The 70940-nt window shown below is 51.7% G+C and overlaps 1 protein-coding gene across 1 annotated transcript; it reads right to left on the reverse strand.

Moving 5' to 3' along the window:
• Positions 1–11871: 11871 nt before the first annotated feature.
• On the reverse strand, positions 11872–43743 carry Nfam1 (NFAT activating protein with ITAM motif 1). Its single transcript, XM_038342744.1, has 6 exons — positions 43548–43743; positions 27731–28051; positions 26478–26590; positions 22126–22224; positions 15441–15527; positions 11872–13793 (listed from the first exon to the last, which is right to left on the reverse strand). The coding sequence occupies exons 1-6, from the start codon at positions 43663–43665 to the stop codon at positions 13734–13736; spliced, it is 798 nt and encodes a 265-aa protein (XP_038198672.1). The 5' UTR covers positions 43666–43743; the 3' UTR covers positions 11872–13733.
• Between the last annotated feature and the right edge of the window lie 27197 nt (positions 43744–70940).

Consider the following 70940-nt stretch of genomic DNA (forward strand, 5'->3'; position numbering starts at 1 on the left):
CAAGACGGGAGTGAGATCTAGTCATTGTGGCCCTGTAACCTAGCCATCTGGGGGGCCATCGCCTGCCACTACCTTCTCTTAGAGTAGTGCCAAAGAAAACTGCATGCAAGAAGCAGGAGCAGAAGAGAGGCCAGTCTGAGCCCAGGGGCTGGGACAGGAGCTCTCCTGGACCTCCCCTGTGAGGTGCCTCAGCCCTGTGTCTGTGGGCAACCTATGCCTGTGTCTCCCTGCTCTTTCCCTCACCAGCATCTCTAAGGCTGACACAGGGCTAGCTTCTTTTACTTTGTTTCTGTGAACATGATGTGAGGTGGTGAAGCCCAGGCCTCCAGCCAGGGGAAAGGAGAAAGGAAACAGATTCCTGCATGCCTGGTCTGGCTCAACAGCCCCATTTTCCTATGGGAAAGTTTAGCTGCTCACTTGCTACTTTGTTTCCACCCAGGAGAGATTTGGCTTATTCCATCACCCCACTTCTGCTGAATGGTGATGACCAACATTAACCTCATTGTCTACATGGGGAGTCGCCCCAGATTACAGGAGTCTCTCAGCATGAACTGTCAAGTCAGAGAAGCCTTCCTGGAGGTGGTGACAATGCTCCTGGGGCCTAGGATAGATGAGGAGCACGACATCTCTTACTGGTAGGTCACCTGAGAGGTTCTCTTTGACACCCACCCAAAGCTGCCTACCTTCCCTGGGTCTCATTCCCTTCCTGACTGTGACTGTGTCTTGTTTGTCATTGTGTCTCTGCACGGATCTGGAATCCCTGTGAGGAATGAGACTAGATCTAGTCTCACTGCTCCATTGCTCATGTCTAGCCCATGGTAGATGGGTTGCTTCATTTTAATCAACAGAATAAACAGGGCTGTCAGGATGGCTCAGCAGGTAAAAATGTTTGCAGCCAAACCCAAGGACCTGAGTTCAATCCTAGCAAGGGAGAAGAAGAGGAAGAGGAGGAGGAGAAGGTGGCTTAGATTCCCAGCACCCACATCAAGTGGCTCACAACTTCCTATAACTCCCATTCTAGGGAATCTAATGCCCTCTGACCTCTATGATCACCTTCTTGCACACGGTGCACATAAATTCATAAGGTCATGTGCATACACACACATACATAAACTAAAACAATATATAATGGTTTTTGAGCCATAGTCTCCCTATGTAACCATAGCTATCCTGGAACTAACTTAGCAGACCTGGAACTAACTAGGCTGGCCTCAAATTCACAGAGATCTGCCTGCCTCTGTCTCTTGAAAGCTGGTAAGCTGGTATTAAAGATGTCACCACACCTGGCAATAAATCTTTTTTGAAAAAAGAATAAACACTACATGCAAAGGTCTCATAGGGACAAAGGGTTCAGAAGAAGGTGACAGAAAATGGGCCTGAGTCTCCCTGGCAAATCACCCTAGACAAGTCAGTATCTCCTCTCCCCAGCAGGCTCCCTTCCCATCAAAGTGCCTTTCTTCCCTTAAAGGAGAGTGCCACTAATCCCCTGCCCCATTTGGTTTGCCCCAGGCTTGACACCTTTGAAAAAGAATATGATAAACATTAGCGTTCCCTGCCAGAACTCTCTGCCACTAGCCCCCCCACCCCACCCCCCAACCCCGCCTCCATTCTTCCCTTTATCCAGGCTACAGGGCCACCTGGAGCAACAGAGGCAATGACAAGCAAATGCCAGGAGTCCCAACCAAATGCCATCCCCCTGTCTCATCATCTAAATCGCCCCCCACCCCCCAAAAAAGCCTGGCCGTTTCTCCTCACTGAAGCTGGGTAGAAAGAGAAAAGCAGCCAGAACACATGGTGTTGGTGCTGTCTTTCGATTCCCAGAGTGTGACGGGACACCAAGTTAACATCTTTTCCCTCAGATTTCCTCACGGGAGAGACGGAGACACTTAGGATGCTGCCGCCATGCACCAAAGGACAGATCGGTGGCATCAACGGGTCTCCTGTCCCGGTCTTGCTGCCCTGGGGAAAAGGGGACTGGTGAACCTGAGAGGTTTAGGGCTTCTTCCCACACAAGTTGTCCTCGCTAGGGCAAGGCTAGTTGGGCCGTGATGGAGAGAGCCTGCGCTCGTGTGTACGAGCCGCCCCTTCCCAGCCGTGAGCTGTTCAGTGCACTCCAGCAAACTTTCCAGCGGCATCTACACCTGCCCGCGTCTCTGCGGCTCTACAAACCATCTGCGCGCATCCACAGCCTCTCCTGCTCCCGGGTCGCTGGATGTCCCCTGAGTCCCAGGTCCGCATATTTACACACTCTCCAGCCACTGCAGACCTCAGCCTTCGGGGATCAGTGTAGCCCATTTCCAGATCTCCCCGGCGTCTCCTCCGCACCACCTGTGCTCCTCTACACCGCCTCGGGGGCCCTTGGGTCGGTTGTGTCTACACCGCTGTGGCAGTCTCCGGGTCTACACCGCCCAGCACCTGAGCGATGCCCTCAAGGCTCACCCGATGCCTCATCCCAGTGCTTACCTTGCCCGCGTGCTTACAGTCCTGTCCTGGCTGTGCGGTCTGGTTCACACATTTTGCAATCTTGTCATAGGCGAAAGGAAATCTTGTTATAATCCTGAAGCCACGTGGTTGCTTGCCCTAAGACCCTTCCTTCTCCAGATTTTTTTTTAATTTAAATTTTTGGTTTTTGGCTCTTAGGACAATACTCGGCCCCAAAGACCGCTGGCCGGGAACTCCAGCAGACGCAGCTGGCCGCGGGGGGCGTGGCCCTAGGCGGAGAGAAGGCGTGGCCTGGGCGGGCGAGGCGGACTCTCCAGCCCAGACCTCCCTCCGCCAGGAAACCGTGGCCTGCGACCAAGACTCTGGTTCCAGCTCATGATTGGTCGGCCCGCCCGCGAAGCTGATGCCTAATTGGCTGAGACGAAGAAGGCTCAGAGGTGGTGGTGGTGTGTAGATTTTATTCTTCGCCTTTTTCTTCCCTGAGGTAGCCGCTGCTCTGAGGATCCCTCCTGAACTCTGCAGCCCTTTCCTCTCTGCCTCCGTGCTCCCAATCATAACGCTTAATCCCTCCCGGAATGACAACTGCATTTCTTTGTCCTTCTCCACTAAATGGTTCTTTGAGGGGGGAGGTTTCCACTGCCCAGTAGTGTATTCCCAGTGCCTGCCTCATAGTAGGTGTGCCAAACACGTTTGTTGGTTACATTAACAGACAATGTACACATGAGTTTTTGGAGCTATCTTTAGTGTAGGTAACAGTCTTAGGGGGAAACGGAGGTACAGAGACATGCAGTCGCCCGAGAGGAAGTGACAGGGCTGACTGTGGTTACACACAGGGTTATATGTAGACTCTAGCTTTGTAGACAGCAATGCCTTGTGGGGTATCAGCACCGGCTTTCTCATGTGTCGAGGGTTGGACTAGAGCAGGAAGTGGGTTACACTATGAGCTATTTCAAGGAATGCTCTGTCCCTAGCGCTGTGCTTGGCAGCCAAATGATGTAGCTCCTGCTTCCATGCTAACATTCTAGAAACTGCTGAGCCCTTTTCCTCCTTGGGAACTTACTTACTCAACCCAGTCTGCATTGTCAATCTCTGACAGCTTGGGCATAGTGCCTGTGTGCCAAGGGGAAGCCACAGAATGATCAAACCCTGGGCAAAGTGACTTGAGCCTGGGTGCTGCTGACCTTTGGTGGGGAAGTCCTCGGAGAAACCCTAAAAGGTCTTTTTGATCGAGGAGTGGTTTCTGAGAAGAGGCCGGGAAAGGGCTTCCCTGACAAAGGAGTGTAGGCGCTGCTCCTGGAGTTGGATCGTGGTGGGTTAATGGACCAGAAAACTGCTCCGGGGGAGCCTGTTTCCTGTACAGTGTGAAGCCAGAGTCGGAAAGGCTGGGTTGGTGACTGATGAATGAGTTCTTGTGTCTGTGACTCCACATGGCCTTCTTATAAGGACACCAAGTTGTTGAATTTAGGGCCCACCCTAACCCAGTGTAACCTCATCTTACTTAGGCCAATTATATCTACGAAGACCTGATTTCCAAACCAGGAGCATTTTCTATCTTTCAACCCACCAGGGTTCTTTGGATCTGTGAACAGCAAGAGCGGACGCTGCAAGGCTGCAGGGAACAGATGCCCTTCCCAGCTGCCCACTGCTCTCTCTTGAGTTTACCTTCAGCTCATTTCTGATCCTGGCACCCAGAGCCCAGAAGAGAGGCAGTTTTCCAAATACCAGGACTTCTCAGACCTTCCAACCAGTGTGTGCAGTGTGTGTGCGCAGTGTGGGGCTTTGAGAAGCACACCCCCCCACTGGCCCATCCTTCTACCACCACTATCACCCCCCCCCCCGCCACCTCCCTACCCCCACCCCAACTGAAGATGGACAAGGACAATTAAAGCCATTTCACAAGCAGCTGGTGATTAATCGCCAAGTTAATTAAAGAGGCAGTAATTGCACTCCCGTTTCAGAGGTGGGAATGATGTCTTGGGCAGGGATGGGTGGTCAGCTTAGGTCTGTCTCCCTGAGAAGGTGGAGCCAGCAAGGCAGGAAGGAAAACAAGTGGGTATGTTTTTGAAGTGGATGCCTCCACCATAGCCGAAATGTTTATTTGACACAGTCGGGCGGTGAGTCTTAATGTTTATGCTTGTCTCTGTACATTTCCACATCTTTGAAATATTTCATTAACGACGAGCGGGGAACTCACCGAGGGGAAGGCTGCGTATTTCTAAACTCTAGTTCCAGATTTATAAATGACCTCAAATGCCGGTGTGCCTCAATTTACACAATGGAGCGGCCCTTAAAATTATGTGCAAATCGAATCCCGTTTGCCCACCCAGTACATCTTAAGGCTGCTGATGCTCTGTCTTCATTTCTGATTGATTTTCCCTGGCAGAGGCACCAAATTCGTTGCTTTAAGTGTCAGGCTCTCCCTGTCAAGTAGTTAATGACCTATAAAGCACTTAAACCGCACTGGAAGAGATGCTATTTGGAGGCACCCCGCTGTGTCCCCTCTCCTATTGTCAGTAATCACCTCTCATTTATTTGCTCTTATTGGTTTGGAATTTGCTCTCAGGTTTCCCTAAAGCCCAGGCCCTCCAGGGAAGGTCGAACTCTTCAGGAACTCAGATGGGTGCTGGGGTTGGCATCCAGTGGGCTGCTTCCATGGGGGTGCCTTCCTTCCTTGAGTGCCTTTGGCTTGGGGGAACTTGGGTGTGGAACTGTCCCTTGTCATGTCTCTGTTTCCTTCTCTCTGATGTTCCAGAGATGGTGCCTGTCTGGAAGCAACTGGTGAGGGAGGGAGAAAGAGAAGAGGCTCAGGGTGAGAGTGAGCAGAGACAGGGGCAGAGAAGGGCTCCAAAGCCAGAGCCAGTAGGAACATCCCTAGGTCACAGAACCAGGCAAGCCACCGTTGTGGGGTGAGAACAGCTGATGAGCTTCAACAGGAAGGGAAAGCACATTTGCATTCTGCGGCTGTTGTGACCAATTACCACAAATGTGACTTAAAGCAACACATGTTCTTTTATGGTTTGGGGATAAAATCTAAAGCATCACTAATGCAAAGAAACCAAGTGGTGCCCACAGCCCTACTACTCTCTCTTGAGTGTTAAGGGAACCCATTTCAGGCCCCTTTTACCTCTGAATCACCCTCCCTGGCTATGGCCTCTCCCTCCACCCTCAGACCCAGCATGGAGCCTCTGTCTGCAGCATAATCAGTCCATGTACCTTTTTCATAAAGATAGTTGTGACTCTCAAAATCCAGGGTTGTCACTGCATCTCAAGAGATTTAATCCCATCTGCTATGTAAGGAACAACACAGGCTCCCAAGACTGGGAGGGGGACATCGTGGGAGGACACAGAAGGTCACTCAGCAAAGTGGTCAATGACATGGATTCTGAAGCCATGCTGGGGCTTCAGTTGCAACACCCACTGGTTAAGCTGCCTTGGGTAAGTTGTTTTATCTCTCAGTTTCCTCACCCACAAAATGGGATCAGTGCTTGTTGTCTGATGACAAAATTAACCATGAGGTAGAAGGAACTTCCTACCAGAGTAGAGGCTGAGAGAGGTCCTTCTGAGGAAGGATAGAAGAGGGGGTGAGGCGGGGCAGGCTGGAATGAAGAGGGGTAGCATCAGCTTCAGGGGAGGAGTGTGCACTCACCTTGCATGCACGTATAAATTCTGTCCCAGGGGTGATGGACAGGAGACACAGACTGGGTCTAAACAGGCTTGGATTCAAGTCATTGCGCTGAAGTCTTATTCACTTACCATAAGCTTCAACTTAATGATGCAACTCAGTGGTCTTCAGCACACTACACGGGCTGTATAACTACTACTGCTGGGTGATTCTAGAACATCCTCATGACTCTATAAAGAGATCCCATACTCACCAGGCATCCCCTAAAGCAGGGGAGTATAGAAGGGAACACCCTAAAGGTCTCTATGGATTTAAACATAGAAGGAAGACAGGACAGCCTGAACGCTGCAGTGTGGGATAGTGACTTAGCCTTTGGGCTAGACCATCCTGCGGAGGACAATTCCCTCCCTGCTCCAACCCCAGCTTCTTCACTTTGTCACGTGAGACAAAGATAATCTACCGGCAGCAGACACACAGGACTAAGGCAAGGCTTGGGATCACACTATATAGCCACAGTAAACTTTTAGGTTTTTGTTTTTTAATCTTGAAACAGGCTCTCATGCACCTAGCTTAGCTTTGAACTCAGTGTGTAGCTTCGACTTCTGATTCTCCTGCCTCTAGCTCCCACATGCTGGCATTATGGTCATGTTCCACCACGCCTGGTTTATGCAGTGCTGGGGATCAAACCCAGGACTTTGTACATTCTAGGCAAGCACTTTACCAATGCAGCCACATTCCAGGACCACGTCTACCACTTTTCTTTCTGGATCTGGTGCTCTGGCTCTGGAGCAAGTCCGTGTCTATAGGGTTCAGCTGGTCCTCAGAGAAGCCAGCAGCCCTCCTGGCTCTTCCACCGGTACACGATGACTGCCCAGAGAGGCAGCTGACCGAGGGGCTTCTGCAGGAGGGTGGTGGGGCATGGCTGGATCCTGCTCTGTACCTCCCACACGGACTCAGCCACTCTAGGATGAACAAAGGGATTCCAGAGGGGTTTTTCCCCAGTCTCCCCACCCTCTGACCCCTGGTTTGACTCAGGATGACTGACAGCTTGGGGAATCCTATGCCCTTTCTGCCAAGAGTGCCTGACCTCACCTGCAGGCAGGAAGAGAGGCCATTCAGTGAAATGAGAGCGTGGTCAGGACGTTGCTGAGCCGGCTAAGGCTGCCCCTGGCAGTGACAGGGGCTTCTGGGAGCAATTAGCAGAGCTGCACTTACAGGCCTCATGGCTTCTGATTTGGTCTGCCAGCTCATATCACCAAAGCATCTTGTCAGCTGCTGGCCTGTCCCCCATGGTGGCTGGACCTAAAGCTACCAGGCAGGTGGTACGACCTCCAGAACCCCTGTATATTTATTGTGGGGGCTCTTCTGGTGGTGTAGATGCCCCAACATGCCCATCTCAATTCTCTTATATATAAAATGGGTTACATTTCAAGCATTCAAATTCCCACTTCCCGGAAACTGGAACAGAGAGAAAAAACAACAACAACAACAACAACAACATTCTCCCTCTTCAGCAAGAACAGGCACTGAGAGGCAAGCGTAGGGAAGAATTCATTTATTCTTTAAACAAATGACTCTTGAGCCCTGAGTATAAGTCAGGGTCCAGACAAAGAGACACAAACAAGGTTTTTCTGTGCTGGGAAGCTTAGGGCCTCCTCGGGGGAGACAGGGGTATGTGTGAACTGATTTAATATGAGGTGATGAAGAACAAATAAAACCACCTGGTGGGGGGAGGGGCTTAGGGAAGCTTCATGGGAAAAGGGTATCCAAGCATCCTCTTCAAGCAAGAATGGGATGAGGGGCCTTGGCAGAGGGTGGAGGGAGACACCAAAGCGCCGACTGGAGCATATTTGAGCAGCAGCCACAGGTCAGACTTGAAGAGACTTTAGGTCAATGACAGCTGATCTGTTGGGACCAATTTTTTTTTTTTTTTCTGGCAGGGTTGTATATAAGCTAGGCAGGCCTTGAAATCAGTACATAGTAAAAGACCTTGAGTTTCTTTAAAATTTTTGAAATCATATTCAATGTGTGTGTGCCTGAACACGGGCATGTGTGAGAATGCCCCCAACACGCGTATGGAGGTCAGAGAACAGTTGTGAGGGGTTATTTCTCTCCTTCCATGATGTGGGTCTCAGGATGGAAATTCACGTCATCAGCCTCGGCCGAAAGCCTCTTTACTCCCTGAGCCTCCTCATTGGCTCAATTCCTGAGTGCTGGGATGCCAGGTATGTGTCGTCATGGTACCAGGAATCAAACCCAGAGCTTTGTACATCCTAGACATGCGCTCTTCCAAACGAGCTCTCTCCCAGCCCGGGACCACCTGTTCTTACCCTGTTCCCAGCAGAGAGACTGGAACAGATTTGGATCTGACAGATGTTGAAAGACAGACGGGTGAGCAGAGGCCTGCCCCATTCTTGCACATAGCAGAGGCCATTGTGACGTTGTGAGTCACCTTTGGCCATGTCGATGCCCGTTTCTCCCAGGATCATTTGTGGAAAAGGCAACCCTAATGCACTGAATGAACTTGTCCCCTTTGTTACAATGAATTTGGCCATGAAGATGACTTGGTTCATGCAGACGATGAGCTTAACGTGGCCAGATTTGAGCTGTGGAAATAGTGACTTGGTGCAGAATCAGGGAAGGTCTAAAGAAGAGGTTAAAGAGACAGAGGAAAGAAGACAGTGATCTGAGGAGAAAGCAGTCCCCAGATTATCTAAGGCCCATGGCAGAGTGGCTGTGTTCTCATCTAAGGCAAGGAGGTTAGCCAGAATTTTGTCCATAGAGCCTGAGGACTGGGACAGGCCAGAGAGCAAAAGACAAGGGCAAGACTGTGGGGCCCCCAAAGGCCCACAGAGTGGTAAAAGAAAACCCACTGCAGACATAGCCACTTGCAAAGGAAGTTTTCAGTCAATGAGAGAGGGCTGTAAAGGCAGAGCGGTGCCAATTACAGCAGCATTATCCCGGATTAGGAAGCTCCTGAGAGGCCGTTCATGCTTCCAGACATGCTGTGCCTGGGAATTTCTAGGGGACACCTGGGATCCCAATGTCCAAGCTATCAGATACAGGCTGCTAGACAAATATAACTCGGGACCTGCAGTGACCTGCCTCTATGTCACCAAGGATGTAGTTCACCAGGAGGTAGGAGTAGCCCTGCTCCCCACAACACATAGAGCAGGAAGGAGGAAGGGAGGGAGAGAATTTAGATATGGACCATCTCTGCAGGGGCTTTCAGTGGTCTTCCCCAGCATCAGGTCCCTTGATAGCTCTTTCTATTCCATCCCTACCCATGACATCACTCCTTAGCCTGACCCATGGAGACATGCTCTCATTTGGAGCCAGCCCAGAGTTGCCCAATCTCTTTTGGGCTTATCCTACCAGCGTCTCTCAACGCTAGTTTCTGCTTTGGTAAACCAGAGAGATCAGACATTCCACCCCAGCCCACCCCACACCCCACTTACAGGTCTGTTTTCAGAATGGGGTGTTGTCGATAAAAAGTCCGAAGACAAAAATACCAGTACAACCTCCATGCCTGAGAGTGCCTGTTGAAAGAAGAACCCTTCTCACTGGGAGCCCCAGGGGTCTCTTTCCATCATTTCCCACAGAGAAGGTTCAGCAAGTGCAGGCCAGGTGGTGGATTGGAGGACGTTCCCTTAAATACCTTACACAGAGGTTGAAAAATCGGAAACAGCTGAAGAGGCCATTGATAGGGGCCTGATTAAATTAGGGCCATCCGTCCTGTGAGTCCTCTGCTGTAATTAGAGTCTGGCAGCATCCACATGCCGTCTTGGGCAGATCCCCACGTGGGGCTTTGTGAGCAAAGCCAATGCAAACACCTACAGAACGACTGCACGAGCTCTTCAGAGCTCTCCCACGAACGCCCTGCACTTCATCCATCCAAATACACGGCTGTGATTAACCAGAGAGAAAGGCCTTCCCAATAGCCTGGTTGTAATCTCTAGGGAGGGGCTTCAGATGGCAGCAGGGAGGTGGCGGGTGCATCAGAGCAAATTTCACCTTACTGGAGTTTGAATGTTTTACCACACTCTGTGTCTGCGGCACCTGCTTGTATTCACAGCGAAAATTCAATGCCAAGTGCAGAAAGCAGCACTTAGCCAGCGCTCAATCAAGGCTCGGGGGCCATAATTATAACCACAGTGCAAGGAGGAGCCGGCAAGGTTCACAGAGTCTCACGTCGACATCTCCAGTGCTGTAGTCTCTGTTCAGGGCTGAAGCCCCTCCAGTGGGCAAATGACATCCCCAGGCATTTAGGAGGGACAGATTGACGCCACTCAGCTTGGCTGGGCCGAGGCAATGGCCCACCTCTCCCGGAAGAGCTGTGTGCCAAGAAAACTATTGAACTACATAAAAATCCATCCCTGAAGTCCCAGAGGCATCCTTAGGCTAGAACATGGCCTTTAAATTAGATGGAGGAGGGGGAAAAAGGAGGCAGGTTTTGCCTGTAACTTGATTTCAGGTTAGTGAGAGCTAGGGGCCAAAGAACTAACGATGCCCCCAGTAGCGCCCACCCACTAAAGTCCTGTGATAGTGGCTGTGAGGGACACTCTAGCCCCACTAAGCATCACTGATAACAAGCACATATTCCCATGGAAACTGCTGCACAGAATCCTCTGGAAAATTTTTTTCTGGGGGTGGGGGCACAGCTCCTGTACCTAGTTCCTGGGTTTGGTTTCTCGAGATGCTTTTCTTTTGCAAAGGTTGGCAAGCTGGAGTCAACCGAGGGGTCAGGCGGGGGCTGACAATTTACAGCGGTTTACAACTCTTGGGAGAAGCTGAAAGTGGGAAGCTGTAGGGGGTCCCTTGAAGTGATCCTGATGTCCTAAGGCTCTGAAGAAGCTACCAGGTGAGAAGACCTCAGAGAGTCAGCAGCCTAGGCCAGAAGAGTGCGTGGAAATCCCTCCAGGCAGGGGCAAGGACTAGCTCCACCAATGAGATGGTCACATCAGCCTTCTTTGAAGAGCCCAGGCTCCTCTTTACCTTCCCCATTCAGCCATCCTTTCTCAAGTACCTCCCAGCTGTGCCCCTTCTGGGGGTGCTGCTAGACCCAGGAACCACCTCCCCTCTGCCTTACTCCCTGTTCTACCCATCTCCTATCCCCTGTAGCTGGAGAAGCCCTAATCTGCCTCCTGAGAAGGATGCTTCCATTTTCTGAGAAGGTATGTCTGCTCACTATCATTGCCCTAGCAGTTTGAATCAAGGAAACATACTCGGCAGGGCCTGGGGACCTCCCAGTCTGTCCACTGCACCCTGAGTGGTCTGGATTGTCACTGGAAACCCAAGCTCAGGCAGGCAGGTAGTGACTGAATGGAGTCTGAGTTGCTGCTAGGAGGTGGAGCTGGGTCCTAAGGGAGGTCTTGTGCCTCTCCTCTCCCTTCCCATTCAAGGCCTGTCTCCAAGGGGTTCATAGTCAAGAGGGGTTCTCCTCCTCCTTCCTCACTGCCATCTGCATCCTTCATCCTTGCACCAGCTCCTCTCTCCAGGCCCTTAGGCTTGGGTGGGTGCTCAGCCTTCTTTGTTGACTACTGGGAGACACAAAATACTCTTCCCTAACTCTCCCTAGTATGGAAACCCCTTATTAGGTCCCACCCTGAACCCTAAACCTTCCTTTTCTTCCTCCTCCTCTTTTCCTTCTCCTTCCCTTCCCAGACTCGATTCTTGACCGACAAAGCCCTTGGTAAGCCCTGCCCCCCCAACCTTGTGCCCGTTTTTGCCACAACCAGACCTCAGCCATCACATCACTCTGGCAATGCCTGTGTTCCCAGGAGGAGCAATGGGTCAGTCTTCCACCATTCCTAGGCCACAGTAAGGAGCCGAGACTTTATTGTAAGCGAAGTAGAAGCCACAGAAGGCTTTTCACAGGCAAGGGACAAAAACAAAGTAGGTTTTGCCAGGTCCCCTCAGCTTCTTTATAGGGAAGAGGGGGGTGGGGACATTAGGGACTTCTGGGAGGCCTGGGTGCTGGGTTCTGAGCCAGGGCACCATGTGAATTCATACCAGGCTTCCTCACTTTCCTAGACAGGGCAGGGGAAACCTGAGTCCCAGTCAGAGAGTCCAGAGACTGGCCACAGAGCTGAGGAAGCGGGGGAAGTAGCAGCCAGGTGTTTGCTGACTGCAGTTCCCACCCCAGCACTGACCTTCCTCTCAGGCTGCTGGAGTCAGGAGCCTGGGGACAGCTCTGTGCCACACACTTTCCCTCCTTCACAGACCAGGAACTCATTAAGCCAGCCTCAGGAGCACAGGCCTTCACTTAGCCCAGTCCATGAAGAGCTTTGTTTGTTGGATGTTCACAGAGTAGGGACTCGATAGAACCAGGCTTGTAGGTTGCTGGCCACTGGGCCCAGAAAAGCCTGGTGCCACTATCCAGGGGCACAGTGGGCTTCCAGAGATCAGCCTGTGTCTTCCGCTCTAGCCTTTCTCTTCCTTCAAGGAGGGTCTCACTTGCAGAACAGAAGGTGCTGCCTGAGGGGAAATGGTTCCGTACTGCTGGGTCCAGGCTAGGTGCCTGAACACTGACACCTCCGCGTTCCCTGGGTGCACACAGGCTTTGGAATGAGAACATTCCAGGCACTTTTGAAGTAGCCTGGAAAGCAGGGGAAGTGGATTGGCTTGTCTGTTTCATAGATAAACTGAGTCTGGGAAAGGCAAAGGAGGGAAGAAGGGTGAGAAAGGATCCCTGCAGCCCGGGACACAGAGACCTTCAGTTCCTGTCTTCCAAGGAGATGGTTCCCCTATTGCAGAGCTGCTTGGAGGATGAAATGAGGGGTTCCTTGAATGAGTTTCTGGTTGGGGAGGGGCAGAAAGGCTGAAGGTCACTTTTGTCCATCCTGGCTTGAACTTCAGCACAGAGACCCACCCACCCACACAGAGGTAGCATTGAGACAGCTAGGCTGGTCTCCATCTGAAATTGGGGCAGGATGGACCAAAAGCAAATAATTAAAGAGGAAAATAGGATGGGGCTGCTGGTAGTGGGGTCAGAAGAGGCCACAAGGAAGGGATTTGGGGGAGCTGGGTTTTAGGGTAGAGTAAGGAAGAGGCCTGGAGAGCCAAGGGCTGTAGGCACAGTGAGGTGAGTGCCCACACAGGCTGGTGGGAAATCAGCTAGGGGTTCTTGTTTGGGGAAAGGAGCTCCTGTATAATCAGTCCTCCACACTGACCCTAAGCAAACCAGACTTCCCTTTCTCCCCAGTACATATGGAACCTCCCTGCTCCGGGCCCTGGTTCACCACCACTTGCCATATCCTAAGCCTCCATATCCGGCCCTGGACCCAGCCAGCTTTTGTGCAGTTCTTCGCTGCCCACTCTATGGGCCCAGATGGGAGACCCGTGTTAAGAGAGCCATGTGCACAGCTCTGTAGGGGATGGCAGTAAAGGATGAAGAGGGAAAGAGGTGGTAGTCAAAAGAGCCCGGGGGGACCAGGGGAAGAATGGCTCTCTAGATGGTGGAGAAGGCTGGGCGAAAGCCCAGAGATGTGAACAACAGGCTGGCAGGAAGGATGGGAGAGTGGGTCAGGCCACGGCAGGGAGAGGCCAGACTGTGCAGGTGATGGCATGGTCTACGGGCCCTGCTCCTGGCCCAGATTGTGTCCTCGGACAAGAGAAGCGGCTCGGGGTCCCTAATCCAAGAGAAGGCTCAGGGTTTGTGGAACGTCTCCTAGAGATTTTCATAGACGAGGTTAAATTCATTGTCTTCCTCAAATCTATTCTGTTTCTCCTAGGAGAGAAAAGAGGGGGAAAGAAGGAGCGGGGAGAAAGGAGAGAGAGAAATATTAGGTAGAAAAAGAACAAATTTGAGCCAGTGTTTAGTCATTTATTGCATTGATCTCACTGTGTAGCCCAGGCTGGCCTTGAGTTCACTGCAATCTTTCTGCTCAGCCTCCAGAATGCTGCAGTAATAGGCATGAGCCACCTCGCCTGGCTATTAATTTGTACCAACCAATTTATTTTTGGTTGGGGACAGACAGATAGCTTACTGAGTCACTTCGATAGGAAACATGACCTCTGTCCCCAAGCCCACCTCTTCTGCCATGCCTCTCCATAGCTGCCCTCCACCCTCTAACCCCAGCAGGCTCCCAGGGCCAGTTTCTGGCTTCTCCCTATGATCTTCCTTTGGTCTGGGATGCGATCTCTTCCACATAGACACCCAGCCCTCAACTATCAGAATTCACCGGCAGGTGCATCTCAAGAGGACTAGGGAGTCCTCCCTGTTCCTCACACTGGTCTGGCCTCACCACAGAACCTGTCCTCCACACAGGGCTACTGATTTCTCTGCATGCCTTTGGGGTTGGTAGTTTATTCCCGCAGTGTACATTTCTAGAAGGTAAGTGTACCTCACTTTCCTACCTAGCACCCCAGGAGCCTGACCTTGTATAGCTACTGACTGAGATCTTTACAGTGGTCTGGGGTGGGAGACCCTGCTTCCAGTTAGAACCTAATTCAGGGTTTTGAAAATTAGAGATTCAACAAATAATTCCAGCTTGAAGTGAGGGGGCCAAGTACCAGTTCCTGCACTCCTTGAGGCTTCTCCACCGTGTTTTGAGACCACCCACCTTGCAGGCTTCCCACACTTTGTAGAGTTCAAAGCTCTGAGGCTCAGTTACTCTTTTGAATTCTGGCAAAGCTGGCAGCTCAGGTCAGTATTACTCATCCACTTTAGAGATGAGCAAACTGAGGGTTTTTTTTTTTGAGTCAGGGTTTCTCTGTAGCATTTGGAGCCTGTCTTGAATTAGCTCTTGTAGACCAGGCTGGCCTTGAACTCACAAAGATCCGTCTACATCTGCCTCTGGGACTAAAGGCGTGTGCAGCCGCTGCCACCGCTGCTGCTGCCACCACCACCCCGCTGAGCACACTGAGGTTTAAGAGAGAACGCGCGACAAAATAGTGAGCCCAAGGCCCGGTTACAATAACAGCTAGAGCTGGCACCAGTGCTTATCCAACTCAGACTGTAACCGGTACATGCCTGGGGCCATCTGGATGCCTTATGCTCTCATTTGACTGGCCAGTGTAGACACTGCACAGAGCTCACCAGTGGTGGTTATGATCTCCACACTGTGTGAGTTCACGCTGGATCCTGGGTCGCCCTCTCAACACCGTGAGCTGTTCTCAAAGAAAGCCTGGGAGGTGAGGATTATCCTGGCTCCTCTGAATACGGACCAGGAGATTCAAGCTCCTCCAAGGCTGCAGGGCTGCTGAGGGACCAACTGAGTTCAAAGCTGCCAGACCTCCCAACCACTAGGCCAGCTTGTGGGGATGGCACAGTCAACTGTGAGTGGCCCAGTTCTGGGGTCTATTAAATTCCCATGGCATAGATGAGGGAGGGGTGAGAAGGAAGCAGGTTCTGTGTCCCCAGGCCCGGGCATACCTTGGAGGGAGGACTTTGGCTGGAGACAGGGCTGCCAGTCTCTCCTTCAAGGCAGGCATAGACTTCTGTCTCTCGGCGCTGTAGACCCTGCAGGAAAGAGGGCACCAGTGTCAGCAGCAGGTGACATAGAAGGACCAGGTTCCTGCCTGTTATTAACCAGATGTGCTGTGGAAGCCCAGGGAAGGGCAGAATCCCTGGGCTGTCCCCATTAAAACTGGCAGTCTCTGAGCCACCTGAGTCCTTGCCCTGACTGTACAGGGCCAACTCTGTCTATAACACACCGCTTCCCTCAAGGACTACCAGCAAAGCCCAGCATGGGACTCAGTCCAGACTCCCCCTGGCTGGCAAAAGGATACACTGTTGCCCACCATCCCTGACAGTCCTCGGGTGCCTGAGGCCCCAGCAGCAGTAGGAAGCACCCTACATGACACCTAGGGCCCCTGCTGACTTCTGCCCTCACACCCTAGTTCAGGGACTGTCCATGACAGAATCCCATGTGCTCATCCACCTTCTAGGTCTCCTCTTACTCACTACCCATCTGGGGCTCCCAGACGACCCAGGCAAGCAGTGGGAGCTCACTCCTCGTTCATCGGTCCTGTGCCTTGCTGGAAGATTCCAGAGTCTAACTCCAGAGCCCAGTGCACGCTGCTCTCTCCCCAGCCTATATTTCCCTTTGGTCCCCTCAAGTCACCCTACTCTGGCCATGTAGGGCTAGAATCATTCCCTAAATATGCACCCTTGGAAACACATGCTCCCTTTCTCCCCTCTGACCACAGCCCTGCAATCTGTGACTTCTCCAGTGAACTTCCCTGGGGCTGAGAAGCTGGGACCCAGCCTCTGTGGCTCGCTTGGATGTGGTTCAAATCCAAGGTATATCCACAGCCTTCAGCAGACTGGGAATCTCTTGGGGACAGGGACCCTGCCTGGCTTGTCTGTGGGCTCCGGACTCTATAGCTGGTCTCAGCGCAGTGACAGTGCCACCAGGTGAGGATTGGTGAGGGAACTTCTCCCTTACTAGGTGTGTGGGGCCAGTCACTCCTGAGGGTCTTTAGCAGCCAGGCCACAGATTCCAAGACGGTGAGAAGACCCTGGCTTTGAAGTCAGACAAGACCAGGTTCAATTCTTGGCTCTGATACCTGCTGTCACAGGCAGCCGCTTTGCTGCTCTGTGCCTCAGTTTCCTCAACTACAAAATGGAAATTATCATATCTGTCTTAATAGGCCCAACACATGAATAAATATGAGGCTGCATATTTATATAAAGAGCCTTGCACAGAGTTAGGCAAACAGTAGGTGCTTAATATGCAGTTGTTCAAAGATCGCCCAGGAAGGCACCACCCCAGCTGCGGTGTTTCAGAGCTCTAGAACACAGCTTGCAAAAGCCCAAGCAAGAGGCAGAACCCCTCCCTTCCCCAGTGTACTTGTCACATGGATGCCGGCTTGTTGCCAAGGAGGCGGTTTCCCTGGCAACAGTCAAGCAGGGGTTGGTGAGGCAGGCTGGGGAGACAGGTGGTGCTCAGAGGCAGGAGGAGGGTGGGGAGGTGGGAGGAGAGAAGGGAAGAAAGCGCCCAGAGGTAGCCAGGCATGAAAACCCCTGTAATAAACCATTTGGCGCTTGGAAGACCCTAACTTCAAGGGCATCAGACACAGACAGGGATGGCAAGCCGTCCTGAGGACTGCTCATAGTGTCTCTCAGCTAGACAGGGGAGGGGCTTGGGAGAGGATTTTCCAGCCTGCCTCATCTCCAAGGCCCATTCTGAGCCCTGTGGGCCTCTGTGCCTGACCAGAGAACTGACCTCTGCCCAGTGCACAGGGTAGAACATGTTGCCCAGACACACTATGACCCCTCAGGCCTTTCTCAGACTCAAAGACCCAGGGACCACAGGTGGTTCCCTCTCTCTCACGTCTCCACTATTCTGGCCACCCTAGCAGATGCAAACCCAAAGAAGCCAGGGACCAGCAGAGTCAGGGAAGGGCACCCTGTTTCTGGTGTCTGTGCTGCATAAGGCAAGGTGGCCATCCCTCCAGTGGAGCCTTTGACAGTCCTGACCTGCTGGCTGCATTTGCATTCAGAGTTTGACCTGCTGTTCCTGGCTGTGAAATGCAGGGAGAACCTTGTCAGCAGGACACTTCCGAGCCTCTCTCGTTCAGTTCAGTTTTCTGGGCCTTTCTCAGCAACGGGCAGCAGGGCTAACAGGGAGGCTGCCTCCCTCGACTCTCTGCCAGATTGTCCAGGCTAGGCTCTGCTGGCCTCTGCTCTGCAGCGGTTACTTGTCTGACTCTCAGGTCCTACAGACCCCTTTGCCTCCTGGTGCCCAGTGGGCTGTTACAAATGTTCATTAGCCTGGTGGAAGAATCAAGGCCAGCCTTCAGGTTGGTTCAGGGCAGTGTGAAGCCAGCTATTTGGGCCTGGATCTCTGAGATTACAGTTTAGAAAGAGGCAGTACTACAGAGCACCCCAGCTCTGGGTCAGGGGTCTGGTATGATTGAAGTCGCCAATCCACTCCTGGGAAAGATTTTTCCAATACTGCATCTGAGTGTGAGAAAAGTCACTTCATGGGGCTGGAGAGATGGCTCAACACTTAAGACTGCTCTTTCAGAGGACCATGGTTCAATTCCCAGTACCCACATGGCAACTCACAACTGTCTGTAACCCCAGTTCCAGGGGACCTGGTACCCTCCCATAGACATACAGGCAGGTAAAACACCAAAGCATAGAAAAATAAATAATTTTTTTAAAAATCACTTCAAAGAGGACAAGAGGAACTGGGGGGCAGGGACACTGGGCCAGGCAGAGGCAGAGAGCAGAGGTGAGGGGAGATCTTTAAAAGCTACTGACACCCCATTTGCTATAGTTATCCCCTCTACCCTGCATCAAGTCTCGAATCTAAGCTGTCCTGGAAGGGCAGAGCAGACGTCAGGCCACAGTCCTGAGCTTGTGCAGGACGAGGTGGGGGCTTGAGGGAGACCGCAACAACCTAAGAGAGAGCAGGGCATGATGGCTGGAGAGACAGAGAGGGGAGCCAGGGGAGACTGTCGTGTAAGGACCATCTGAGGAGAAAGTAGGTACAGGAAGGACCTCTTGACGGGTAGAGTGGCAGCTTGGAGGCTGTGAACAGACTTCTAATCTTGATCTGGGGGGGAGGGGATGGCAACTTTTAAAGGATTGATGGTCTCAAAAATTGCTTCTGTAGGCATAGTCGTGTACACCTTTAACCCTAGCACTTGGGAGGCAGAGGCAAATGAATCTCTGTGAGTTCGAGACCGGCCTATTCTACATAGTGAGGTCCAGGCCAGCCAAGTGAGACTCTGTCTCAATTCCTCCACCTGCAAGATCAGGAAGGGTGTCTGGCCTGAATGACTGACAGAACAGCCAGCATTTCCTAGGGAGAGGATGTTAGAAGCACACAGTGCCTAAAGATTTGGAATTTGGCTGAGGACTGCTAATGAGACATCTCGGTGGAGTTGGGTCCAAGGCTCAGAGATGTATGAGATAAAAGCTGGGGCTGATCCAGACAGGGATGGTATTCAGAACCCTTCCCGATGAGATCACTCAGGGGTGGGGAGTGATAGTAAGAGAGGGCAGAGGTCCCAGGGCTGAACCCCACTGTCTGCACCAATGTTTGGAGATGAGGGTTTCATAGCTCCCGAGGAGGAACGAGAGGGGGCTGAAGAGGTGTGGCAGTGAATCAGGGAGGATCGAGAAAGAATGAAATGTTCTAGAATCGAGGAGGAGGGAGCTCTCAGGGAGCTGTCAGAAGCTGCTGAGTCATCAAGGGACCTGGGGACCCAGAACTGCCTGTCTGATACAGCCACGTGGAACCACAGCGACTGCCAAGGAGAGCTCTGTTGGAGGGTGGCTGCAGGGCTAGCCAGTCAGAAAGGAGCGAGGGAGGGCTAGGAGACACCATAGAGGGCCAAGCCCTTGCCACAAGTATGCGGGGCCTGAGTTCAAATCTCCAGAAGCCATACAAAACCAGGTGCAAGCCGTGTGTGCCTGTTATGCCAGCACTACTGGAGTGAGATAGGAGGCAGGGACAAGAACTCCTGGAGGCTTGCAGGCCCACTAGCCTGGAGTGTGGTGCCATGAGCACAAGCAGACCTTGTCCCAACTAAAGAAAGCAAGGACCAGTGTCCCAGGTTGCCCTCTGACTTGCTGTGCCACATTGAAATCCACACTCACATATACAGATGGTATGCACACACGTGCATACACAGATTTTCTTTTTAAATGTCAAATAAAAAAAATCAAGAAAAGGCACCCTGGGGCGTTCTGTCATCTGTAGAGAAGGGGGGGGGGCAAAAGGAGGAGACACAGTTCAAGAAGAATTTAAGAAGGAAGGTATCACAGTGTGCTGGGAGCTGCAAAGGCAATGCTGGATGACTAACCCTGCATTAATCATCGGGACCAGGACTCAGAAGGTTTAAGTAGTAGAATCAGCAAGTTCCAGACAAGTCCGAGTTAACACAGTGAGACCCTGTCTACAGCAAAACAAACACAAGGCTTCGCTTCTGTCAGGCTGGCCTGTTTAGAAACTCTAATAGGTCAGGATTCTAAACACAAGTTCAAGTGCCACGGTGCTTCGGATAAAGTCTGAGTGCTTTTCCACATGAAGGAAAGCAAAGCTGACACAGTTAAAAGGAGAAGTATGCAGACCCACCATCGCACGGGCAGACACTTAACACACCTGATAAGACAGACAAAGAAAATCAATAGGGATCAACAAGGATCTGGACCATTTTAGCAATGTGATCAGCAAATTTGCTATCACTGACACATATGGAACGCTCACGTACCATGAATGAAGTGCGGCTGCTTGCCAAGGGTGTGCAGAGCACCAGGTGAGACATAACGCCAGTTTCAGTGGCGTTCAGACTATAAAAGTCAGAATACGTGTACATACGAAAAATAGATTTAACCAGAGACAAAGACTGTTACAAAGGAGCTGGGGGAGATGACTCCGTGGTTAAGAGCACTGGCTTTTCTTTTTTTTTTTTTTCCTTTTTTTTTTTTTTTTTTTTTTTTTTTGTTTTTCGAGACAGGGTTTCTCTGCAGCTTTTTTAGAGCTTGTCCTGGAACTAGCTCTTGTAGACCAGGCTGGCCTCGAACTCACAGAGATCCGCCTGCCTCTGCCTCCCGAGTGCTGGGATTAAAGGCATGCGCCACCACCGCCCGGCTCACTGACTATTCTTCCAGAGGACCCCAGTTCAATTCCCAGCACCCACATGGCGGCTCACGGCTGTCTGTAACTTCATTTCTACAGAGTCTGATGCCCGCTTCTGGTTTCCTTGGACACCAAACACATAAGGGGTGCAGAGACATACATGTAGGCAAAAGGTTCATACATACATTAAAATCAAGGAAATCTTTTAAAAAATTCTGTGCAACTCTACGTTCTTATAGTACACTTGGACAGTGAAACTCAAGCTCAGAATTCCAGCACCCGGGTGGTGGAGGCAAGAGGATTAGGAATTCGTTAGCCTGAGCTATGGTGTAAAGACAAAAGCTGAAAATAAATGCAGTATAGGGACTGAGGCTCCTGCTTGGGAGTACAGTAGTTGCCTCTTGCCTAGCGAGTACAAGACCCTGGGTTTCATTCCCAGATGAGCTAGGAAAGGAGTGGGGAGGGAGAGGGAGGAAGAGATTGATTGGGAGAAAGAGAGATTGATTTTCACATAGCAGCTGACACTATACTCTCTCCTAGTGCTGAGCTGCTGGGAAGGAAGAGGGGATTTGGGGGAATCTGGGGCGGCATACGCTGCAGCAGCTGGTGGAAAGTCCCTGGAGAGGAGAAACTAAGGGCCCTTTGAGAACTGTCCTGTTCTGAGAGCTGTCAGTGTTGCCCCCCACGGGAACGTTCCTCGGCCTCATTGCCGCTTCCCCCACCCTCAGCAAACATAGCCTGATTCTGATCATGCTCTGGGTGGGGATTTATGGCCAGGTCTCACGTGTGCATCAACAAGGTTCTGGAGACAGGAGGAGTGGTAAACACCCTCAAAATATGTCCTTGGCTACCCAAGCGGCCAACTGTGGGGTCGGCAGAAGCACCCGGTGGCTCTGGCTGACACTGGGTGGTAAATCCTTGACTTTGTCTACACTAAGCAGACACTACTCACAGAACTGTAAGCAACACAACTCGGGGGAAGTCCCACGTCCGGGTGACCAGGCAGGCACAGTCTCCTCAAGCCCTTCCCTTGTAACTGAAAACTGTGCAGGGGGGGTGGGGGAAAGAATGCACATGACACAACAGGGTTTGTGACACATGGAGTCCCACATGGAGCCTTGCTGTGACTGAAGGGATAGATGAGGAAGGGACTGGTGGACAAGCGAAAGCCCTTGATGTGTCAAGGGTGTGGGGCGGTGCCTGGCCCTTTCCTCTTTTTGTGACGCTGGCTGTTGCTGCATCAGGGTCACTTGTGCAATAGAAATAGGAAAAAGCTTGCAAGCCGGGTTGGGGATAATTTGCTCAGCTGAAGGAACTTTCTTCTTCATCCTTGTCAACTTTTGCTCTCACTGCCTCATGTTCCAGAAGGGGACCCACACATTGCCTCTCCCTTGGCCTTTGTAGAAATCCCTAATTTGTAGAACTGCCGTGTCTATTTTATAGATAAGGAAACACTACCCTCACACAGCTAGCCAGGCCCTAGGTCAAGCCCGAGAGAGGTAGAAGGGCGTTGGAACTCACCGTGTAGATGGATTCTGCTGGAGGCTTTGTGGTTCCACCAGTGGATTTGGGACCGGGGCATGTCCTGGTAATGTGCTTGCCCAGGACTGACATCTGTTTCTGTAGGGAGAAGGAAGCCAGGGCTGTGGAGGCTGAGGAGAAGCAGCTCTCCCATCTCCCTCCCCTTACAGACCCCATCGAGGGAGGAAATTGCTGATTGCCACGGGGCCACACAAAAATTAATCACTCAACCCTTTCCACTCACCGTCTCCAGGGAGAGGTGCCTGAAGCTACAGGAAACGCAAAGACCCACGTGGGGCCATGTCACAGCAGAGTGCCTGACTCTAGGGACAAAACTGTAGGTGGGCCCCAAGTGAATGCCAGCCAGCCCCTCACCGACTGTGGCCCTGAAGGAAGACAGGTTCTCTCTAGCTTCAATGTCTTCAGCAGTAGCCCCTTAGCAAGACGATTACAAAGTTTCAAGGAGGGGCCTTAAGCGAGTGCTTGGTGCTCTCGGGGGAAACCCTCAGTCAACCACCTCATGTCGGCTGAACACCTCTGTTAGCTGGGCACTGTGAAAGGGTGGACACATTCCTGCTCTCCTGATCTTAAAGTTTGTGGGAGAGATGGGCCATACATAGTAAATTTACCACAGCAGAGCTACCAGTACGTGGAGACCAATGACTCAGGAAGGGGTTATTGGGGGAGGGGGGGGATACGAGTGTGTTCAGCAGGAACAGAGGCAAGAGCTCCAGGCAGAAGCACAGCAGGCAGGCAGGCATGTACCAAACCTGCAGGACTGAGGGTGCTCAAGGAGAGGTCAGCCTAAGGCTAACTACCCTGATGGGCAGGATGACGGGAGGGCAGTGAGGGGAGCAGAAAGCATCAAGGGCTCCAGGTAGGGTGCCTAGATCAAGCCAGCTTTGGAAGACTCCAGAAGGCTAAAACCAAATGGCAAGTGGAATTGGAGAACACTGGGTCACCCCGCTGGAAAAGCACAGGGCCCCGGGGACAGCCAGAGGGAGGCAGTTTGGACGCCCCCCTCATCACAGGAACCACACTGCCAACGGTGGAGCAACAACGGCCTCATCTCAGGGCAGGAGCTAATTAAAAACCCTGGCCACCTGCCAATCCCCAGCCCATTTACTCCCGGATTAGCACTCAAGAGCTACTTAACTCACAGGCAGAAACCGGTGCCACCCCCAGTCTCAGCATCATACAGCTGAACATGGAGTCGGGGAGGGAGACATGCCCTGTTGCTTGTGCTCAACAAACCTGCAGACGAGCTCTCGGGTCATCTCCGCTCTGCGCATGAAGAAGTAAAACCTTGGAGAGGGTAGGGGATTGTGTGGACACGCAGTCAGTAAGCGACAGGGGCAGGATTGGAACCTGTGTCTGCGTTTGCTAAGACGCCAACCCAATGCTACCTAGAGTGTTGGCATCTGTTTGTGGGAATTCGCGGGTCTCATACAGACAGGTGCGGCCACCTGTGCACGGTTTATAACTCAGAAAGACCCCTGTTCTTGTCACTTAATTCTCTCAGCAGCCTGAGGGAGTGGACGGGGACTTACCAACCTCACAGGGAGGAAAAGTGAGGCCTGCCAAGCTAACAAATGACTGCCCGTGAGGAAACACAGATCTGGCACCTCCCTGCACTGTCTATTCCTGGAAACACTGCCACAGTTTCACCCCAGGGACACTCGGGGTACATTGGTACCACCTCCTTGTCAAAATGGCTGCGGTCCCGGCCCCTCCCGTTTTTGAGCCTGTTTTTCTAAATGCCACTAAAGCTGAAAGACAGGAACTCCCAGGCAGTGGCTGTTTGGAAGCTTCCTGGATAAGCACTTTAGATCCAGGCTGGAAAACACAGGTCTTGGAAAACACCTGCAGGCCGTGGTGCCAGCCCTCTTCCATGCTGGGCCTGGCTGAGCACTGGGGGTCCTGTGGCCTATTGGGTTTGCCACTGAGAGCTCAGGGAGGTGAGTAACACTGGTGGCCTCAGGAAAAAGCTCAAGTCCATAGGAGGCTACAGATTGTTAGGGATGTGCAGAGGAGGGACCAGCAGGGGAGAGGAGGGCGAGCAAGAGAGTGGGAAGGGAAGATAAAGCAGGAGGAAATGGGCAATGTTGAGGCCTCAGAATACAAATGACACTAGTGTCTTTACTGGAGGGTATGGTGGAGAACAGTGGGAGCTACGTGAGCTGGACGTGGTCAGATTTGCTCTCATCCACCTCCATAATTGGCCTCAGACGCAGGTGCAAGGCGGATTGAAGTTTGGGAGCAATGGGGAAGAGGCCCAGGCTGAAGTGGGAATCCTATGGGGACAGAGGGGGAGTACCCTTGCAAACTCAGTTGGGTTACGTTTTGCTGTGGAGGTTGGGGATGCTCTGTCCCTTGGAACCAGTTCTGTTTACTCAGGACCCTGACCCAAGCTGCCAGAACTTGTCCTTTCAGGTTGTGATTATTAGGTGAGTCAGCCAGCCAGCGTGACTTCTCCCATAGTGCCTAGCTCTCTGTTGCCCATGTTTCCTCTCCCCAGTAGGCTTCAGGGAGGGTCAGCAGGCCTGGGCTGAGACCTAGCTCTCTGTACCTCTGCCCAAGAAACCTGTTAAACCTCAGTTTCCCCCGCTTTGAAATGGGAGCCATAATGTCGTCTTGCCCTCCTTGTGCCCTAGCTTGCTCCTCCTCATCTTTCAGGAATCAGCGTGCATATATCCCATAATTCCTTCCACCAGCACCTACTACTATGTGCCAAGCTCTGGCACGCACCAGGTTATCAAGTCCCTGTCCTGTAGGGTGCTTCACTCAGGCAGGGAGACAACAGAAATGCAGAAGCCAGAGGCTGGATAGTAGGGTGGGGGGAGGTGATCGAGGATCCAAGCCAGGGCCAGGGAGAAGGGGCTGGACCCTGGATAGGCTGAGGGACGAATGTGGGAGTGAGTGGACAAGCCACGCACAGCTCCAGGGTTTAATCCTGAGCCCTCAGGAGGCCTAAGGTCCTGAAGAGTGTTCTTTTGGTCATTTGAGGTGGAGATACCCTATGCCCCATGTATATGAGTCATCATGTTCACTGTACCAGTCTGAAGCTTAGGGAGGGGCGTGGCAGCTCATCAGTGGATGAACTTAAGCCCTGGGACAGATCAGTCACCCAGGTCTCCAGAGAAAGGTGCCCAGGACACACACATATCCCAGCCAGGTGGAGTCGTCACACCTGCTTCCATGGTGGACATCACGGTGGCCGTCATCTTCTCAGGCCATCATCTGAGCTGTCCTGGTGCTCACAGTAGCCCAGGTCTTCTTTAGTGCTTCCCACCCCCACCCTCCTGTGAGCAGCCAGGATGCAGGATGCCTGGAATTGTCTCCGCTTGGACTCTCCTCTGCGGAGATCTCAGTTGAGGCAGGGAGGAACTGATTAGCCTGCCCAAACTCACAGAGCTGGTAAGGTGTGTGTGTGTGTGTGTGTGTATGTGTGTGTGTGTGTGGTGTGTGTGTGGAGGGGGGTGTTAGAGCACAAACCCTGTCTGGAGCTGTGCTCTCAAGCCCCTTCCCCAGCCCCCGCCGACCACCAAGCAGGCTATCTTGGGATTTTAGTCGTTGTGTTTCCTCTGGGTTCCTAATCTCTGATATATCCTAATGCCTGGTGCATAGTAGGTGCTCGGCTAAGATCCACTTTAAAAGTTGTTAACCCATGTATTTCCTATGGAAGGACTAAGAATTATGATCCTGCCAGCAGATTCTTACTAAACACTGCTAAGTGCAGAGTCCTATACCACAGGCCGAGGAAAAGATCACTGCGAGAAGGTAAGAATGAGGGGTGCCCTAGTGGGGAGTCAGCTCTCCTAGGGAGTCATCATGAACAAGAAACGGGAAGCCAAGAGCTGGAGCATACTGTCCCCTTCACATACACTCCAGCTTTGCTTTGTCATATATAGTGCTCACTAGATGATCATAAGCAAATCACAACTTCTTTGGGCCTCACTCTCTGGGGCTGTGAGATGGGAAGAAATGTCCTCCCAGAGCTACGGAAGGGAACACACGGGATGTGTGTGGGAGGGTCAGGCACATAGTATCTTTTAGGCTCTCCCTTCCTTGTTCATGGTTGGCTATCAGGGGTGGGGGGGTGGGCTCTGTCCAGGAACCTGATGAGAGCCTGCATCTTCTGCCGGATTCTTAAGGGACGGGTAACCTGGGGAAGTCTAAAGAACCCCTATTTCTTTCAACTGGGTCAAAGTGGGCCTCTGGGCAGATGGAGTATCCTGCCCAGGGCCTAGGATACCCTAAGGGACAGGGCAGTTCCTCTGATCCAGGTCTATAGTGTGGATGGAGGATACAAGACTCAGCATAAATGTGTTACGTGTCCACTTGGTCCTCACCTTCTTCCAAAGCAGTAGAACTGTGCCCAGCACACTCAGGGCACCCAGCAGGCCGGTAAAACTGAACAGCAGGGCCTCCTGGCGCTTGAACGAAGGTGGCTGGTATGCTGTGTCTGGGCGGGAGGGAGGAGCACGGAGAGCAGAGAGTAAGTTTCCCAGGAGAGATCAAGGCCTACATGGCCTACCAACCCCTAGTCCCAAAGCTTCACATTGCCCTTTTACCTGTTTCTAACTCTCTACGACCCCTGACCTTGTCAGGGCCCCCTCTGAGACCCTTCAGGGCCTTGGCTTTGTTCCTGTGTGTATTGATTGCCATGATACTCTAAGGCTAGGACTAGGTCATTTGCCCCTTTAGTGGTCCTGACTCAGGGGCCTTGGCACCACCGAGGGCTGCCTAGGGGACCCTGGTGAGTCATATCATCTTTGGGGACCTCCTTCCCTGCATCTGAAATAATGGCACTATGAGTGCATGCTTGAGGGACACTGGGACTGACAAGGACAGTTACACTAGGGGTAGACAGGGGCAAATGTCCCCTCATCGGGAGCCCCCCCCTCCACCCTCCTTCCCTGCCTCCATCTGGCTGGCAGAGGACAAAGGACAACCCACATCTGGGCCCATAACAGTTACTGAGCAAGTGCCCGGGCAGCATCCCTCATAGGCTAGCCTGTGCAACATCGCTAAAGTCTTTGACGGGCAGAGTACTGCCATGAAGGTCAGGCCCAAGGTCACATCCAGTCAAGCAGTAAGACGAAACGTCAAACCCGGGGCTGTAGGGTTCCAAAGTCCCATCCCCTCCCAGTGGGACTCACAGAAGTGGCTAGAGAAAGAACCAGGACTTGGACCATGGCTCGCTTTTAACTTTGGGGAGTCTCACACCATTGAGAATGGTAACTAGGAATTACTTCCAGAATGATGTAAAGCAAATGCTCACTCAAGCAAGACGCTCACAAGTGCACATGTGCACACGCCCAACCCCACACCGCCCTGCACGGCTAATGGGATTCTGGCACCAATGGGCTGAGTGACCTCTCTCAAGTCACTTGTCCAAGGTGGCTAGAGGCAGATCCACACACTGGGCCCCTTCTCTTTCAACACAAAGGTGGGTGCCTGGCACACCTGCAGGGCAGGGGTTCTGGGGCGGGGGGGGGGCGCTTCTGCTCTGTTTGCAAAGCTAGAAGGCAAGGCAGAGAAACTGCTGGGTGGTCCCAGCATTTCATTCACCCTGGAAGGATCAAGAGGAAGCCTTCCTTACCTCTGACCAGAATGAAGGTTCCACTGCCCTGCACCGAGATGTGCCCTCTGACTAAGCAGTAGTAAGTGCCTGTGGCCGATGTATTTGGCAGGTTGAGTTTAACCTCACAATCCAGGGTCTGGTTCTCTGCGCCAGGACTGTGTTTGCAGTGAATTGGCTTCTCCAAACTTTTCTTGCCATGGAGATCCTCATGAAAGAAGCTAAAGGTGAAGCCCTCCAATTGTGGGGTGTCCTGGTAGTTGATTCTGCAGCTAAAGGAGACAGCCGTGTTGGCCAGAGAGACCATGATAGGGAGGCCGGTGTGGGTCACTGATATCCCTCCTGTGGGGGGGAAAATAACAGGATAAAGTGACAGTTCACTGCAAGATTCTTCATCCAAGCATGCCTCCTGCGTGTGGACTGCACAGGGTGGTCTTCAGAGCGATTCCATTTCTCCAACGGACAGAGGCCAGGCAAAAGCTTTGACTGAGGAAGAATGAGAGTCGCGAAGGTCAACCACTAGAATGGATTCTTCAACAGGTGGGAAGTGGGAAGCAGAGACATCCCGGGGGCTGAGGGGACCTCAGAGCCTGAGCTACTAGCCCCTCTCCTTCCCACAGGATGAAAAGGCACCCCCATTTGTTACCCAAACAGACCTAAGGGGCTAATAGCTAGGGGAAAACAAAGGAAAGGAGAATACAGTAAACCAGAGCACTTCCTGGCAGGGGACAGCGGGAGCAGGTCTTCATGCCAGCAGGGGAGGCTGGCCAGCAGAATCAGGGCTGGGAGAACATTGTCAAGTCTCCAGGTGGTATAAGAACCATTCCTCCGGGAGCCATCCTCCAAAGATACAGAGCTACTCACATGTGCTCACTTGTGTCCAATGCTCATCACAAGGCCAGTTCCGCTGGAGCCATCCTCCCTAACCCACACTCATCAGAAAACAGTCTAAATACCCCACCCCCCGCCCACCCGCCCAAGCAGCAGCCCAGCCGGGCTAGGCCTCCTCCTGCAAGCTTCTGAGAGGCTGTTTAGAATTGGAGCAGGGTCAGCAGCCACCGCCCCCGACTTTGGCAACACAGGTCTCTCAGTTTCAATATTCCATGCCTCCTGGGCCCTTCCTCTCCAGCAGCTGAGCAGCAGACAGTTTTTAAATTGAGGTCGGCAGCAAGCAGCCAAGAACACGCAGGCCGGCTTGTTAATCGGGAGAAGATCGTGCGTTTTGAGACGCTTAGAAACTCTCAAGATTTATTTTGCCGAGGAAAGTGAGCTGTGGGCCTCCTGCCTGTGGGCTGGCATGGAGCCAGGAGGGTCTCTTCTGGCCTCTTCAGCTTTCCCCTGGGGAAAGGGCCCTCAGGGGAGGCTGAGCCTTCTGGAAGATTCCAGGGCAGGGATGGAGATGATCCTCCAGTGATTGCTTACAGCTTTGAACAGGCTGATATTCTGAATTCGCTGTGGAGCCTCTAAGAGACTCTCCAGCCCCTAAAGAACAGGGGGCATCGATAGCGCCATGTTCACAGCCAATGTGGTACAATGGTCACTTTGGGAGTATTTACTGAGTTAGTGCCCAGGCCCCTTCCCTGGCAAGGAGTCCTTGTCCCGGGCTTCCCTTAGGCTGGCATTAGCCTCATATTCTCTGGCCTCTGTTGCGGAGCAGCTGCAGCTTGACTATACTAGATACACACCATAATACTGGCAGAGCAATGTTCTAGCTTTGTTATTAAGAAGCCTCAATTCAGGGTAGAGGCGGTCTGAGGTACCACATGACTGGATAGAGGAGGCAAGAGACAGGTGTTACAGAATGATCTCCCAGGGTTCCAGACGGGCTGGAGGGTGCATGAAGCCATAGCATGGAATGATTGAGAGCTCTGCCCCCACTGCCAGCAGCTCACCTGTCCCCTTCTGTCCCATGCCTCTGCCAGTACTTCCCTCGGCAGCTGCACTGCCAGCAGCCCCCTGCACCCACAGATACCCTCTCTGTGGCCTGTTTGTGTCCCCCTCTGCCTATGTTTCTTACCTGGAGAGTCCTCTGTCCAGAGCCCCTTTACCCGTGCTCCCTTCCTACGGCCAACTCCTGAGATCCTAGTCTTGATTCCTCAGAGGCTCCCGGTAACTGATCCTCCTGATGGGCTCTCAATATGCTCCTGTCAGGCCGCCAGGGTAAGCAGAGCCTGCCTGGCTTCCCCAGGGTTCCAAAGTGAAGGGCAGAGGTTGGAATCCCAGGGAAGAGACCTAGAAAGGGGTCATCCCTCCTTCCCTGGGACCTTTTGCTTCTCTAGTGTTATGAGGTCACTCTCAGACTAAGGGAGGTAGACATGCTGCCAGCATGACGAAGCTACTTTCCTAATTTTTCTGGCAGAAAGATAACCATCCAATTGTGTTAACCCTCCCCCACTTCCCCCCATCTGCCCCTGCCCGAGGCCAAAGCACCCTTCCAAAAAGTGACAGAATCTGCTAGAGCAATTAAGCCAATCTTTACAATTCTGGAGATAGCTATGAAAATAGGTGTCTACTGTTCAACAGCCTTAAGGGATTGGCTGTTTTCAGGTTAAAGGGTTAAGATCACAAAATTCAGGGCCTGACTCTGGCCAGTCATAGTACACAGAGACTTTGGAATGAGAACCTCGGTCCTTGATGAAAGCACAGTGTCTAATGGGGGAGAAAGGACTCAGCTCCTTCCATGTAGTAGAAGCAATGACAACTAGTCTGGAGACAGCCAAGAGCCAGGAGGAATCTCAGTCGGTACAGTGCTGCTAGGGTGTCTGACCTGGAGATGGAGTCCATCACTGTCCCTCCTTTGTGGGCTGTCAGCACCCCACAGTCTGGACCATGAAGCTACTGTGGATATCCAGTCCTCTGCCCCACTCCATTAGTTTGCCAGTGATAAGCAGCCCCCATTTAAGGTCCAAAGCTGCAGATGGGCTCACAGAAATTCTAAGTCCATGAAACCTTCCCCTCTAGCATTTGCTGTGCCCCCAAAACACACACACACACACACACACACACACACACACACACACACACACACACGCACGCACGCACAAGCACACACCATTCAGTAAGGGTACCAGGCAGCTTGCAAGTACTACCTGGCCTGTCAGCATCCCCTGTGATGATAAAGTAGAGATGCTTGGGGTGGAAGGTAGGGAGGGTAGAAGGGAGGGAGTACTCAGTCTCTCTAGGTAGGTCAGGAGGTGCCTGGGAGTTGAAAACTTCCTTGACTTGGAGTGGGTATCCAGAAATAGAAGGAAAAGAACATGAATAGGAAATCAACCTAGCCAGGTATGACACAGGCTAAATGCCAGTCTAATACCATGAGGCAATTATAGTAACCTCACTCCAGAGAGAGAGACTGGAAAGATGGCTCAGTGTAGAGCTGGAGAGATGGCTCAGCAGTTAAGAGCACTGGCTGCTCTTCCAGAGAAACCAAGTTCAATTCCCAGCACCCACATGGGAGCCCACAGCCATCTGTAACTCCAGTCACAGGGGGATCCAACCCCCCCTTTCTGGTCTTTGCAGGCATTGCATGCAAGGGGTACACAGTTACATTCAGGCGAACACTCATAAACATATGATAAAAAATAAATAAAACCTCTCCAGGTGTGGGGGCACACACCTTTAATCCCACCAGCCTGGTCTACAGAGTGAGTTCCAGGACAGCTAGGGCTATTACAAGGAGAAACTCTGTCTCGAAAAACCAAATAAATAAATAAATAAAAACTCAAAAAGAGAAGAGGTGGCTCAGTGGGGAAAAAAAGGCTGTCGCCAAGCCTGATGGCCTGAGTTTTATCCCTGTGACCTACATGGTAGAAAAGGAACAGACTCCCTCCAGTTATCCTCTGACAGCCACGCTCATGCAAGGGAATGCACGCACTAAATAATTATTACATGTTAAAAGAAAACAAGCGAAGTCTCAGAGGCTCAGAGCTCCAGGATTCATGAACAGTGGCACTGTGCTTGGAACGAGGCTTCACCTGACGCTGCTGAGGGGGAAGAGCCAAGGGCCAAGGGCACAGGATGGAGAGGGGGTGGTGTTCATGGAGGAGTCAAGCGCGGTAGCCACCAGCCGCCAAAGACCGTCTGTCAGATCCCGGACATTTGCACAGTCCAATCCCAGACCCTTTGGCTTGTGTCTCATGCATCTGAACTTTGGCAGTGCCTCACTCACAGGACAATGTGGCCCGGACAGGGAGCTGTCTGAGTGTTCTCTGCAGTTCTGTTCCTGCACCTGTCTTCGGAGATAAGTACCCCAGGAGTAGGACTGAGAGGATGCCAGATTCCAGGGACTGGGGAGGGAGAGGTTCATGGGGTGTGTTTTTGTTTGTTTGTTTGCTTGCTTGCTTGCTTGCTTGCTTTTGATTTGTTTTGTTTTGTTTCGGTTTTTCAAGGCAAGGTTTCACTGTGTAGCCCTGGCTGTCCTGAACTCGCTCTGTAGACCAGGCTGGCCTCGAACTCACAGAGATCCGCCTGCTTCTGCCTCCCGAGTGCTGGGATTAAAAGCATGCACCATCCCTCCCAGCCTGAGTGGAACCTCCTGCCATTGAAGTTCCCAGAACACAATGACCCTGACCCTACATGGCTCCCTTCTCTGTACTTCCACCCAGGGTGACCATGTGGAAGGACAGGAGTGGGAGTGGAAGGTCTGAGTGGGAGATCGATGTCCCCACCTGCCACAGACTCCCAGATGCACGGAGGTTGCCAAGGTCAGCACGGCTGTTACAGGGTTGGAGATGTGAAGAAGCAGGAATCATTGTGACCAAGTGACCAAAGACTGTGACTTCCTCAGAGTGACCAGAGCTGCTGAGGGTCCAAAGGACCCTGGCACAGGTCAGAGTGGCTCTTCTGGTCACACTCAAGGTGCCACAGGTAGGTCTTCAATGCAGGCTAAACGGAGACAAATCTGGCACAGGAAGACAGTCCCAAGAACCTTCCATGTTTTCTCCAAGGGAAGGGACTCAATGCTGCCTCTTTGGAGAGGTCAGGAAGGTTGCAGATATGCGGCCTGCAGGGTTCCATGAGGGCAGTGGGTGAGAAGGCAGGGAGGAAGATCAGGAGCTTCCTGTCTTGCAGTGGCTGAGAGCCCCTCCTTTTGACCTAGGTGGAAATGGGGGCAGCAGGAAGAATTGAAGGTCAGGTAGGGTGTCTCTGGATGGGAACCTGGGAGCCTGTGTGATGGTGGCCTAGAGAAGAAGAGGGAAAGCGGGAAGACCCGAGGGTCAGGTGTATGTATGGGGGGGAGGGTGACATCTGTCTCCGGATGAGAGCCCTGAGCCGGTGTGAGGGGAGAGGCAGAGGAAACTGAAAGTCAAGTAGGGTGGGATGGGATGTCCCTAGAACAGAGGGACAGCTCTGGATAGGAACCTGTGAGCCTGCAAGGAGATCGATGGGATGATACAGGGCACAGAATGGAGAGGGTACCCCCAGAGAGTGAGGCCTGGGGAGGGCACATGCAGGGGGAAGCAGAGGAGCAGGCCAGCTGGAGACAAGAAGAGGCTAGACTCTGCGCTCGGCTTGGCTTTGTCCCATTTGGTCTCGAAGTCCTCTATGCCCCTCCCTGTCCTCACACATGGTCCTGACTAGGAAGCACAAGCCACGGCTAAGCCCACCCACCCCACTTCCCAGAGCAGTTCAGAGAAGATGGACGGCTCTCTGCAGCTCCCGGCTGTCTGGGAGCGTAGAGCCTGGCCACAGATCGGATGGGGATGAGCGTTACTGACACAGATTTGGAGCCTGGTTCTCCCACTCAAGTGCTGTGTGACTCTGAGCAGGTGACTTGGCTTCTCTGGGCTTCAGTAGCTCTTCTCCTGCAGGGGAAAAGGAACAAGGCCACCCTCACAGGGTGTGGTGGCACAGACCTCACACTTCCGGGTTTAACTGACACACCCACCTCACACTTCCGGTTTTAAGTGACACACCCACAGCAGGATCCAGTTTGTTTTTAGTACCTCAGGTCCTTCCCTGACTGAACACTGGGGTTGGTGTCACCTTGGAGTATTAACTGGTGGCCCAGCCTGGAGGTGTCCAGCTAGGTGTCCAGTTTGTGTGAGGGGCAGGCTGGAAGGGTCTTCTGCCCACATCTGTCTTCTGCTCCTCCCTGCCTGTTTGCAGACCCATGGGAGAGACATCCTATTGCCCCGGGTGCCTGAGTCCTTCCCTTTCACGGTCTGCTGACGCTATGACCACTTCAACTAATGTCAAGGCTGGGTGGAGTCACCAGGGACCTCTCTGCTGAGTCCAGGATGGGGAATACTTTGTAATCAGAGAACCTGATCTGAGAATGTGGACCCTCACCCCGACAGTCTTCCTTTGTGTGGCCAACTAAATCCCCTCCTGTCGTCTTCCTATGGGACAGGGTTACCTGAACCCCTCCAGCTCCCCCAAAGACTCAGACTCATCCTAGCCCTGCCCTCCCTGGTCAAGCAGGAGGCCCAGGAGGGAGTCTGAAATCAATCCACAGCATCAAGACAAGCCATTTATAGAGAACAGAACCTGGAGGGCACATTTCACGTGGAGTTGAGCCATGGCGTGTGACCGGGTTTCAGTTATTCTCAATTGGGTTCAGACAGGGTCACTCTAAAACATGCAACTTTTGCTTTGGGGTTATTCTCCCCTTCAGCCCCTGCTCTTGGAGATACCCTCTTCATATCCAGGTCCCCTTTCTGAGCTATGCTTCCGGGTCTGGCTTCCCCACACAGCCTAGACTCTTAGGTGAGAATAGGAACTGCACTCAGTCTCCTTTTCACGGATGAAGTAAACCAAGGCACAGAGACGAGATGAGGTTTGCCCGAGCAGTAGAGCTATTAAGCAGGGATGAGACCGTACTCTGGGTATCTCTGAGTCCTCCACCCCCATACACACACACACACTCACACACACACACTTGTATTCACTATTCTGCTATTATCTAAAATGTCTGAGCAAGCAAAACTCAAATGAAAGAAATATACTCTTTTCCAGGGAGCTGAAAGATGAGAGAGGCATTTCCCGAAATGTGGCTTAGCAAACAGGCAGACGGGGCTGACCCATGGAAGGCTGAGGGGAAAGCAATACTCAGAACTAACCTGGATCCTATAAACATTAGGGGGAGCTGCTATTGTCCATCCAGCGCCAGGAGACCCCATGGCTCTCAGAAGAGGAAGTGGCCCATGAATCCTCTACAGAGCAGTCTTGTAAACAAGGCTAACCAACAGTCGTCCCAGGGCAGACAGTGAGTGACCTTTTAAGCAGGAGGCAGATGAGAGGAATAACCTTGACAAATGCCACTGAAGGTGCAGAGAGGTTAGTGCTTAAGGCTTCACCTCACCCCGGCTCACACCACCTCTGCTCCAGCTGCCTGACCTCGCCTGTGAGCTCTCTGGAATCCACCAGCCCCTCCTGAGCCTTGGCTGGCTCGCTGCTTTGCCTGCAACTCAATCCCTCCCAAGGCACTGAGAGTAGTAAGGGCCCAGGCGCGCTGATCAAAGGTATCCGCCCTGACTCAGGTCGATTTTCAAGGAAAACACTTTGATTCCCAGCTCCAAAAGAAAGCCGTTCCCACGGTCTTTCTATGAGACCTGGGGTTTGCCCTCCGATCCATTCTGGCAGCTCTCAGAGCTGCGACTCTTTAAAGCTTCCTCTAAAGGGTCCCCAGGAAGACATAGACTGTGGCTGCCGGTTTGTCCCTGAGCCCCAGCCATGTGCCTGAGCGTGAATCTCAGGACACCGCAGGGCAGCCGGCCAGTCATTCATGACGTGGCTGGCGCGGGCGTTGGAAGGCGACCTTTGAACAGCGGGTGTCTTGTGGAGTTTTTAGTGCTAATGTTCTCCAAATGCCATGCTCAGATTGACTGTCATGTCCTTCAGCACCTCTGAGTCACGGTTGCATACAGATGTGGCTTGGCTGCAGGCCCTGTCCACAGCCTGTCCGGATCCTATTCTCACGTTTCTAGACCTCAGACCCCAGAGTGCAGGACAGCCATGAAGACTCACACAAAATGAGCTGAGCATTTTGTCAGAGGTTTGGCCTGGATTAAATGCACAAGTGTTGACTGGGGTTTCTCTAGCCGTGGCCTTCCTTGCGAGCCCCTTTATAGTATGGTGAGCAAGACCTGGGTCAGCTGGGGACTCGATGTCTCCCTTTTGACCCATCTGTACCCTCAAAATGAGGGGTAGAGCCAGTGGCAGAGCCAAGAGTGGGAACAGGACTCTGTTTCTTGTTTTTGAATGGGGGGGGGGGGGGGTGGGTAACATAGCCCGAGGACTCCCAAGGGTCCTGAATGACACAGCTGGACACGAAGCAATAAAAGGGAAGCCTCTGGGGCTGTAGAAACCCAGAGGATAGGACCTCACCCAGCCAGAGAAGGGACAGGAGCTTTCTGGGAAAAGACCCGTGGACTGGGCCATTATTTTCTGAATTATAATTCTTTAGGTCCCGCCCCAACTCCTCCCTCCCTAAAAGTGAGACCGGCTCAGCCTAGAGATTCTGGAAACCACAGGGAAGGATCAAGAAGAAAGGCGGACTGTCTGCAGTTCACCACCCTGACAGAGCAGCTGCGAACGTTTTTGATGTCTTTCTTTCCCATCTCCTTACCAGGCTGAACTTTGAAGGAAGAAAAGAGTAGGAGGCAGCCGGGTGGGGGAGGGGCAGGCAGGAGCATTTTAAGCCTAAGAAAGCTCTTGGGTAAAGCTTCTAGAAGTTTCCCCACAGGGCGCTGTGTCGGGGCACTGAAGAGAAGCTGGTGAGAGAAAGGGTGAGCAGGGGGCATCAGGGTACAGAAGAGGTTGGAGGAGGTGGGGGGGCGGGTAGCTAAAAACCAGGTATAACCTCTGGGAGCTTTTGCTTTAGAAGGGAAATGTCATTGCATTTTAGAAAGGGAACAAGAGAATACCACAGAGTTCTAACCAGCGGACGGACCTGGGCTACCTAAAACCTCCCTGGCATTGGTGATTCATTTGGCTTCTCCTTTCTTCCCTTCAGTCTGCCTGTAAAACACAAGCTAAGACTTGGAGGTGTAGCTCGGTTGGCAGAGTGCTTGCCTACCATGCATGAAGCCCCAGGTTCAATCCCCAGCATGACATAAGACCCGTGTGGTAGAGCAATACCTATAATCACAGAGGTTGGGCAGGAAAAGCAGGAGGACAGAAGTTCAGAGTCATCCTTGGCTGGCTACATAGCAGGTTTAAGGCCAGCCTGAGCTCCAAGAGACCCTGTTCTTAAAAAAAACTAATTACACTGCTGGGCAGTGATGGCGCATGCCTTTAATCCCAGCACTCAGGAGGCAGAGGCAGGGGGATCTCTGTGAGTTCGAGGCCAGGCTGATGTACAGAGTGAGTTCCAGGACAGGCTCCAAAGTTACACAGAGAAACCCTGTCTCAAAATACTAAAATAACGGGCTGGAGAGATGGCTCAGAGGTTAAGAGCATTGCCTGCTCTTCCAAAGGTCCTGAGTTCAATTCCCAGCAACCACATGGTGGCTCACAGCCATCTGTAATGGGGTCTGGTGCTCTCTTCTGACCTTCAGGCATACACACAGACAGAATATTGTATACATAATAAATAAATATATAAAAAACTAAAATAACAACAACAACAACAACAATAATAATATAACCACACAATCTCCCATCCTGATACCTCGACCTCAGCCCCCCCCAAACTCCTGCACTCACTTGCCTCCTTCTACTCCCTCAGTCTCTGACATGGGGCTCCTTTTTCCCTTCCCTCACCACAGCTTTGTAGGCTGCCTCTGTGAGCATCAGGAGAGCTGCAGAGACAATGGTGGCTGGTCTGTGATTCCCACTGCTTCTCGTCTTGACTCCTGACAGCTCTGTCTATGGCTTCCCTTCTTTCTGGGATCTCTACCTGTCTGCTATCTTTGACATATGCTGGGGTTTTTTTGTTTTTGTTTTTGTTTTTACTTTGTCCACCTCCGAGGATCTTAAGATCCTTGGCACAGCCTAACTGCCCTAGATAGGCTCAGCTGTCTCCTGAGCAGCAAGGGAAGGCTGTCTGCTGGAAGTGAGGCAGTGTGAACAGCTCACTGTCTCCTGGTTCCCGGGCTCCTCGGCATGAGAAGGTCTAAGAAGGGCACTTGGTTCGTTTGAATGTAGATCTATGCTCACCCTGACTTCATGAGACAGCCTGCGTGGCAAACGCCACCCCTGCCTGGGCTCCATGGCCCGCTTCTGCTGGCTCAGCAACAACAGGTGGGTTGTGGTTTGCCCTTCCTTCCTTTCTCTAGAGTACATGCCATCCTCATTTCCAAGCACCTTTCTCTAGAGTACATGCCATCCAACCACTTCCAAGCACCCCGCTAGACCACAACACCTAGAAAAAAATCCCAAGTACAGTCACCTATCAAATAGATGGTGAAATCGGAAGCCCCTCCCCAGCCACGAGTCCCCGCAGGATGCCAGGTCAGGGCCCGGCCATCTCGGACCTGCAACTCCTTATCTGGGACAGGCTCTATGCTGATTACACCCTCAGAGAGGACGGGGCCTGGCACAGCCTTCCAGAGGCTCTGATAGTGTGTCCGGAGACCATGAGTGACTCCCTGTCACCTACAGGGGATCTGGAAAGACTCTAGTAAGATCCCAGACTCTGAGGTACCCAGATACAGAGGAGAAGGTGGCAGCGGGGGAGATGCTGGGCTCAGAGGAGTTCACTGGGCAGGGTATACACTGATCCCACACTGGGGAGTAAGCACCGAGCCACACAATTCACTGTGCCCATGTTTGAGGTTTCACACCCTCAGTGAGGGTGTCAGCGGTACCAAACATTACTTCCTGCCATTGTTAGCAAGAGGTTTGCATGAGAAGCTGCCAGATACCTCAGCGGGATGGGAAGGGAGGTGGTGAGCAGTCAGGTAACTTGGCCAAGGTCTCCTGAGAACTCAAATTCAAACTGGCCAGGCCACCTTCACCAGGCTTTCATGAGCTTCATCTGCCAACTTCAAGTCTTCCCTGACCTCCTCAGGCTCATCTGGATTTTCCCCTCCCCTTCTTCTGGCTTCAGTTGCCACTCTAGCGCCCGATGGTCATAATCCTACCACAGTAAACCTGGGCTAGAGTCACCAGGAGCAAAGAAGGGCAAGTCGCAAGCTCACTTGCGAGTCTCTCCAACACCTGTCAACTCCCACTCACAGTACCCAAGAGACTTTAGGCCAGAGCAGACACAGGCCAGACGGTGTAAGAGCACATTCAGCCCGGGTCTAACCAGGATGAACATCTATCCCAAACCCTGGGGAAAGCTGGGCTGTCTGAGGCTGAGGAGCTTAATCTGGCTGCTGTTGCTACTGTTTTCTGAGCATCCCCTGGGTGCTGAGCACCGTGCTGGGAGTCACGGATGTAAAGCCCCATCCTGCGGACGTTCCATACCCAGCCACACAGGATGAGACAGTAGCTTCAGTGGGAGCATGTGCCCCGGAGCCCAATACACAGGGATGCACAGAGGCACACAGACACACCTGGAGACCACGCCCGTATTCACAGCCCTACACAGGATGGCCCTGGAATGCCCAGCTTGGCTACAGACAAGCAGTGTGCTCACTTCGCAGGGTACTCTACAGCAGGCGTCCACACAACGCGGCAGGCCGGTGGGCCATATTGGTTGTGTCCCAGCTACTCCGCCATCACAGATGGTCTATGAACAGAAGGCACTGCCGTGTCCCAGGAAAACTTAGTTATGGACATGGGAATTTGAACTTGGCATAATATTCATGTCACAGAATATTTTTCTTTTGCTTTCTCCCCTGACCCCAAACCTTTGAAACATATGAAAAATCCCTCATAACACTCCTAGGCCATATCAGGGAGGTGGCAAGCTGGTCTAGGGGCCACAGCCCGACACTGTGACTCCGCAGCAGAGACAAACGTCGCCTACCTCTTATCAGCTGGATATACCTTAAAAGGCATAGTGTTGAGTCAAAGAGACACACCACAGAAGAATACACACAGCAGCATTTAAATTAGATCAAGCTCAAAAGGAGACAAACTAGGCTCCCACATGCTTTAGTGTGTATGAGTTTCCACACAGTGCTGAGACGAGAGAAGCTACTCTACAGTAGTGACTTTGTGCTGAATGATGGAAGCGTAAAGAAACAGGTCCAGGCTTGCCTAGCACCCCCATGTCCACAGTCATTCAGAAGAAAACAATACCTCTAAGGGAAGAAACTGTTTCCCGAAGAATGTCCTAGAATGTTCCAGAATGTTCTCTCTCTTGCCCCGTGTCTCAATCATGCCACATGTTTTTGTTTTTGTTTTTGTTTTTTTTGGTGGGGATTATATTTGTTATTCTTCACTGTGCTTTTCAGTATGTGATTTATATTTCACGGTTACAATGAAGAAGGCATCGAGGACAGGACCTATTGGGACGGCGCCTGAACCTCCGCCAGACAGGCATTATAATCAGCTGGCAATGGTCTCACATCCCACCGCTCTGGGAGAATTTCCTCTTCAGTCAACAGAACCTCTCACTGTTTCTTTCCCCGGCTTTGTCTTTTGGCCTCCGGGCCTTTCCATGCTGTGCCCGTGTGCCACCTCACCTGCTCTGCCCCTCTGGGTCCAGCCCCCAGCCGATGCCCTCTCCAGCAGGCAGCCTTTCCAGCTCTCCCTGAGCCCACCTCAGCACCGCTGCCTCTCGGCAGGCCTCTGCCTCCTGAGCTCTTTATTGGGATTAAACACAGATGAAAGGCAGGGGCTAGTGGTGACAGAGGCTGGAGGGGCAGGCAGGGAGGCAGGAAGCCTTAGCTTGCAGAAGGCAGTGCTACTATTCATGTTTGGGAACAAAGGGAGTGGTGACATCTGAGGCCAGAGAGCACAGTTAGACGCACGCGTGAACTCCATCTGGGTCCTGTTCCCTAGGACAAGTCTCATGATCTCCACCCAGCTGCGAGAGCCGGCCTGGGCCTTGTTCATGTCTGTTCCCCATGGCGTCTAGAGACCTGTGGCCCCGGAGGCTCGGCAAGCCACTTCAATTCACTTCCTCCTCCATGGGTATTTGAGAGAGAAATCAGCAAAGCTCTGAGCTTAAAAACAGTCAAAAGAGAAAAGGGACTGACATTTGTCAAAGACACTGAGGCCCAGACACAAGCAGATTACCCCAGGTCACACAGCAGTCAAAAGACACATTTGAATCCCAGCATTTGAAACACTGAGGCAGGAAGATGGATGGAGAGTTTGAGGCCAGTCAGGGCTGTACAAGTTCCAAGCTACATGTTGAAATCGAGTCTCAAGAAAAGAAAGAAGGGCTAGCAAGATGGCTCGGTGGGTAAAGGCACTTATGGGGTAATCTTGGCAATCTGAGCTCGATCCCCCAAAACCCGTGTAAAAGTGGAAAGAAAGAACTGGTTCCACAATGCTGCCCTCTGGTCTATGAGAAACACTTGCACCACACACCCAAACAACAACAACAACAGCAACAATAATAATAATAATAAATAAAATAAGAGGGAGAAAGAAGAAGGAAGGAAGAGGAAGAGGGAGGAGGAGAAGAAGGAGGACTCTTAGAGTATCAGGTACGGTGATGCAAGCCTGTAATTCTAGCACTTAGGAGGAAGCTGAGACAGGAGGATTGCCATAAGTTGGAGGCTATTTAGGAAGTCCTGTTTAACAAACCAGAGAGAGAGAGAGAGAGAGAGAGAGAGAGAGAGAGAGAAAACGCTTGCATGCATGGATGTATGGGAAAGCCCTTAAAGCTTGCGGTAGGGGTGTGGGGGAGAAGCAGAAGCTGTGATGGGTATGCTGGACTAAGAGAGGGACTGTGTGTTCCTGTAATCAGCTTCGGAAGCGAGGGAGCAGGCTTTACTTTCTCATGCAAGAGCAGGAAGAACTTCTCTATGGCAGAGGGTTTGTTGCAACACGGGAGGGGAGGGGAATCTGTTTCTGTTTTTGTTTGTAGCTCACCCTCTTTCAAACCAGCTCTTCTGCTGCTTCAGTGGCTTGGCCAGCAAAGCCTCCTCCAACTCAGTCCTTGGCCTTTGGAGGGGAGACTCACACAGAGAAAAAATGGGAACCCGGGGTAAAGTAAGTTAATTTGACTAAGTGGGGCTTTTGTTTTTGTTTTTGTTTTTTCTTATTTTAAGATGGGGAATGAGGGTTGCTGAGGCTGGATCTCATTCTGTGGCCCAAGCAAGTCTGGAACTAATAGCAATTATCTCAGATTCCCAAGTCCTGGGATTACAGGCATGGGCCACAACACCTCACGTAAGTGGAAGTTCAAACACGCTGTCAGCAACAGGCACAGTCTATCTTTTGGCTGGTTTTACACAGGCCTGGGGTGAGTAGTGTGGCACACATTTGAAGGAGACAGACCACAGGGTTTGTATCCCAGCCTGCTACAGAGGCTGCACAAATTGGATCCTTCCTCCCCAGTGTAAATGTTCCTATGGAGAATGTTCTTTGCAAAAGAAAGTAATGGGACCAGCAGAGCCTTCTGGACAGGGCTCTGGCTGGGCCGAAGCTGAGTCTGAAAATGACCCTAGCCTATAACCTAACCTCTGTTCTACTGCCTTACTTCATGCAGACAGACCTCCGTGGGTTTGTCTCCCGCTCAGTGAATGGGGTGGAGGACATTCAGTGCCGGGTCTATGTGAAGGTTCAATAAACGCCAATTCCTGGTTATCAGGAGAACTGTTTGTGATATAAATGGAAAGGGGGATGTGACGCAATTAGGGCAGAAGCAACTCCTCGTCACCTCCTCAGTGTCAAAGCGGCACTGGGGAGGGGCCTCAGTGGGAAAACGCTTGCAGCGCAAGTGTAAGGACCTGAGTTCAAATCCCTAGAATACACATAAGTCACAGTAGCATGTGTCTATAATCCTACTGTTCCTGCCACAAGCCTGGGGGACACAAACAGAATCCTTAGAAGCGTGCAGACCAGCCAGCCTGGTGTGTGCAGCAGTGACAGACAAGCAGACAAACAGAGAGAAATGCTGTCCCAAACAAGGTGGTAGGCAAGGAGGGACACCTGAGGTGAGCCTCCGATCTCTGCATACTCACCACAGCACGTACACACTCTTACCAAAGAAATAAATAGAAGTCAAAGTGAGAAGGAAGAGCGTTCAGTTTCCACAGTGGGATACCTTGGATCAGTCACGTGCCAGCTGCTAGCCAGGCCAGGGCAGGGGCAGAGCCCCTGGCAGATCTTCCCCAGCACTTTTAGGGAGTGGTACTAGCTCTCCTGAGAAGGACACCCTCGGAGCTCCACTGGCCTGGACAAACTCGCCCCTACCCCACAGCCTGCTCTGGATTCAGACCTTCCCGATTCCAAGGGAGCCTGGAACCAGGAAAAGGCAACAGTATTGGCCCTGGGGAGACTCACTCAGGTCAAAATCCTGGGCCTCTGGCTGTGTTTCTGGAATCCCGTCTCTAGTGGCCTTAACAGCAGCTGTGCCCCCAGGCACCATGCTCTGGCTGGCTACGGTCCTGTCTGCTTCCTCTACAGTGAACCAACCACCAACAATAGCACCTAGGGCAGCTCTGCCACCTGGCAGATTCAACATGAGAAGCCTACCAAGGCACTCACGTCAGAGCTGTTTTTCCCTGTGCAGATTCCTCTCCTGACCTCAAAACTTGCACCCACCCTCCTTGTTTAAGGACCAGGGGCCCAAGCTATGCTGTCAGGGAAGCTGTTAACACCGCGGTGAAGACACGGCGCTGTCCCCCACCCCTTCAAATGCCACCTTGGCGAGGCATTAGCTAAACATCTCCTGAGTCCCCAAAGGCTTCCCTTGTGAAGTCTACAATGTTCAAAAGCAACCAGCAAATCCCCAGAGACAGGTCCCGAGAATTAGCTGCTCCCGCTGGATGAAAGCCACTCTGATGTACGTGAACAAGAGGACGCGAGGAGGAGACAGACTTGCCTGCTAGCTTCAGGGTCCAGGGCACCAGCAGCAAACGGAGGAACCACCAAGCTGGGAGGCAGCTGGGAGGATGCAGGCATCCCACCCCAGCCCCACACTGTGGAAACCAGCTCTCCATCCAAGGCAGCAGCCGCTGTGAACAGGACACTTCATCAAAGTCTTTCTTCCTCTTTAGCTCACTGGAGGCTCTGGCCCCTGCCGGCAGCCACAGTTCCCTTTTGTGTCCCAGTAAGTTCCTCCTCTGGACGCTTTTCTGCTTCCTCAAGCTGTTCCCCTTAACTCCGACTTCCCTCTGAAATAGTGGGGGCAGCCTTAGTGGGGGGGGTTCCAACAGATAAACAGCCTGGGACTCCAGCTTGTCAAGTCACACAGTAGGAAAAGACCTAGGGGTGGGACCTAGGCCTCCCCAGGCCAACTTCCATCAGTTTCTGTCCTCCTAGGGCCCTTGCAGTACAGGACCCCTGTCCAGGAAATAGCGGCGCTCCTTGGGTTGGTGGCTTACACTTCTAAAACCCTGAAACCGGCCACAATCCCACCTGCTCAGATGTCTTCTCTTCAATGTTCCTGCACCCCTTGATAAGGTATCCTGAAGACTAGGGTATCTTTGGGGCGGGGGTGGCTGGAGCATAGGGGAGGGGAAGGGTACAGTGGAGGAGTGGAAGCTGGCTACAAGGCCGAAGGGCCTGAGCCACTTGTCCTATCCTCCATGGGAACCTAACACCTCCAGGCGTAAGAGATAGCACTGGCCAAGTAGGGCCTGGCAAGGCCCTTCAGAGAAACTCCTCTTGGTTCACCTTAACTGTCCCCACGCCTCCTGGAGGATTCCCTAACCTGGGTTCACCCCGTGCTCCCAAAATGAGACCCAAGCACTGCTTTCCCATGACCTCTGCTCTGACTGGCCCTACCTTTGTAGGGGCGCCAGCACAGGGGCCCGAACAGTGATGATCTACTGCCAACCCTTAGCAGAGGCTAGGGAGAACTCTTGAGGTCCTGGAGCCTTATGTCTGTCACCTGAGTGGCAGGGGTTGAGTGGGCAGGTGGAGGAAATCAACAGGAAAGGGGCTGAGTGCCAGACCTGCTGAGAACTGGCTTTTCTCATTAGTGCCATCAACCTGAGAGAGAGGCCTGCACGACCCCACCCCACCAATGAGAAACTGCAGCCTGAAGAGGTGAAGCAACTTGTCCACAATACGGATAAGTTGTGGGGGCGTGACCTGGAAGGCCAGACAGAATTACCCCTGGATTTTTTTTTTTTTTTTTTTTTTTGCCATTTCAGACACCTCGGTGGAGGTTGGGAACATGGCTGAGGTCCCATGACGTCACCACCGGGCTTGTGTCAGTGTCTTGCCTAAATCCCTTCCCTTTGGCCTCTGCACAGTAACAGTGAAAGCTGCGGGGTGTTCAGGAGCAGGAACCCCGAGGCTGGAGTGCGGAGGCAAGCTGCCATGGGCCACCCACCCGCTGAGGAAGACACCAGCAGGAGAAGATGCATCGCGAAGGGGTGGGCCGGGACCCAGGAGGTATTGGCTGTTGATCCATCAAGGTGATACATGATCGCGGGTGTCACAGCGAAGCATGGATAATCTGCTTCATGCCGCTCCCCAGCTCCTGCGGGGAGCAGGTTGTCTAAGCACTCCGGTGCCATGGTGATAGACGTCATGTTAATGCCTCGGTGCACAGAGGGAGCATTTTAAAGGCTTCGGTCTGTGCCTCCGTGAGTTTCCTCATGACTCGGCACCTGTGCGTGAAGCACAGCACCCGGCTTCTCCAACACTCGTGCTGCCCCCGTGCCTGCCCAGGTGCCAGCTTGCTGCTCCCGCCTGCCTGCACTCGGCGCTGCTTGGCATCCCTGAGACAAGCCTTGGTCCCTCATAGCCTACCCGTATCTATGCTGCAGGCAGTGGGGGGGGCTCATGGGATACTCCTACACACCTAACAAGCCATCGGCTCTCCTGTCTCCTGCAGGTCTTCAGCTCTACAGACTTCGTGCCTGAGAAGGATGTTTGCTCAGAGGTCAAGGGCTGCCCAGGCTCCGGGTGGGGCTGATGAGGCCCACACCTACACCACAGCTGTGCAGCTAGCTCAGCTAGGACTGCAAAAATGGAGACTGAGACACAGGATCACTGCAGGGCTTCTGATCTCCTGGGGAAAAAGAGCCCCTCTGACCCAGGTGACAACACACACAAAATTAAACCATAGCCCATTTAGAAACCTAATGGTCGCCACAACTTTCCAGCTTCCTGTCACCCCGTGCTGTAAATGGCAGACCAGCTGGACTCCATTCCATTCGTTGGTTTTTCCTGGCCTGTGCCCTGGGCAGGAGCCCCGAACAAGCAGAACGAAGGCCCTGATGGTGTTGAAGAGGAAGACAGGAAAGAACTGAGGTGTCACAGCTCTGGGCTATGCCTTTGAGTTTGACTTTGTAGATGACCTCATTGGGGATAACGCCTCTTGGTCATGGCTTGAGTCTTGCTACGCATCCACCCACTTACCCCATCATCTACCCTTTACATCTCGCTGGGCACACCCTCTACCTAAACTACTGGCCTTCTGAACAGATACAGAAGGCTAAGAGAGCCCAGCTGTGAGGAATCCTGTCTACAGGGAACCAGATCAATTCAGCCTAGCTGTTGATGCCAGATATCTCCAAACCTATGCAGCAGGTACACAGATTGCTCCCATTTTATAGATGCAGAAACTGAGACACAGGCAAGACAGTGGTTTCTAGCCAGTAGTCTAGTCCGGTGGTTCTCAACCTTCCTAACACTGCAGCCGTTTAATATAGTTCCTCACGTCGTGGTGACTCCCAACCATAAAATTATTTTTGTTGCTACTTCCTAAGTGTAATTTTCCTACTGTCATGAATTGTAATGTAAATATCTGTGAGTTCTGATGGTCTTAGGCGAGCCTGTGGAAGGGTCTTCTGACCCCAGAGGGAGGGGTCGTGACCCACAGGTTGAGAACAGCTGCACTAGCCTGAGTACCTGAAGAGTTGAACAGCACACAGAGCAGAGGGATTTCAGGGAAGGAGCAAAGCATGCTGGGCTCCGAGGAGGGCTTCGTGGACATCCCTGAAGGGCATGGTCTCCTGCAGTCCCCCACGGGCACCTGCATACTAACACTAAAACTTCCTAGGAAGGATGGAGTCACCAGCCTTCATGTTCTGTTTACTTCACGGATGTTTCTCGTGTGTCAGGCAGTGAAGATATAAAACCTAAATCAGAATTTTGCCCTTACAATGTCCCAAGAAAAAACCCCAAATCCCAGAAAGGGAGCTTGGACCCAACCGCTGCTGCCTGGCCTGAGCTCGGAGGGTCCTCTCCCAGAGGCAGAAGTGACAGGACAAGAGATCCCTGGCCCAGCTTCATGTCACCTCTTTCTCCCCAAGACTCCAGCTCCCAAGAAATCTACCAGCAAGGAGACCCCGGCCAAGAGTGGCCCTCTGTGCTGTCCTGGTAGTTAAAACATGAGTGATCCATTCTGTCGGTCCTAGGGACACTTCTGTCTAGGATGTCAGAGGGATATCCTCCTGTCCTTCCAGTACCTCCTTTGCCCAACAGGGGCAAGGGCAACCTTCTGTCCTAGCAACACTGGGCTTGCATTTGGGAAGGACCCTCTCCGGTATCGTAACTGATCTGCAGTTAGGTGCTGCAGGCCTCTGGCTGAGCCAGCCATGGGCCCGACAGGTCTGACCGGGTCCTCACCAACACCAGGCAAGAGAACTGTCAATGACTCCAGAATGGATGTTGATACAACCATGTGTTGATCCTCAGTGGGCCACCTCCTTACCTAGGAGGGAATGAACTCTGTCACTGGAAGCAGGCAAGCCCATCTGGGACCCATCACCCCGCATGCTGATGGGAGGTTCCTGCTCTGGCAAGAAGCCCAGACTGGCCCATCTCCAAATCCCTTCTCAGTTCAGGCTGCCCTATATCTTTGGCTGTTCCTTCCATATCAGACCTAGTTTTAAAGGCTTCTCATGTGTGTGCTGCCTCCACTCTCACGGAAACCTCGTGTGGGAGGAATTATCGTTGCCCCTAATTTACAGATTAGGAAACTGAAATCCAGCGACTCAAACCGCTTGCCTCAAACCCCACAGCGAGGAAGCGGCTAGGTAGGAACTCAGAATCCTGCGACTGCCCTTTGACCCTGTGTGCTCTTGCCGTCCTCTGGATTTTCCAATCAAAACTGCTCTCCTAACCCTCATTTTACAAATATAATGGGAAGAATGGGATAAACTACCTGTTTAGAGGTGGCAAAGGGGATCAGAGGGCCTAAGACCAGCACCTGGGGTTTGCCTGATAAATGCACACCCACAATAAGACCGGTGTCTAGAAATAATGAAAAACAAAAGCATTTCAACATTTCTTTCATGTTCACCATGCAATCTTGTGGGGCTCTTGACACGGCTGTGTCGCTGGAAGAAACAAGCACCACCCAGGAAGCTAATTGCTGGAGGTCCCAGGGAGCAGCTGTCAAAGCTCCGGCCTGTGCTTCTGCCACGGGATTTCCCTTCTGGCCGTGATGGACAGCCCTGGGACTGGTCTGTGCCGATGTCGCCACCTGGTGGCTGACATGGGCATGCCCTCAAATGAGATGCCCCCCACCTCCCACCTCCACCCCACCCCCTTTAAGGAGCCTGGGCCACTCAAGAGGCCATCACCTTGCCAAGTTAGGCCCGGGCATGAAGGGCGGCAGGGTGGGGCAGTAGGACAGAGGTCAGGGACAAGGAAGGATACAATGTGTCCAGGAGGTGGCAAACCTACCTGCTGAGGCCCTGCTACCCTTTGGAGGTGGGGAGGGAGGTGGCCAATTCACTTCTTCCAGACAGCTGCATCTACTGGAAGCCCTTTCTAATCTCTTCTGGGGGAGCCTCCTCAGCTGCTCACTGACCGCCAAGCAAACCCACCCCATCTTCAGGAGGCACAACCGGGGACTTTCCAGACGGTTCTCCAGGGGCAGTCTCAGCCAATTAAGGAAACAATTAGCTTCCCTGAGGCAAAATCATGCTTTGTCAACCCAGCTCTGTGGTTCTATGGGATTTGTGTGTACAGCGTCCCCCCCCCCCCGTGTGTGTGTGTGTGTGTGTGTGTGTGTGTGTGTGTGTATGTGTGTGTGTGCTATGATTCCCACCTTGAAACTGTTTGGTGAAGAAAGAATTGGAGAGACCGAGGTGAAATCACTTGGCAAGAATAAGGGTAATAACAGAAAGGCAGGTGTTAGCTGGGTGTGGTGGTGCACACCTGTGATCCTAGTACTTGAGAGGTGAAGACAGAGTTAAGAGTTCAAAGTCAGCCTAGGCTATGTGGGACTCTATCTCTTCTAAAGACCTTGAGTAGGTTCCTATACAGGGCGGGTGTTGGAGGAGCAGCTTATAACAAGGGTTCATCAAGGAGACTTGAGGGCCACAGACTTGGAGGGTGTGTGCTGATTGGGATAAAGGACTCTGAGGATGAAGTGTCTGGGAGGGTGACAGTGGCCTGTGTGGGACAGGAGTTGGGACAGGAAAGAGAGGTCCTCTAGGTACTTCCTCCACTTGCCAGGGCAGCTGAAGGTTGGAGTTGCAGGGGTAGGATTCATGGGACTGGGCAACACCAGGGGGTCTCCTGGGGCTCCCCCAGGATCAGCCTCATTTCCCAGGAGAGTTCTGCCTCCCCTCCTGCTCTCCTTACCTGCTCTCCCCTCCCCTTTGCCTCCCTCATCCCTTTCCACTGTGGTTGGGGAGCCCTCACCACCAGGACTACAGAGAGTGGGTTCTGCCATGAGCATCTGTGTCACCCCCAGAAAACTTCAGGTTTAAAAGCTACTGGAGAATTTAGGCCTGCACCCTGACTTCTTTCAAGGGTCCCTTCAATGATCCACAAGGAATTCTGGGTAATGTATTCATTCAGTACACTGACCTAGGTGGGCACTGTTCTGGCTGGCCACCAGGGAGGGCAGGGCCTGACACCTAATTCAGTATGAATGCAGTGGGAAACAGCTCAAACAGGGCCCAAAACCAGAAGCCTCAGGCTAAGGTCAAGGTATTCCTAAGGCTTTTCCAGAAGTTCCTAGGCTACCAGGTAAAGTGGTACACACCCGTAATTCCAGAACTCAGGAGACAGAGACAGGCAGATAAAGAGTGAGTTCAAGGCCAGCAGAGGGTACCTAGCTAGACTGTGTCAAAAACAAAACAGAACAAATCCTAGGATGAGCAGGGCAGTGCGGGGACGGTCTGAGAGGAGCTGGAGGCTGCTCAAGGAAGCCAGACTGCGCATGCTCCTTCCCTTGAGCCTCCTCGATTGAGAAAAGCCTTCTTTCTGGTACCTACGGGTGGTTGGGGGGCGGGGACGACAACGACTATCTTTCCTGCAACCAGTATCAGTTTCTTTTTTCTTCTTTAAATGTACTTATTTATATTCGTGTGTGTGTGTGTGTGTGTGTGTGTGTGTGTGTGTGTGTGCATGCACGCGTGCCTCAGGGGAAAAAAAAGATCCAGCTCCTGGTCCTTCCCCCACCCTCTCCTCTCCTAGATGGTCTGGCTTCTAATGGCATATCCACTCATGACATACCTGAAGAAGCTGAGAGGCGTGGGAAGGGCAGCCAGGGGACAGCTGAGCTGTGAGGTCAGGAGCAAAGGGCAGGATAGGAGCACTGGGTTGCTGGGTCACAGGCTCTTCCATCCTCCCCCATCAGTAAGGAGGTCTCTCTGTCCCCCTGGCAGCCCTTGCCCTGGATGGGTGGGGATTCTCCTTGGACCTTTAATCCTGAGATCCTTCCTCCCAGTCCACAAAGCAGGTTTTGTTTTTTGAGACGAGGTTTTTCTGTGAGACAGTCCTGGCTGACCTGGAACTAGCTCTTGTAGACCAGGCTGGCCTCGAACTCACAGAGATCCATCTGCCTCTGCTTTCCGAGTGCTGTGATTAGAGGCGTGAGCCACCACTTCCCAGGCACAGGTCTCCTTCTTGCCTCAGATACAGCGGGGGTCTCTGATTCCCCTCCCCCTACTGGTCCAGGATAGGCCTTGCCCCTTTAACCTGCCTCCTTCCCCACAGAGGACACCCCTGCTTGCATTCCCTGGTGCCCAGCTGGGGCCTGAATGAGATTGAAGCTCCTGGTACCATAGCTTCCTCCCTCAAACTGGGCTGTAAATCCTCCATGGAATGCTCTCTGGTCTCGCTTTTCCTCTGAGCTTGGGCTGGAGCCAAGTAGCTGTGGAGACTCGCATTGCTTCCTTTCCATACTTGAGGCCCTCCTTCCTCTGAGACTCCAGACAGCCTTTGGTGGTAGCCCCAGCGTTTGCCACCCACGTGGCAGGGCCTCTTCTACCCTGTAGCTAACCAATCAGGGCGGCCCTCGGGGGAGGAGCTGCTTTAGAGGATCCCTCCCCCTCCCTTCCACTCAATCTTTTTTTTTTTTTTGTTTTTGTTTTTGTTTTTGTTTTTCGAGACAGGGTTTCTCTGTGGCTTTGGAGCCTGTCCTGGAACTAGCTCCTGTAGACCAGGCTGGTCTCGAACTCACAGAGATCCGCCTGCCTCTGCCTCCCGAGTGCTGGGATTAAAGGCGTGCGCCACCACCGCCCGGCCCTTCCACTCAATCTTAAAACCACCCACTCCACACTGAGCTTGACACTCGTTATTTTGATTTAGGAAATAACGTTATCGAGCTGGGGAGATGGTTTGGCAGACAAAAGCCTGACGCCCCGAGTTCGATCCCCGGAACCCACGTGAGAAACCTGTAATATTTGTTCATCTGTGACCTCAGCGCTCCATGGGGAGAAGGGCTACAGAGATCAGGGAACCTCCCAGAAGCTCACAGGTCAAATAGCCCGAGTGGACAGCTAAGCAGCAGAAATAAAAAAGACCACTTTGGTCGGGTGGCGCACACCTTTAATCCCAACACTCAGGAGGCAGAGGCAGGTGGATATAGGAGTTAAAGGCCAGCCTGGTCTACAGAGTGAGTTCCGGTACAGGCAGAGCTATTATTACACAGAGAAACCCTGTCTCCAAAAACAACACTAACTAACTAATTAACTAAATAACTAAAAAAAAATGTGGTCTCATGTCTTTAAACTCACTGTGTAGCCAAAGCTGACCTTCAACTCCTAACCCTCCGGCCTCTGCCTTCCAAGTGCTGAGATTCCAGGCGTGAGCTGGCACACCTGGTTCATACAGTGTTGGGTGGGGCTCCAAACCAGGGCTTGGTGCAAGCTAGACAAATACTCTACAGAGCTACTGAGCTAACTGAGCTTCGAGCCCAGCCTTTACTACAACAAAATCTATGGGAAAAGTAATAAATTTTAGGTCTGGATCCAGTTCCCAGATAGGAACAGCCCAGATTCTGGCCTTGTGGCTTGGTGGGTCTTCTGAATGAGCCCTCATCTTAAAACTCCTTGGATAGCTCCTGCCTGAACCCATGCTGCTTTGAAAGCTCCCTGCAGGAGCCTATCCTGAGTGAGTTTTCCGTTAGCTTTGTCGGTGTTGGCATTCACGCCGAACCAGCAAGAACCTGAAACCCCTCCCATCCCATCCATTGAGACCTTTTTTTTCACACCTCGGTGGGAGTGCTCTGGAAGCCACGAGCACCCTTGGACAGCAAAGGATAATTGCACTACACACAGAGGTAACTTCGAGTCAGACAGAATATCCCAAATCCCAAGTTAAATGCATTCCCAAATCAAATTTTCCAAACTATGCATGTGCTGGCTGGCCAGCACCGTCTGACGAGATGGGAGGCAGGACGGAGGGAAACAAGACCTGAGGCTGAAAAGAATTACGTTTGCAAGCTTTGAGGAGCCTCTGACCCTGTGAACGTGATGCAACCACACACGCAATTCCGAGGTCGGAAAGAATGTGTTTTTACCGTGTGTCACTGACATGCAATACAGAGACGTGTACGGAGCCCAGCAACCGCCTCTTAGCTGCTCCAGAAAAGGCCCCTCCACTCCCCCAAAAGATCTAGTGCCCAAACTCCTGAGAGTTTTGGCTTTGAGACAAAGTCTCACTGTGTGGCCCAGATTAACCTTGACCTCATTATGTAGCCCAGGCTCGCTTCAAACTCATAATCCCCCTGCCTCAGCCTCTGGAGTGCTGGAATTACACTCAGGAGGCCCAGCTTCCCAAACAACCTTTCTGGGTGATAGTGGCTCTGCCTTACTCAGGAAATCTGGGTTCAAGGCACTACCCTGCCATTTCCTGTGGGAGACCTTAGGCAAACTATCCTGGAGATTTAATGTCACTTTCCTCATTGGTAAACTGAGAATAGTCCCTGTCCCCTGCCACAGATATGCCTGCTAACTCTGAGAAGCTAAGGGTTGTATGGAGCATCTCTGCAGTAGGGTGGCCCGGTTCTCTCTGAGCAGAACTGTCAATTAGGACTCTACTGTATCTCAGGGTGGCATTTCGGGATCAGGATTTTGAACTCTCATGTAAACCGGGCAGGAGGCTATGCCTCCGGGATCTGTATCACCCCGGCTTAGCCTGTCCATGCATATCCTAGGTCCTCTGCCTTGCTAGCCACAGCTGCCTCAGCATGCAGACTCCAGAAGGAAAACCCGAAAGGCAGTTCCCCCACTCAGGCCTGATGGAAAGCAGGCCCCTCCTCCTGATGTGGAGAACTCCAGCCCGTACTTTGCCTCCAACTCAGTCTGCCTCCTCTTCATCCTGGCATCAAAAGCCTGTTTGATCAGCTTTTCATCCATTTTCTGAAAATTGTGGCAATTGAGGGATGTTCTGAGTCTCTCAGAATTATACGTCCTGCACCCTGGCCATCACCAGGGCAGCCACAAGCCTGACTCTGGACGGCTGCCCGGCTCTCTGACAGTTCCCTTATCATTTACACCTCCCACCTCCCACCTCCCGCCCCACCCCGGGGTCCTGGACCCTGGTCCTCCCTGCTTTGCCAGAGTCATCCAGAGGAGAGGGCCGACTCGGGCTCTACAGAGGGTCAGGGACCCTGGGAAGGGATCGGATGCCCCTGTACCCTGGGGTGAACCAGGAAGAGAGGGGGCAAGCCAGATCTGTGGGATAAGGTGGTGTCTCTGTTGTCTGTCCCCCTCCCTCCCCCTCACTGACAGTAAGGGAGATTGATGGAGTCCTGCCTGAGCGTTCTGTATGGAGTCTTTAGTAATAAGCTTTCTCATTTCGTAGCAAATCCCAGGTTTACTGAGCAGTTTTTCAACCGTTTGCTCCCTTGAGCTTCCCAAGAAGCCCTTGGGGGAAAGGGAAGCTGAGCTGAGCTGAGCTGAGCTGATATGCCTTCGCTGGTCATGTGACAAGAAGAGCCAGGGCACACTGGAACCTGTGAGTGTCAGGAAAGAGGTCAGTGGAGTAGGGCAGAGGTCAGGAAGGGTGCCGGGGGCTCAGAGTGAATCCCAGAGTTCAAAAAGGGCAACATAAAAAGTCTGATAAGAAAAAGTGGGGCATCGTGTAGCATGCCTGTGATTCCAGGAGGGAGGCGAGGCTACGGGTCATGTCTGTAAGCCCAGATGGGTTATCCTCCACTACATAGCAAATTTGAGGTTAGCCTGGATTACATGAGACCTTGTGTGTGGTGTGTCTGTGTCTGTGTGTATGTGAGAGACAGAGAGAGACACAGACAGACAGACAGACAGACAGACAGAGAGATGGGGGAGGGGAATAAAAAATGTGCCCTGCCCCACTTTAGGGAATCCCATAACCACCTTTGTCATTTTCTGCCTCTGTGCACACTGAAAGGCCAGGTCTTTCATGGGGGAATCTGCTTGATTGCTCTTTGGGGAAGATACCTGTCCTAATCAGCACCAACCCTTTCTGTTTAAAGGTTCCCTGTCATCTCTCTGCACAAGGACAGCTAGGTGATCTTTCCCAGGCCAGCTGATAGGCTTTGAGCCAGTGGGTAGCTGGCCCTACCCAGGTCAGTGAGGGGCAGCTGGCCCTGCCCAGGTCAGCGAAGGCCGCCGCCCTGACCAGGTCAGCGAGGGACAGTCACTGCTGGAGCTTAGCAGGTTGGCTATCTCAGAATAGAGCAGAGATCCAGGTTCTGCAGGGCTGTCTGAAGTGGGAAGAAGTGGCTAGTTTTATGTAGAAGACAGAGGGACAGGGAGCAAGGTGGGAACAATCTGACCAGCTAAATGACCTGAAAATTGGGGGAAAGCAGGAAAAGTAAGACACCATTGCTGGGGAGTGGGGAAGGGGGTTGCTGAGCAGGCCAGGTCCGGCAGAAACACGTTAGGAAACTTGAGAGAAAGGAGGGGAACAATGGGCTTTATGAGGAATGACAAGCTGTGACCCTCTCTCTGAGTAGTGGTGGCTCTAGCTCACCTGCCCCAGACAAGGGCTGGAGAATGAACTGGACAGACAGGAAGGGGATAGTCCTGCAGGAGGTCTGAGGGTGACAGCAGAGGTCAGCCCGTGGCTGGTCCAGCTTGCCTGGCCCTGGCTCAACAGCATCAGACATGCTCCAGTATTAACCCTCAGCCCCCTGCCCCCCAGGTACAGTAAAAACCTTTTATCTTAAGACGAGATGGCCCCAGATTGAAGTGCACTGTGTCCTTGGAAGAAGAGCAGTATATATCTTAGGAACACAAAGGAGCCCACGGGAAGGGAACCAGAGTCAAGAGATGCTTGGTGGGTGGAGAGACAGCTCCGCAGGCAAGAGCATTGGCTGCTCTTGCAGAGGACCCAGAATCAATCTTCAGCTCACAACTATCTGGAACTACAGTCCCAGGGGACACAAACCCCTTTCTCTGGTCTCTGTGGGTACCAGGCACACACACTATACATAGAAATATAGGCAAGTAAAACACCCATGCACACCCATACACATAAAATACGCACGGGTGCTTTGCTGCTTATATGCCTATGACCCCAGAAGCTGGAGGAGGGGAAAGGACTCTTGCCTGGAAACTAGAGGGAGCCCTGCCACACCGATCGCTTGACTTGAGACTTCTGTCCTCCAGAACTCTGTAGGAATCTGTAGTTGGGGTTTTGTTGGTTTTTTGTTGTTGCTTTTGTGGCTGATTTGTTTGCTTTTGGGTTTTGGTTTGTAACTGAGACAGGGTTTCCTGTATACCAGGCTGGCCTAGGACTCACTGTATAGCCAAGGATGTCCCTGAATTTCTGATTCCCCTTCTCCACCTCCCAAGTGCTGGGTTACATGAGACACCATCCCTGGTTGTGTAGATTGAACCCAGAGTTCTGTGTATTCTAGACAAGCACACCTGCCAACCGAGCTGCACCCCTCAGCCCCAATCCTTAAGCTTTAAGACATTCTTTTTATGGAAGCTTGTGGAACTAACAGACTGGATAAAGCAATGGGGTGAGGGCTGAGATACAGCTCAGTGGCTGGGCACTTGCTTGATAAGTGCAAGGTCCCTGCTTCCACCCCAGCACCAAGAAAGGAAGAAAGAGAGGAAGAAAAGAAGAAAGAAAGAAAATCAGAAGGAATGTAAAGTTTCCTCGGGAGGCAGTAATCGAGGCAAGAGTTTTATTTTACTGAGTTTGTTCATTTGGTTTTTTGTTTTGTTTTGTTTGAGACAAGAACTCTCTGTATTGGAGGCTGGCCTTGAACTCACCATGATCCTCCTGCATCAGCATTTTCAGTGCTATGATGTTGAATTATTAATAAAAACCCAGAGACAGATATTGGGGTTCAACCTGAAGGCCAGAAAAGCAAAACGGCCAGCCCCTAACTCTTACCTCCATCTCAGTCAGAAATGGCAATCCTGCCTCCAGGAATCTCAGACTGAGACTGTGTCTGAGAGCTGTCTCCTTCTGTTTTACATTCTTCTCTAGTGCTGGGATTAAAGGCGTGCACTACCACCACCCGGAACTTTGGCAAACTAGTGTGGCTGCTGGGATTAAAGGTGTGTGTCACCACTGCCTGGTCTGTAAGGCTGACCAGTGTGGCTGTTTACTCTCTGAAGTTCAGGCAAGCTTTATTTATTAAAATACAAATGAAATATCACTACAATGTGATCCCAGACATGAGCCTCACACTCAGCAAAAGACAATTGATTTCAAATACTGGGATTGTAGGTATGAACTGTTATAACTCATTCAGGGCCAGCCTGGGCTACATAGTGAGTTCTAGGCCAGTCTGGACTATGAAGTCCCTAAGATGTATTACTAGATGAAAACTCTTGGCAGTAGACGTCTTTAACTCATTCACCTGCATGGTGGGGCTTCTAACCCTATAGTAGCTGGTTTGTTTCATGTATGCCGGGCTGCTCACTAGTGAATTTGCTTGTCCATAGGTCAGCCCCTCTCTAGTTAAAAAATAAAGTCAGAGTCATAAGACTGAGTTTAATATTCTTTTGTTTTGTTTTGTTTTTCGAGACAGGGTTTCCCTGTAGTTTCTAGAGCCTGTCCTAGAACTAGCTCTTGTAGATAGGCTGGCCTCGAACTCAGAGATCTGCCTGCCTCTGCCTCCCGAGTGCTGGGATCAAAGGCGTGTGCCACCACCGCCTGGCTGAGTTTAATATTCTTTTTTTTTCTTTTTTCTTTTTTTGGTTTTTCGAGACAGGGTTTCTCTGTAGTTTTTTTAGAGCCTGTCCTGGAACTAGCTCTTGTAGACCAGGCTGGCCTCGAACTCACAGAGATCCGCCTGCCTCTGCCTCCCGTGTGCTGGGATTAAAGGCGTGCGCCACCACCGCCCGGCGAGTTTAATATTCTTTTTTTTTTTTTTTTTTTTAATATTTATTTATTATGTATACAGCATTTCTTCCATGTATGTCTGCAGGCCAGAAGAGGGCACCAGACCCCATTACAGATGGTTGTGAGCCACCATGTGGTTGCTGGGAATTGAACTCAGGACATTTGGAAGAGCAGGCAATGCTCTTAACCTCTGAGCCATCTCTCCAGCCCTGAGTTTAATATTCTTAAAAGTCAAATGTGTCACAACTCTCTTCTGTTTTTATTTGGCACTAATATGAATGTTTTCCTTTCTATTTAACCCTGTTCTTGGTGTGAAAATCAAGGCCTCGGGGAAAGGGAAGAGGGAGGGGTGGTAATGATGTAATAGTACTCACTTATAAAATTCCCAGAGGAAAACCATGAGCTGGAGAGATGGCTCAGTGGTTAGGAGGGCTTACTGCTCTTCCAGTGGACTGGAGTTCAGTTCCCAACAGCCACATCAGGCAGTTCATACCTGCCTATAAATCCAGCTCCTGAGCTCTGATGCCCTCTTCTGCCCCCCTAGGGTACTGCATGCACATGCACATAGCCACACACATATATATATATACCACTTAAAATAAAAAAATAAATTCTTGCCTGGAGGTAGTAGCACAAGCCTTTAATCTGAGCACTGAGGAGGCAGAGGCAGGCATATCTCTGTGAGTTTGAGGCCAGCCTGGTCTACAGAGCATGCTGGGAAATAAGTATACCGAGATATAGTCCATCCCTTTTTCACCTTAAAAATACATATGTATGTGTGTGTTTACATTTAAAAAGAGTAAAACTACTGTTTTTGGTATGTAATTCTCTAGGACACAGGCATAGATCATATAATCATGACCACAGGCACAACCCAGAACATCCCATCACCCCCAAGTCTCCCTGCTTCTCCCCCAACAACCACAGGCTGCTCCAGCTTTCCAGACTGTCTCAGAAGTGACCGTGACAGGCACAGCCGAGCCTGGCTCTCCCACTTACCGCACATGTCACTCTGCACTGCCGTGCAAGCCGACGCCTGCTGCTTTTTCCCAGGCTTCCTTTATGGTCTCTGTGTGGATGAACCACATTCACTCCTCTGCTTGCTCTCCAGGTGAAAAAAACGCGAGCTGCTTCCTGGCTCCGGTGACTCTGAATACAGCTGCTGGGTGTTCCACTTCTCTGGAGTCCCTTTGAGGTTTCAGAGAGCCTGTAAGCCATCCCTGCTGAAAAGCCTGGCTGGAGAGAAGAGCACAGCCCAAGGGTGCTCAGGTCACATCAGGAGCACAGGGAGGGGACAGGTGGTAGCTGGGCTCCCTCTGTTTAGTCTTCACTAATCTCCCTTATATACCTTACTAATAGCAGTGAGCTAGAAAACATCTTTTGATGAACTCCATCTCTGCCTCCTACTGGCTCATCCCGACATTCTTGCCAAGAAACCTGTGTTTGCTGCCATGGATGAACCTTTCAAGATGCTATGGAGGCTGGAGAGGAGCTGTGTCTCCATCCCCCCTCACTCCCTTCCCCACCACTGGCAGAGTGACCATGAGAAGAGGCACAAGCAGGCACGCCCCATCACTGCTCCTGGAAGCCACCTGGCCTCACTTAATACCCATAAGCCTTCTGATCCCACACAGCCCGGCATGCCCCCCTGTAGGAGCGCTGCGATTGCAGGAATTCTTGCTACACAGTGGGCTTTTGTGTGCCTTCTGGAGACTAACTCAAGCCTTCACACAGATGCAACAGTGGCTTGACCACTGGGCCATCTCTCAGTCTTCATGCTCAGCGGTTGATGTGGGTACTTGGGCTCAAACTTAGGTCCTGATGCTTGCAGCTGAAAACATAGGTAAGTACATAAGTATAAATGACTTCCAAGCAGCTCTGGTGGTGCTCTCTTTACATCAGTGCAATCATAGCATGCACATTCGGAGGCAATGAACTGTTTACCTAGACAGAACAGATGGTGGGCACAGGTCCCATTTATGTTGTCTAGATGACAACGTCCCCAGCATTGCCCTTGTCCAAAGACTGGCACTGCAACCTGCTACTTCAACCTCCTAGCACATGACCAGGGTCCTTAAAAGCCACCATTATATTATTATTATTATTATTATCATTATTATTTTATTGGCTTTTTGAGACAAAGTTTCTCTGGATAGCCTTGAAGCCTACCTGGTGCTGACTCTGTAGCCCAGGCTGGCCTCGAACTCAGAGAGATCCACCTGTGTCTGCTTCCCAAGTGCTGGGATTAAAGGCGTGACCCATCACTGTCCAGCTATGACTATTATTATTGTGTGTATGTGTATGTATGAGTGTTCCTGTGGGGGGGCACACATATGCTATGGTACCAGAGAAGGTCAGAGGACCACCTCAGGGGCTGGTCCTCACTTTCTGCCTTATCTGAGGCAGAGTCTCTTGTTCACAGCAGCTGTGTGTCAGGTGGCACAGACACAGTGGCCAGGCTTGATTGGAGCCATCTCTCCAGCCCCAACTATTATTTTTCTGAAGATTTATTTTACTGCTGGGCAGTGGTAATGTACGCCTTTAATCCCAGCACTTAGGAGGCAGAGGCAGGTGGATCTCTGAGTTTGAGACCAGCCTTGTCTATGGAATGAGTTCCAGGACAGCCAGGGTTACACAGAGAATCCCTGTTTCAAAATACAGTGACAGTACCCCCCACCCCGCGCGCCTCTGTCTTTCCATCTCTCTAGTCCCCCAATTGCTAACCTTTTTAATGGAGGAAGGGTCCCATAAAGTCAGAAAGGGGCAGGGTCTTTGCTCTGAGCATGACTTCCTCAGACTTGGCTTTGGCACTATTTCGGGGTGCTGCTGCATCCACCAGGCCAGGGTGGGGGGGACGACAGCAATGGCTCCTGCCGGCTGACAACCTGTGCCCGACCATGCCCATTCTGAGGAACAAACATTGAATCTTGTACATTGTTTCCACCCGTGTCCTCTGTAGCCTCAGGGAGGGCTGTTTGTTCTCCTGGTCCTGGTGCTGCTGCTGGGCCGGGGAGTCTGTAGCACCCTTGCTCACAGCTTTTCATAGCTTTACTGAAATGTTACCAGTCAGCTGCCATGTCCCATGTCAGCAGAGGACAAAGTCCCCCTTCGTATTGTTTGGCCAAAGGCCCTAGGGTCACATTGCTCTTCTGTTTCTCTCAAACCTTCTAACTACTGTGATTAAAGCCATTGCTCTCCCTTAATCCAACTCTTTCCCACCAGACTGTCATGGCCATTACTGCTCCCGGGTCACTGTAATGACCCTTTAGGTCTCTGGCCCTGGCTCCATAGCCCGCATGCTCTCCAGTCAGCTCCCACCAGGCAGCCAGAAGGACCTCTGCCAAGAGGAGCCATCAGCCCCAGTTTCGTTCAGAACTCCAGAGCAAGCTGGGTGTGGTGGCACACACCTGTAATCCCAGCTCTTGGGAGGCTGACGCAGGAGGACTGTGAGTTCAGGGGTTAACCTGGGCTACACAGTGAACCACAAAACAACAGCAACAAAAACCCCTCCAAACAGCCTCCCCATCCAGCCGTGGGGCAGCCTCCCCATCCAGCCGTGGGGCAGCCTCCCCATCCAGCCTGTGACAGCCTCCCAATCATGCATGGTGGCAGCCCCCCTCATCCAGCCACGCGGCAGCCTCCCCATCCAGTCGTGTGGCAGCCAAGTTCTTCCCGAGCCAGCAGCCTCCTGGCCCCTCCCCCTCTCTGCCCAGCTCCTCTACCATAGCTCCATGTTGGGAATGAGAAGCCCTGCTTCAGTCCTCCCTCATCGACTGCAGTTTAGAACACAGCCCCCCTCAGGTCTGGACTCCAGCCTTGCCTTCTAGTCCAGATTGCATCCCAACCCAGAACATTCCCTGATCGCTCTGTTTAAAATCGCATCCTAAACCTTCTCTACCTGGATGCCCAGTCCCTTGATCCCAGCAGGTGTCAGCATCTGCCACACTGCACGGGCTGTTCTGGGCACTTTCTCAGCACTGGGCACTTTGCAAAGGGCCTAGGTGGGGGGAAATGAGCGTAATTACAATAGAGACTTTAATACAAACAGCTAAAAGGTTTCAGAGGGCACGCGTCTCTGCAGGACGGACCCTGTGGTCAGACAGCATCGTCTTTTCAGATTAAGGAAGAAATGAGTCCCAGAAGGCGTCCTCCAGCTGTGATGGTGGGTGGAGACTGATTCTTCCAGGAGGGAAAATCAGCCATGAACACGCCGCAGAAAAACTGCACGCTTGAGCCAAGCCAGGTATTTGGAGGCATAAGATGGGAGCTGGGGGAGCTGAGTTGTTTGTGTTTGAGCAGCTTGTGCTCACGGTGGACCAGGGCTGAGAGTATGTGGAGAATCACCGCTGCCTGCGCCTGCCTGTCATCCCCTCCCCCCAACCAGGGTGGCTGAAGTAGAAGGATTACTGTGAGTTCCAGACTAGTCTGGGGATATAGTGAGATTGTCTTATGCTCCCTGCTCCACACCCCGACCCCGGGTGAAGAGAATCGTTGTTGCTATTGGCTTGTAGAAGGCTTCTCTTCCAGGGTTCCCACCTTCGTGCATACACAGCTGATTTCTAGATGCCCACCCCAGGAAGAGCTCAGCCTGGATCCCTCAGTGCAGCCCCTTCACAGATCTGTCCCTTCAGCTCAGCCTCTCCTCCCTCAGCCATCCGGAAGGGGTGAGTGACACACTCCAGCAGCAACCCCCCTCCCTCAGCCTCCACCCTGCAGGGAGTTCCTGTTTTGGGAGCCTTGGGCTCAGTGCTCAGGTCCCTCCGTCTCAGAGACCTGAAATGGATTAAGAGTTCTATTATAGGCTAGGGAGTCAGTGAAACCATGATGGGTCAGCATTGGAGTGGACAGGCATGTCGAAAAGCACCACCAGGTGCTGAGGAAGAGGCGTGGGCAGGGTTCAGACAGATCCTGGGCAGTGCCCAAATATTCAGAAGCAAGGACTAGCAGCGTTATATGTATTTCTTAGAAACAGTGGTGGGCTTTCTGGAATTGGCAGGACCAATTCTGACAAGTAGGACACAGACACACACACAGACACACAGACACACAGACACACAGACACACACACACACACACACACACACCACACCACACCACACACACACAGACACACACACACAGACACACACACCACACACACACACAGACACACACACACACACACGACAACTGTTTGCCTTCTGTGTTAGCCAGACTTCATCGCTCTGACAAATGCCCGAGAGAGATGCTTTATGGAGGGAAGACTTATTTGGGTTTACAGTTTCAAAGTTTCCACCTGTGGTTCACCTGTGACATTGCCTTGGGCTCGTGATGACAGAACGCCACGGTGACAAGAACATATCTGGTACAAGGCTACTCATTTCATGACAGGTAGAAGGCAGGGAGATCAAGGGCCTCACGGCAACCTAACTCCTTCAGAGACAGGCTCCCACTGGCCCGCTCCTTCCAGCCAGGTCTCACCTACCACAGTCTTGTGACCTCCCAACTGTCTATTCAGTTTTTAACTCACCAATGAAAGGAACCATGTTAGCTCAGAGTCTGTCTTTGGAAACATCGTCCCAGACACATTCAGGGCTGTGCCTTACACGCCTCCTCCGTGTCTCCAGCCAATCAACTTGAGTCGATCAAGATCAACTACCAGGGCTAGTGTTATGGCTCAGTGGGCACGTGCCACCAGCCTAAAGATCTGAGTCCAATCCCCAGGATTCACATGGTGACGTCACAGCTGTCCTCTGACTTCCACATGCATATCATGCTGTGCATACACACACACACACACACACGCATGTGCACACATGCACACACACACACACACACACACACGGAGGAAAAGATCAACCATCACACCTTTTGTGTCCAGATTCTGGCTGAGCACAGGCCCCATGGGATAGACAAGAGCATGAACTCCCTGCTGTCACAGAGCTGCCATCTGAATAGGTATGAGGTACTGAAGAGGTTCACATTAGGACAGGGGCGATGGCCAAGTACTTGCCATCCATGAGGACCCAAGTCTGAATTGTCATGGACCACACAAAATCCAATCATGGCAACACGCATTCATAATCCTGGTTCTGGGGAGGAGGCAGAGATGGGAGGATTCTTAGGGCTCAGACATCCATTCTAGTGGAATTAGTAAGTTTCAGATTCACTGAGTAGTCCTATCTCAAAAAACAAACAAACAAAACAACAACAACAACAACAACAACAACAACCAAGGTGGACTAGCTGGAGGGATGGCTCAGAAGTTAAGAACAATTACTACTCTTCCAGAGAGTGCAGATTTGGTTCTCAGAACCCATGCAGCAGCTCATAACTGCCTGTAATTTTAATTCCAAGAGATCTGATGCCCTCTTCTGGCCTCCATAGGCACTGCACACACACACATACACATACACACAGTGTATACACATACATGCAGGCAAACACTCATAAACAAAAAATAAACAATAGTAAGATAAAGTGCCATTGAAGAAGACTCGGGACCCTGGCCTCTGGCTTCCATAGGCTTGTGCACCTCTGCACACACACATATGAAAACACAGACAAATACACAAAAGAAAATGCTCACATTAGTACAGAAACACCAGATGGCCAGGAGGGGTGAGCACCATAAACCTGAAGCTGTTTCCTTGGTGGCCTTACAGCGACCATCCCTTCTTGGAGCAGGCTCTTCCTGGTCTTCTCTTGGCTGTGATCCATTCTGAATGTCTGACTTCAAGGAAAGACGAATGTACCCAAGACAGCCAACTCTGACTTCACTGCCTCACAATCTGGGGAACAAAGAGATAATGAGGCTGGCTGCCTGCCCACTGGGCCTGCCAGGCTACCTGCCATTCATTCACTCTGTTGATGGGATCCAGAGCCACAGCTGAGCTGACCCCACCTGCTCTAGGACCCTGGTTGAGAGGCCCATCCTCTCCCTGTGCTTTCCTACCTGGAACTGGGGGTAGAAGGACCTCACAGCTGAGGCTGCTATAAGGAGTAAGTGCAGTCTGGGACTTGTGCCCTGCTCCTGCGTGGAGGCTGGACTCACTGCCTCCCTCCACTCCAGAGCACAGTGTAGGATGAGGGGGAGGAGCTGACCTCCAAGGGTGCAAAGGGAGACTTGCTGAGGGCTCTTTGTTTTCCCTCCTCCTCCTTTCCCTCTCTCCTCCTTTCTTCTGCCCCTCCCTCTCCTCTAAGTAGCTTAGTTTCTTTTTGAAACAGCGTCTCATGTAGCCCAGGCTGGCCTCGAACTTGCTATGTAAATGAAGACAACCTTAAACTTCAGCCCTTCCTGCCTACACCTCCTGAGTGCTGGGATTCTAGGTGTCCATGACCACACTCAGTCTTTGTAGTGCTGGATGGAACCCAGGGCTTGGGGCGTGCTAGGCCCATACTCCACCAACTGAGCTACACCCCAGTCCTTGGTTGCTCACTTTGATGCTATATTGTGAGCTAGCCTATGGAGAGACAACCACAAGAAATCAGAGGCCACAGGCAACATCAAGTTCAAAATGGAAGTGAAGCATAATGACAGCCCTACCCAAGGTGACAGGGGATGAGAGGCCATAGCCAGAGGACCTGCTGAGCCGCGCCAGGCTCCTGGCACACGGATGCTGAGGTCCTACGCATGTGGTTTAAAGCTAACACTGGGTGAAATCCGTTACACAGCAATAGACAGTCTGTCCAACATTCAATGCAGCACCCGGCTTATGGCCAGCACTCAGCTAATGGCCCACGACGACCCCTGTGTGTACACAAGGGACATTCACAAAGCCCAGAAAGTTGCAGCGTATAAACCTGTTCTCTGGGCACTTGACCCTGTGCCCGCACCTTCTGCCACTTTTATAAAGTTATACTCAGGAGTGGCACCAAGGTAACCGGAAGAGAAATACCTGCACCATGTGTTCTTGTTTAACTAAGATGTGGGGATGTCCAAGAATAGAAACGCATCTACTTTTATTAAACAAGGACAACCTAAAGTTGCACGATGAGCAAGCGAAGACAAGGCAGAGAGGGGAGAATGGAGCTAGCCTTCTCCAAATACTCCTTGCTTATCCGTTCTTTTGGATTCATGTAGATGCTTTATTCAAATGTAGCCCAAAGTGGGCTGTAGCTCCTGGACCTCTTTAGCATGAGACTCTGGTTTTGATCCTCAGCACTGCAGGGAAAGATTATAAACCCAAATGGAGCTGAAATGAAAAGTATAATCCTCTTTTTAAAAAAGAGAAAAAATGAGGGGAGGGGAGGGAAGGGGGATGAGGAGGGGAGGAGATGGCAATTTTTAATAAATAATAAATAAACTGGAAAAAAATAAAATAAAAAAAGAGAAAAAAATGAAGCACACAGGTGTAACCATTTACTGCATATATATGTATATATATGTATATAATGTATACAATTGGTGGCTCCATTTCTCGGAGAGGAACCGTTTTGAGGAAATAGTAATTTAACCCAAGAAATGTTCAAAACGGGTGGGGGGAGGAGTCTTCAGTTGTCATCAGCAATCACGTTGGCACCATTCTGAAATATAGGATGTATTATATAACACACTATGTTATATAATATGGTGCATACTGTGTAATTCACTACATATAAACGTGTATAGATACAGCGAATAAGTAGTGATGTGAGAGATTTTAGGAAACAACATTTTCAGCATGAGAGAAAAAAGAACCAAATATGTGGGGAACAGAAGAAGCCCTGAGTGGATGTGTATTATTGACATGTGCACGGCCATGTCAGGGACCCCAATGCTTCAGCTCCATGGGAATGGTAAGGCCTTCCCCAAGTCAGGCTCAGAGGAATGGTAAAGCCTTCCTCTGGTCCAGGTACACACGTGTGTAGAAATTATCGATTGCAGCTTCCACCCGACTGCTACCCGAGAACCCCTGCTCCCTGCAGAGACCTCCCATAGATCAGCTAATGGCCCCCATCCTTCTTGGTATTGTACATTATAAACCAGCCAGCTTCCTGGCTGCTGGTGGCCCCCATCAGAGTACACAGCCCACACAGTCCTTGCTTTTCTATAAGTGTGTGCATCTGTCTTTCTTACCAGCCCAGCCAGGTCAATGCCATGGAGGTCTTGGCACAAATATAAAATCAAAGAGAATATGCATAAACCCTGTCATCCTAAATTTAAGCTGGAAAATAAATATAAACTCATGTGTTCTCTCTCTCTCTCTCTCTCTCTCTCTCTCTCTCTCTCTCTCTGTGTGTGTGTGTGTGTGTGTGTGTGTGTGTGCGCGCATGCGCACCTGCTTGCCTGCCTGCCTGTCCTTTTTTTTGGACAGGTAGTCTAGACTGGCCTAAAACTCACTATATATACAAAGATAACTTTGAACTAAAAAAATTATTTTCATTATTTTTAATTATAAGCAGGGATGTGTGTGTGCATGTGGGTATGTGCACATACGTTGTCAGGTAAGGGCCTCTACCCACTGAACCATCTTACTGGCTCAAAAGATGTCTTCTAATAACTATAGAGGACATGGCATCTACATACAGATCTGAGGTTACTGTTGGTTTTATCTGGAATAGGCCCCGACTTTGCCACCTTTCTATATCTCCTGTACTGAGAACCAAAAGGGGGTAAATCATTTCAGATGTGAGACCGGATCAAAATTCAAGTTCAGAAGCATATGGACCATGCAGGTCACCTCATCCTCAGCCGTGACGTGAGTTCAAGGTCAACCGAGGCTACAGGAGCATTTGTCTTACCAAACACACAGAGGTAACCAGACAACTGAAGCCAGACCTGTCATGTCTGCTGCTGCTCTGAGCCTGACCTCACTGCTGAAGATCTCTGCCAGAAAAATACCGGGACGGCATTTACCCCGTCCTGTGATAGGCACAGGATGCCTGAGCTTTTTTTTGCCTGTGACTCTTTGTTTCATTATAGTCACAGGTGCAAAGTGTGTGAAAGTCATCCCAAACTGCCCCTCTGTGCCAAAGCCGAAAGCAAGCCACATACTCTACACGACTTTTTTATATTTATAGGGTGGGGGAGGAGGAGGGGGAGAGGGAAGACAGAGTTAGGAGAGGGGATAGAGAGGGGGTAGAGAGGGAGGGGAGTTGAGAAGTCCAAGAAACTTCCAGGAATCAATTTTCTCCTTCTGTCGTGAGTGAGGGATCGAATGTAGTCCTCAGGCTAGGCAGCAAGAGCCTTTGCCCACTGAGCCATCTCCCCGGGGCCCCCTAGACCACTGCTGCTTCCCTCTCACGCTGGCCTCCTGGTCCTTTTAAAAAACCACTCTACTTAAATATCAAATAGAAATTTAGTTGTATTTTGTAAAGGGACCCATCTTCTCTTTCAAGCCAAATGAGGGTGCCCCCCCCCTTTTTTCTCCCCTACCCCTCCTCTCATCTCAGGCTCTTGCTCTGGGGCTCCAGGAAGCCGGATCTGTTCAGCAGCTCTGATTGATAACACAAATCACCCCCGAGGCTCTGAGGAAGGAACTTGGATGTCAGATGGAGGTGCAGTGGGAGCCGCGGCCCTGCCCCCACCTCGTTTATTCATTCACCGCATGGCAAGCTCCGAAGGGCCGGAGCAATTTCATCAGCTCTCGGAATTGGCACACTGCGAGCCTCCTCTCCCCGGACCACCGCGCTGCCATAAATAGACACCACGTGGCCTCCTTTTATGATAAGGTTAGGGGAAACGAGTGCGTGGGGAGAGGCCGGCAGGAGAGTGGCAGCTCCGAGTCGCAGGGATAAAACCTGCACAGCACCGGTCCTCTTGCCGGGGGCAGGATCAGAAGCTGGAGCGGAGTGGCAGCCGCTGGTCTCCCCAGGCGCATCCTTTGGTGGTCCCCTGACTCCTAGCTGCGGTCCCTGCCCTCAGCCTTCTTCATCACTCCTGCTGGGGCTGCAGGCGCCCTGCCTTGCCAGGCTTTGTGGCTCCCCCGGCTCATTTTCTGATAGAGCTGTCAGTTTTTATTGCTGATAGGAGAAATCATTTTCTCTCTTAGCTGAATGTTAATTGGCCTTTCCCTCTCTCGTTCCGTGAGAACATGTAGTCCCCTTGTCTCTTTGTCACCTCCCCCCAGCCCCCCTGGGAAAGGTAGAAGAAGCATTCTAGAAAGACAAGGAAGGTGGTTCTTGCTAAATTGCTAATTGGTAATTGTTAATTCAGAGATTAAGAGAAAGCTAAAGGGGAGCGGAAGGAGGGGGGCTATAAGCACACATTTCTGAAATTCTCCATGAGCCTATGTGGACAATAATGTGTTCTCATCAGCTTTAGAGGTCCCAAGGTTCAGCAGGGGGATGGGTAAAGTCAAATGTGGAGGGGCCAGGTACCAGGACAGCCCCTCCTGCTAAGATGACAAAGACACACCTAGAGGACACAATCTGATAGACTGATGGGTCAGCGCAGTATGGCTGGAGCAGGGGACCGTGGGACTCATGAGTCAGAGAAACTATTCAGTAAAGACAAAGTTAGAACTTGAGGATGGGAGCTAAGTGGGAGACGGAGGTAACAGGGATGTCCCAGGTAGGACAATCGGGCAGTGCACTGGAGGAACAGGGAGATGTGTGAGTGAGAACGCAGAACAGGGCTGTGTTCCCCCTAGCCCCCCCCATCCCGATAATTCTCTTATATTTAAAACTGGTGGGTTGGCAGAGATGGCTCAGTGGGTGAAAACACAGGGTGCTCTCCCAGAGGCCCGTTTGATCTCCAGCACCCACATGGCTCAAAACCGGCTATAACTCCAGTTCCAGGGGATCTGACACCCTCTTCTGGCCTCTGTTAGTACTGCACACATACAGTGCATAAGCACACATGCAGGCAGAATACCTACACATAATCATTTTTTAAAATTAAGTAAGCAGTCCAGGAGTGGTGGCCCAAGCTTGCAATCCTATTCCATGGGAGATGGAGACCGAATGGCAAGTCTGAGGCCAGTCTGGGATACACAGGGAGGACCCACTCCCCTTTGCACAAAGGAAATGGAGGGGGAGGGTAGCCTTAACCTGCTTAAAGTAGACAATTCAATGTTTTCAGTATGTTTACAAAGTCGTGTACCCATAGCCAACTTCAGGACATTCTATAGGGAAGTTCTCTGAACACGGCTTTGGTAAAGACGGGGCCTGACCAAATAAATGGCAATGTCTCCAGCCAGTTTGTCAGAAGAGCCACGAGATGGTTTGGAGCTGAGTGAGCCAAAGTTGCCAGCAATAGCACAGCAGGTAGTATGAACAGGGCTAACGATTTCTGTAGTAATGGGAGGAAGCTTACTGATCTCTTACATTCTCCTTTGCCAGGAAAAGAGTGGGGCTGGTTCCCTCGAGCCGTTTCTGCCGGCTGGCTTTCTTAATGGCGGCAGTCATACAGATCAGTGTGATAGATGGGTTGTCTCTTTACAAAGACAGAACTGTAGAGTGGGCACATCACAGACAAATGCAGGATTCTAAAGTGTCTACAAAATGGGAGCAGCCCAGAGCACTGACCTTCAGTTTAATTCAGCAAAACCTGCTTTGGCACCCCTGGCTATGCTGAATGAACACTCCTGGCCCTCACGGGCTCTTAGGGACATCGTTCAGACTGTCAGTGTGATGGGGTGAGCCCAGGGTCTTGAGCAGGCTTGCCTCTGTGTGGCGCAGGAGACCCCTTCAAGTTCAAGATCCTTAGTTAGGGAAAGGGTCCAAGAGCTGAGTTCACCCCTGCAGTAGCCTTAGGGACAGATGCTATGATAATCATACCAATCTTCTTCTTCTTCTTCTTCTTCTTCTTCTTCTTCTTCTTCTTCTTCTTCTTCTTCTTCTTCTTCTTCTTCTTCTTCTTCTTCTTCTTCTTCTCCTCTTCCTCCTCCTCCTCCTCCTCCTCCTCCTCCTTTTCGAAACAGGGTTTCTGTATTGTCCTGGCTGTCCTAGAACTCAGAGGTCTGCCTGCCTCTGCCTCCTGAGTGGTGGGATTAAAGGTGTGTGCCACCACCATCCAGCATATCAATTTATTTTATCTTATATGCATTGGTGTCTGTCTACATGTCTGTCTGCTTACCATGCGTGTACGTTGCCCAAGAGACCAGAAGAGGTGCAGAAAACCCTGGGACTGGAGTTACAGATACTGTGAGCTGCCATGTGGGTGCTGGGAACCGTGCCCTGGGTCTTCTGGAAGAGCAGCCAGTGGTTTTATCCACTAAACCACCTCTCCAACCCATTCTTTTTTATTTTTTATTGCAAGCAGGAAAAAAAAAAACCCAAACCCAGTGAAACCAATTCTCATAAAAAAAGAGATGTAGACAAAGTTCATTGACTACACTCACGTGAACCCTCCACCCTCCACACGGTGACACTGGAGTACCAGACAAAAGAAAAGATAGCCAGATAAAATAGAACTAACTAACTAAATAAATAAATAACCTGTCAATGCATGGTGGAGTTAGCAAGCAAGAACAAAATAGTATCCCAAGGGTCCAGAAACAAAGAAGGGAGAACTTGAAGGGCGATCACATGATTCGGCCCTACAGTGCCTTGGGGAAGGATGTGAGAGAGGAGAGTCAGAGGCAGCAACTCAGCAGCCTCGGTTGCAGAATCTGTGTTGAGACTGGAAATAAGATCTTCGGCAGACAGGAGGGGCAAGAGCTGGAACTGTGGCTCATTGCAGAGCCAGACTCCTGTGAGGGCTGATCTCTCAGCCAAGAGTGAGTTCGGAAGAAAGCTCCCCCTGGCACGGAAAGATAACGAAGAAGCTTGTTTATCATGGCACAGGCAGAGAGCAGTGGGGGAGTTTAAAACCCACCCCCCACCAACCCAAACCTCATTTGTGTGCTTTGTGGGGGCGCGTAAGGTCCAGATGTGT

Source organism: Arvicola amphibius, chromosome 9 (assembly GCF_903992535.2).
Source record: "Arvicola amphibius chromosome 9, mArvAmp1.2, whole genome shotgun sequence".
In the NCBI taxonomy this organism is placed as follows: Eukaryota; Metazoa; Chordata; class Mammalia; order Rodentia; family Cricetidae; genus Arvicola; species Arvicola amphibius.

Coding starts and splice junctions, on each gene's coding strand:
- Nfam1 (XM_038342744.1), bottom strand. CDS start 43,665: ATGGAGAGCTGGTTTCCACAGTGTGGGGCTGGGGTGGGATGCCTGCAT. Junction 26,591..27,730: donor AACCTTCATTCTGGTCAGAG/GTAAGGAAGGCT, acceptor CCTCCCGCCCAG/ACACAGCATACCAGCCACCT. Junction 15,528..22,125: donor CAGCAGAATCCATCTACACG/GTGAGTTCCAAC, acceptor TCTTTCCTGCAG/GGTCTACAGCGCCGAGAGAC.